General features: G+C 38.4%; 1 protein-coding gene and 2 long non-coding RNA genes across 6 annotated transcripts; 2 read left to right on the top strand and 1 right to left on the bottom strand.

The window, feature by feature from the left end:
- Positions 1-14904: 14904 nt before the first annotated feature.
- On the bottom strand, positions 14905-17634 carry LOC107775007 (uncharacterized). 3 transcript variants are annotated; one of them, XR_001645623.2, is made up of 5 exons: positions 17254-17633; positions 16569-16695; positions 16187-16460; positions 15995-16099; positions 14905-15343 (listed from the first exon to the last, which is right to left on the bottom strand). It is a non-coding gene; the product is annotated as an uncharacterized LOC107775007 (long non-coding RNA). The 3 variants fall into 3 exon arrangements; XR_001645624.2 differs by having other exon boundaries at positions 16187-16412; positions 17254-17632; XR_012708893.1 differs by having other exon boundaries at positions 16187-16695; positions 17254-17634.
- Positions 17635-30010: 12376 nt separating this feature from the next.
- On the top strand, positions 30011-55677 carry LOC107775006 (K(+) efflux antiporter 3, chloroplastic). Of its 2 annotated transcripts, XM_075252316.1 has the most exons (20): positions 30141-30540; positions 32119-32362; positions 32450-32499; positions 33789-33890; positions 35216-35296; positions 41697-41798; positions 43658-43735; positions 44868-44936; positions 45221-45271; positions 45704-45817; positions 45937-46038; positions 46121-46255; positions 46358-46539; positions 46612-46747; positions 47180-47251; positions 47336-47428; positions 47537-47698; positions 47995-48084; positions 48161-48322; positions 55079-55677. In XM_075252316.1, exons 1-20 carry the CDS (start codon positions 30499-30501, stop codon positions 55337-55339), a joined length of 2328 nt encoding a protein of 775 aa, XP_075108417.1. In that variant the 5' UTR covers positions 30141-30498; the 3' UTR covers positions 55340-55677. The 2 variants fall into 2 exon arrangements, with proteins under 2 accessions (XP_075108416.1, XP_075108417.1); XM_075252315.1 differs by having other exon boundaries at positions 30011-30540; positions 32119-32499.
- A 259-nt stretch (positions 55678-55936) lies between these two features.
- LOC142180353 (uncharacterized) lies at positions 55937-56771 on the top strand. The gene is made up of 2 exons (XR_012708892.1): positions 55937-56351; positions 56511-56771. It is a non-coding gene; the product is annotated as an uncharacterized LOC142180353 (long non-coding RNA).
- Positions 56772-72089: the final 15318 nt, after the last annotated feature.

Raw genomic sequence — 72089 nt, 5'->3', positions numbered from 1 at the left:
AAGAAAAACCCTCTACGAACCTCCGATAGTATCCTGCTAAGCCTAGAAAGCTACGAACCTCTGTCGGAGTGGTAGGTCTAGGCCAACATTTCACGGCCTCAATCTTCTGAGTGTCCACCTTTATCCCTTCATCTGATACAATATGCCCCAAGAATGCTATAGACTTCAACCAGAACTCACATTTAGAAAACTTAGCATACAACTTACGATCGCGGAGGGTTTGGAGTACCGCTCGTAGGTGGTCTGCATGCTCATCCTCTGAACGGGAATAAACCGAAATATCATCAATAAATACTATCACGAACAGATCTAAAAATGGTCGGAATAGGCTATTCATCAAGTCCATAAATACAGTGGGTGCACTAGTCAACCCGAAGGACATGACAAGGAACTTGAAGTGGCCATATCGGGTCCTGAAGGCTGTCTTCGGAATATCTTTTTCCCGAACTCTGACTTGGTGGTACCCCAACCTCAAATCTATCTTTGAAAAGCATCTAGCCCCCTGCAACTGATCAAACAAGTCATCGATCCTTGGAAGTGGATACTTATTCTTAATAGTTACCTTGTTCAGCTGCCTATAATCGATACACATCCCCAGCGAGCCGTCTTTCTTCCGCACAAATAGTACTGGTGCACCCCAAGGTGAGGTACTGGTCCTGATGTAACCTTTCTCCAACAAATCTTTTAACTGCTCCTTCAACTCCTTCAATTCTCCAGGTGCCATTCTATTCGGAGGGACGGATATTGGTTGAGTTCCAGGAAGCAAATCGATGCTAAAATCAATCTCTCGCTCTGGAGGAATACCTGGAAGCTCATCTGGAAACACATCTGCATACTCTTTGACTACGGGAATAGACTGAAGTGTAGGTATCTCAGCATCTGCATCTCTAACTCGCACAATATGATAAATGCACCCTTTTGCAATCATTTTCCTCGCCTTCAGATAGGAAATAAACCTACCTCTGGGTGTTGGTGTATTACCTACCCATTCAAGGACTGGCTCACCCGGAAAATGAAATCTAGTTGCCTTTGCTCGGCAATCAACTGTGGCATAGCAAGCTGCCAACCAGTCCATGCCCATGATAGCATCAAAATCCATCATCTCTAGCTCAACTAGGTCAGCTGAGGTCTGATGACTACAAATTGTCACCGTACAACCTCGGTAAACCCGTCTAGCAATAATCGATTCTCCGACCGGTGTAGATACCACAAAAGGATCACTTAGTATTTCAGGTACTATACCAAACTTCCTCGCGACAAATGGGGTAATATACGATAAAGTAGATCCTTGGTCTATCAAAGCATAAGCATCGTGAGAGCAAATGGTTAATATACCTGTCACAACGTCTGGTGAAGACTCCTGGTCCTGTCGACCTGCTAAAGCATAGATACGGTTCTGATTACCACTTGAACTGGAACCTCTACCTCTGCCCCGACCTCTACCAGCCGAAGACTGAGACTCGCGCCCTGAAGGATGCACGGACATAGATGATCCTGTTGCTGAACTCGCTGGTTGTGCCATTCCCCCCGAATCTCTATTTGGGCGATCCCGCATCATATGCCCTGGACGCCCACATGTATAACAAGCATCAGAACCTGCTCGGCATTAGCCCAAGTGTCCTCTACCACAGATGTCACACCGTGGAGGAAATGACCATGTCTGCGCAGATCCTCGCTGTCGCTGCAAACCCGACGCCCATGAGCTCTCACCTGGTCCTGACTGAGTATAGCGGTCATACCTGTAACCCTGTAACTGAGGTGGCGGAGGCCTAGGTGGCCGTCTGAAGTACTGGGTCCTATAACTACCCTGATATTGCTCCTGAGACCTGGGAAATCTCATCCTCTTACCTTGCCCTTGCTCAGCCCTTTCTGTACCCTGCTGCCGATGCCTACCCCTTTTTATATTCTGGGCGAATGCCTGAATCCGGGAGATATCCATACTATCCTGCAATGCAGCGGTGGCACATGCCTCGGTTAACTCTAGGTCTAACCCTGCTATAAAGCTGTGAATCCTGTCCCGCATAGTAGCAACTGTGGATGGTGCATATCTGGCCAATGAGTCAAAACGGAGACTATACTCTCGAACACTCATATTACCCTGCTTGAGGGCTAGAAACTGATCGACTCGAGCCTGTCGGATCTCCTGTGGTAAGTACTGGTCAAGGAAGGCATCTGAAAAATTCTCCCAAATAGCTGGAGGTGCATCACGTCCCCTGGACCTCTCCCATCCCTCGTACCAAAGGATGGCTATATCTCAGAGTCAAAAAGCTGCTAGCTCAACTGCCTCTTTCTCCGTGGCATGCATAACACGAAAGATCCTGTGAAGCTGATCTATGAAATCCTGCGGGTCCTCCCTCTGATCTGTCCCCGTGAACTCTGGGGGACTCAAAGCAATAAACTCTCAGACCCTTGAACTCCCAGACCCCTCAGAAGTTCCTGCACTAGCTGATGCCCTAGCCTGTTGCTGGGTAGCTACCAACTGTGTCAACAAATGCACCGCACTCCTCAAGTCCTGATCTGATGGAAGTGGAGGGGGAACTGGATGTGCGGTTTCCCTAGGAATCTCCGTAGTTGGTGGAGGAGCCGGTAATGGCTGAGTAGGGGTCTCACCTTGAGCCTCAGACTGGGCCCCATCTACTGGGGGTACCCTGCTGGTCCCCTCACCTACTGCTGTATCTCTCCTCTGGCTAGCCGTAGTCTTCCTAGTCACCGTCATCTGTGCATGCAAACACCAACACATAAGTTTAATTCAAATTTCCTATAACTCAGTTCTGTAGCACGATTTAGATTTCAAAGAAGGGTAACCAACTCCTAAATGCCCTGTAGTGCCCTGCTTATATAATGTGGTGCACAACACATCTATAAACAAGACTCTACTAGACACGGCTTGTAGACTCCCTAGGATAGAACTGCTCTGATACCAAGTTTGTCACGCCCCGACCTGGAAGCGAGACTGGCACCCGGTGCCTCAACTAACCTAGTGTACCAAATTGAGACTAAGGGACTCTGAACACACAATATCATACTTTGGCCCTGGGGCCACCTTGCAAGACAATTTGCGAAGCAAAATATAAAATTGAATGGAAACTAGCGCTAACTAAACATCAATATAAAGCTAGGCTGAAAAGGCCGTCATAGCTACTACAGCTGACAAACCACCAAATTATACATACCAGGCCTACAAACCCAACATACTGCACTAACCAACAGGATATGTCTACAAGCCTCTACTGATAGATGTACTATGATCGGAACAGGGCCCCGACCTACCCATAACATATATACAGATATACATAAGATGTACACAAAAACTCTATACCTGGCAACTCCGAAAGACGTGGAGCTTACCGATCAGGCTGAACTCTGGAAACACCTACTGAGGAGGTATACCCGTCTGTCTATCTGAACCTGCATGCATGAAATGCAGCGTCCCCAGAAAAGGGACGTCAGTACAAAATAATGTACCGAGTATATAAGGTGATAACATAACTGAAAGTTGAAACTGAACTGATAATATAATAACTGAAAGTAATTGGGAGTCAAAGATGATCTGGAGATATACTTACCTGTTGATACTGACTCAACTCCTTCAATATAGTAAGTAAAATAATTATCCGGCCTTATCAGGCTCGGTATATATAACTACTCTGCCGTAGTAGGCTCGCTCATAGGCGCTCGGCCACAGTAGGCTCGGTATATAACTTTCCATCTGATCAGAGGTTGCCCAATAGGGGCCTGCCCATCGATTATAGCTCGATGGTAATGAAAATACTGTAATACTGTATATATAGGCTTGCTGCTCTCTTGACTGGAAGAAGACAATACTATATTGAATATAGAATCTCGATAAGGAATAATATTGTAACTTATGAGACTAGAATAGTGTGAATAAATTCATGAATATGAACTTCTCTTTTTGTCTCATTACTAACACATGTAGCTACGAGATCATGCCAAAATGAAGGAAGGCTTAGCCTTAACATACCTTATCACAATCTTTGTAATAACCAAGTTGAACTCACCTCTTCGCACCTTAATCTACAAGAATGATAATAATACTATCGTTAAGTTACGAAAGGTACAACTATCGCACAACGAACGACAAACTTATTTTGTATTAAAACGGGCAGCATCTCCCCTATAATCCTTACTTCCTCCAAATTCAAGATAACACCAACAATACAAGAACAGAACAATAACAACATATATACATCATTTTCCAGCCCTATATACACCATCAAATACTACAAAACAGCCCAACACACCCCAATCTCTTCATACACAAAACGACCACCGTAGTAGTGTCAAACGACCCGGAAATGTTATGACGAATGACCAGCCAATCACCCTACATTTATATGGTGTTTATAAACCCCCTTCCTCCTCCAAAACTCCATAAAACAGTAGTAAAACACGCAGCCCAACAGCAACACAAAACAGTCCACAAAACAGTCCGCTACAAGTGAATAACTCGAACTCACGGCTTCTGATCACCGTCCCGTGAGTTCTTACAAGTATAGAACGACTTACCATGAATTTTCAGAAGAAAAACTGGATGAAAGAGAGCAGTAAACTCACCTTATTTGTTGGATAACTCAGCTCCTATCTTGGTTCTTCAAACTCTAGGTTTTACCTCCAATTAGAACTTGAAAGGGAGAGAAAATCAATTAGGGTTTGTGGGAAATTTTTGGGAGGATTCTTTGCAGAGCTTATGTCTGGTTATTATGCTCTATTTTAAGTCTAATATATGAAGAAAATAGTCCCTTAAAAGGCCTCTTTGGACGACCCGAAATGGCCCATTTTTGGGCTTTCATTTAAGCAAGTAGGTGACACACCTACTTGTCACCTAGCAGCTTGCGCAGTATCGTACAAATGCCCATATCTTTCTACTCCAATGTCGTATTGACAAACGGTTTAATGCGTTGGAAAATAAACTCATAGATCTTTAATTTGATGGGTGGAACACCCCATAACTCTAAGTATATTGGGAGAAAATCGCAGTTACATTTGACCCAAAATTTCAGTAAAACTTATGAGTGTAACTTGTGATGACTTTCATCGACTTTTGTTCCACAACTCGCTTGACATTAAAACATAACACACGGATGTCATACGACTAATATAAATCATAACATAATCTCCTTATCATGTTAATCACCCTAGTCTCACCCCAAAGGTACATGATATAACATTCCCAACTTGTCGACTTTCGACGAAACATTATTTTATTTAATTGCTTTAGCTTCTGAACTGTCCAACCCTCTTTGTACTTGTTGTTCATGATCTTCAATATTTGTAACCTCAGAGGTAACATGATTAACTTACTTTATATACTTTTAAATATTATCTCATCTTTGGTCCTACATTAGTTTGCTTACGACGCATTTTTACGTATGAAAATATAGGGTGTAACATAGGCGTATATCCAGATTTGGATTTGGAGGTCCCTAGGTTGATTTGATGCATTTTGAAAGTTGAAAAGTTGAAGGTTTGGAATTTTGAGAGATTTGATCGGGAGTTGACTTTGTTAATATCGGGTTTGAATTTTGATTCTGGGAGTTGGTATAGCCCCGTTGTGTCATTTGGGACTTGCATGCAAAATTTAAGGTTATTTCGGGTTGATTTGATAGGATTCGGCGCGAGTTGTAGAAGTTGAAAGTTCATTAGTTCATTAGGCTTAAATTGATGTGCGATTCATGGTTCTGGTGTTGTTTGATGTTATTTGAGGCTTCGAGTGAGTTCTTATTATGTTTTGGAACTTGTTGGTATGTTCGGAAGGGGTCCCGGGGACCTCGGGTGTGTTTCGAATGGGCTGCGATCCATTTCTTCATGCTTTAGAGTTGCTGGTTTCTGGAGTGCCTGTTGTTCTTCGCGATCACGAAGACGTAGCCGCGATCGCAAAATTATTCTGGGAGCTCAGGGATTTTGTTCATCGTGGATGCGATTGTGGGCACACGTTCGCGATGCTTTAGCTGTCTGTTGTCCACATTCGCATCCCTATCTTCGCGTTCGCTTAATGGAGCTGGGGGGTGGTGGACTTTTACTCATCGCGTTCGCGGTAGTCAATACGTGTTCGCGAAGCCTATTGTCATTGTTCGTTGAGTTCGCGAGGTGTGTGTCGCAAACGCAAAGCTTTATTTTTACTAGGTAGCATTTTGTTCTTCGCCATCGCGAAGATTGTTCCGCGATCGCGTAAGAGAAATCACTGGGCAGAATATAAGTACTCTATTTCGAGGGCTTTTGATATTTTATCACTTTTTGAGATAGAGAGCTCGGATTTGGACGATTTTGGAGGGAACTTTCACGTGTTGGATTGGGGTAAGTGTTATTTACCCGGATTTGATTATATTTCTTAATTCCATCTTTGTTTTTATCATTAAATTAGTGATTTGAATTGGAGAAAATGAGAATTTTTGTAAAAACATTCAAAAATATAAAATGAGGATTTAAAGGACGATTTGATGTCGGGATTTGATAATTTTGGTATGGTTAGAATCCTATCGGAATAGGTGTTCAGATTTTGTAAATTTTGCCGGGTTCCGAGGTGTGGGCCTGGGTTGACTTTTTTAGTTTTCATTAAAGATCAAAGCTTTATTATCTAGAATTGTTTCCTATGGTTTTTATTTATGATACTGAGTTATTTTCGCTAGATTTGAGCCGTCCGGAGGTTTGTTTCACACGAAGAGGTCATTTTAGATTATTGATTTGGCTTCTTTGTGGTAAGTATCTTGCCTAACTTTGTGGGGGGGAGGGGAACTACCCCTTAGAATTTAAGTCGTTTGTGCTATTTGTTTTATGTGAAAGTTGTGTACGCGAGGTGACGAGTGCATACTCGGGCTTATATATGAAAATTGACTGGTTTAGACTCTTAGGCTTCTTTCATGTATTTATTTGGAATTGTTAGCTCATGTTATATCTTTTATTTGTCAAGTTTACTCTTATATGCTTTATTTGAAGTTGTTACCCCTTTTATCATTATGTGACTTCCTTTATTGTTGAGTTACTCTTAATTGGAATTGTTGTTACATGATATCCTTTTGTTGTCGGGTTATTCTAATGCATTTAGACGTAGTTTCTAGTTCGTGCCATCTCTTTCTTTGTTAGCCTATTTCATACACTAGAATCCAAAGTTTGCCATTTCATGAAAATACCTTCATTATCGAGTTTGTCCTTAAGAGATTAATTGAAGTTAAAGTTATTGAAAGTCATTAATCTATTTTAATTGAAGTTGTGTTTAAAGGGGGTGTTGTTCATAGTTGAGTTACTTTCCCGTTCATTTGGTTGTTATTGAGATTTTATACACATTGTGTTTTTAGTCATGGGCTATTTGTTGTGGAAATATTGATACTGTTGGTTATTTTGGAAAGGTTGTGGCCTATGGGCACTTTGTGGTACAAGTTGATATGTAGTTTTGTTGTGATGTTACCACATGTAAATTGTTGTGTGGATTGGTTGTTGTTATACGGAGCATAAGGATGGCATTTTACTATTGTTGTTATGTAGGGCATAAGGGTGGCATCTCACTGTTATTGATTGTGAGGAGCGATACGGGTGGCTATTGTGTTATTATCCTAGCGGAGCGATAAGGGTGGCTATTATGCAGGGTGACGCAAGTGGCTAATGATATTGTCAGGTGGAGTGATAAGGGTGGCTATCGGAGAGATAAGGGTGGCAATGTCAGGGATGATGTGTGATGGCCTAGGGGCATTATGTTGATGATATTCGTGTGATGGTGTGATTCTACTTGTGCATGTCATACACCTTACGTGACTTGTTGTGTTACTTTCAATAAGCTACTCGATGTCTTTGATATTACTTGTTGACTTGGGCTATAATAGTACACTCGCACAAGCATACATCGTAGCATGCAACTTATACTAGTTCAGGAGTACGAAACTTAACATTTATTGATCATGCCCATGTATTCTTGTATTATCTGCTTTCATGTTGATATTGAGCATGTGACAATGCCGGGCGGATTGTGATATTGCGCATGTGACCATGTCGGGCGGATTGTGACAGTGAGTCTGTGACCACGCCAGGCGAATTTTGATTGTGAGCCTATGATCATGCCGGGCGGATTGAGATATTGGCACGTGAGTTATCTGTGCGGTTGTGATTAGAAATGTGGGCACAAGGTGCCATGAGGGTCGAGACCCGAGACTTGTGATTATGAGACGAGGTATCTCAGAGTAATTTTTTTGCGAAACTTGAGTTAGAACGGCTTGATTAATTGGTTGTTATTTTTTTCCTTATTTGGTTTCAATGGTCCTTTCACGGTGTTCTTATTACTTTACTGTTTACATCATATGTTGATTCTTGTTGCCATTTACTGATTCCTGATTTCATTATTAGCTTTATACTTCTATACTACATATATTATTTTCACTAGTAGGTGTCTTGACTTGTACCTCGTCACTACTCCATTGAGGTTAGTCTTGATACTTACTGGGTACCGATCGTAGTGTACTCATATTATACTTCTGCACATTTTTGTGCAGATCCAGGTATTGGAGATATCAGACTCAGGCAGAGTTAGCTTATTGATCGCGAGGATTCAAGGTAGAGCTGCTTGGTTGTCGCAGTCCCTTGGAGTCCCTTCCTTTCATTGTACTGTCAGCTTGTTATTTGAACAATATTTTATTTCGATCTTTGAGATCTTTGCATGTATTCAGTTAGAGTTCGTGAATCTATATTACCTAGTCTTGGGAGGGTGTTATGATTATTGCCATGTAGGCTTATTTCGATTTTGTTTCGGTATTCATATTAAACTATATTTTAAATTATCATTGCTAAATTGGCTTAATTATTGTAAGTACTTGACTTACCTAGTCTTAGAGACTATGTGCCATCACGATACCTAAGGCGGGATTTTGGGTCATGACAAACTCGGAAGTGGACTGTTAACCCTTATACTTAGTAACAAGTGGAGTGTTAATCTATGTGTAGACTTCCATTAAGTGTATACAGGACTAAATATATGAATACAGTTAAGAATCATCATAAGTATGAACCTGCTAGTAGGATTAGTGAGGTTAACACACATGATATCTCCTCTGCTCCTTTGAACCATATGACTTATTTGTTTTGAGTTCTTGTATTGGCATGTTGGTGTTCTCATTACTTTCCAGCACCTGTGACTGATTTTATTGAGCACTATCAAGCTTGATAAAGTACATGATAGTGTATTACATTCTTGTATATGAACTATAATCTCTTTTGGTGTTATCTGCAGTATGAACAAGTATTTACAAGAAATATACATCTCTTTGTATGTTGTCATTAATGTTGTATTGGAATTTACACTGAGTGCCTCATAAGTACTTAAACTTGTAGGGAAGAGTAAGTGTAAGTAGTTAGGGGTATTTGGGAGTAGAATTTAGTTATTGGTTGAGATATTCTCCCTGACAAGAGCACTGCTCGGAGTCCTTGAGACTCTTATGAACTTTGAAGTGCCAGGGATCAAAGGGTATCTCGGCCATGAATAAAATTTTACCCTAAGCTTTTAATTATTGACATTTGCTAATCTCGTTAGGTTTAGTGTTAAATGAAAACAAAGGGTTTCACTGTAAATTGCTTTACTCTGTGTGACTTCACATTAATTTGCATTCCTAATTGTTACTGATTGTTATAGTTTTGACTTGGGCCCATATTGGTGTTACTTATGTTTAAATATTATAATGGTCCATATATCTAATAACCTTCTCCCCTTTTTTACGCATGTGTCTGAATTGGGCATGCCGAGTTCTCAAAGAACTCAGGCCCAAATGCTTGCCTGAAACTTAATGTCGTCTGAAGCTGCCGATATTCACTCACTGTCTCCTGGGTCTAATTCCTCTCAGGCACAAACCATGAGTACATTTCCTTTTCTCTATTGCTCTTATAAGTGTGATACTATTCTTATATGTATCAACACTGACGATATTGATTGAATATTTTGCTTTATTCCTTTGTGTTATAGTAATAACCTAGGCAAGCCTTAAAGATGTAGGTAAAACAAAGATATTGCAACTTAGTAATAATTAATTATTAATCGCTTATTTTATTCAACTTCCATCATTATTCTTGCTAACAAATTTTCATGAAGTTTTGAAACTAAGACAGATTTGCAAAGTCAACCGTCTCTCTTTCTAAAACAAGAAGGAAACTAGAAAACTCAGAAAATGATTTCACAAGTGGGTTATTTCTGCAAATCAAACAAACACTGTTGTAATTAAAAGATCTTCAAACGATTTCTTCAAATTCGAATATGAGGTTTGAAATCAAATTTCCAAGGTATATCTAAACCCTTTTTTTTTTATAAATGGTTCTTACTTTATACGAATAGCCACCTTGTTCAAAATCAAATGTTTAAAAACATAACCTCATTTTACTAGTAAAGTAAGTATTATAAACCTCCTTTTTTCTAAACATTCTTTTAACAAACATTTTTAAAGACTTTTCTCTCAAATAAAACCTACACCTTTTCAAAGCATATACATCACTTCTCTTTTAAAATTTATAGGTTTTAAAACGTAACATAAGGTAAGCCGCACATCTTTAAACACTAACTAAGTAAGATATAGACATCTAAATTCCCTGAACCTAGTCTAAGTCCTATGGAGCTACATTAGATAGATTCTAGGGGGTGCCTAACACCTTCCCCTTAGAAGAATAAGAACCCTTACCCAAATCTCACTGGTTAGCAGACTAATAGGATAATGATCTTAACCATTAAATAGGTACCCTAGTATACCTTTAAATATTAGGTGGCGACTCTCATTTATTATCAACAGGGAAACCACTTGTTGAATCTTGTTTTGACTCGTACAAAATAGGGTACAATACCTAGGAGCGTGATTTATGGCTCGATGAGTGGTTGGATGGCTATGTGATGAGTATGTTGTGACTGCGGAATGTGTTTAGATGGTTTGGATATGGCAGGAAGAGTTTGCTTGGGATGTGGAAAAGACTATTGGGTGCTTGATTTATGTCTTGATGTGTTGTACGGTCTCGAGTTATGAGCGTGTTAAGAGATCTTTCATGTTGTTCAAGTGCAGAGTGAAATAGATTCTTATCTTGTTGACGAGTTTAGACTCGTGAAGATTTAGTGAATGCATAGTGGTTGAGACTATGGTATGGCGTAAGAAGGTGCCAATTTGAGGCTAAGCAGGTGGATTATCTCCTGCGGGATGTGTTGAGGTTGTATGATCCCTATGATGTTTCTGTGAAGAGGTTTCTCTTACAGGTGAGTTATATGTGTTGAAATTTGAGTTTGGATCGGTTAAGAAAGTTGACTTGACTGTCACGAGGATGAATGCGAGCTTCGAAAATGATTTGAGGTATTTTAGGGTTGTGTTACATAAGCTAATGAAGGATTTAGTTAAATCTCAGTGTGGGATTATGGCAATAATAGAGTATGTGTATTGTGAGTTATCAAATGTTTTGTTCTATGGCTTTGGGCCAAGTGAGGGAGTCTGCTATCAACGATTTGATTGCATTGTTATATGTTGTATTGGTTTTGGTTTGAGGCATACTTGTGGATCAGTTATGACTTGCAGAAGTTGGTTTTGAGGATGACATAAGCAAGGAAGTTTCTAGATGTATGATGTATTACACCTTATGGATATATGGAAGTCTTGGAAAGGTCTAGGTTTGTTGTTCATGATGGATGTAATGTACTAAGAAAAGGAATTCACTCGGTTGCATAGAGGTGTGGATTACTTCTTTGGGTGTTGGTGTGCTAATAGAGCACAGGTCGTTTGGCTCATTTAGTGGTGCATTGAGATTTGAATAGGGTGGATGACTCTCGAGAACGTTCCGATGAGTTTAAGATTCATATGTGGAGTTTGAGGAATTTCGGGAATTTGTAAAAAAGCTAAGACCTGAGATTGTACTGGGTGGTGTTAGGATTGGCGGTATATCTGTATCATTAGAGGTTCTACATTTCAATATCAGAGAGGTTAAGGAAACAACTTTAGATTCACAAAAGGTCTTTTCAGAGTGAGTGTCTCGGTGTGGTACTTTTGGGGTGCTTAAGAGAAAATACATCGGCTTATGGGCTTTAGGGTAATGTGGTTTCATGCTGAGATCTCTTGTGGTGAGCATTGGGTTAAGGGTCGTAGTGTACTTGCAAGGAGAAGTCTTAACTTAAAGGCAATTCGGGAGGAACTCGGAGAAATAGAACAACTTGGAGGTTTATCAGATCAGCATGGTAATGGGTATAATCGGTTCTTTTGGTTTATGATGTGGTGAGTCTCTACAGGTGTTTTGTGGCAATACTCTTGGGTTTGGCGACCTGCGTGACTTGGTTGAGTTAGAGAGATTCAGTTCTGATGGCTTGGTTATGTGCATATGGGTTTCGTAGAGTTCTCGATAATTTCTACCACAATTTGAGGTGGATATTTTCTATCGGCATTAGAAGTATCTTGCGTGTTGTGATTTTCTCCTGGATGGGTTCAAGTGGAAGGTTTCTGACTGATCGAGTATGTATTCTACTTATGACTTAGAGTTGATAATGGGGTTCTCGTATTTCATATGATAGCATGATAGATGCGGTGCGTCGTGTGGGATTGAGGTTTGCATGTACTAGGTTGCGGTTCAGTTTTGAAGGAAAGGTTATAAACTTTAGACAGTATGGACAGTCTTAGATGTTTACATGAATGCTAGTACTATTTGGTATTACCTGAGAAGGGTGTGCATTTCAGAAGGCGCCTTGTGTTTTGATTTATGGATGCTTCATTGGTAGTGCGGTACTCGCCTTGTTGATCGATTATTGATGTTCGGATTTTGCTATATGGCACAAAAGAATTATGGAAGTATTTCTCGTATAATGATTATGTTTGAAGGATGTGTCAGTTATTTGAGTGGTGGTGATGGGATCAGGTCTAGTGATTCTTTTGTATTCTTGTGGTTTGGAGACTGGGAATCTCAGAGGCAGATTGTTTCTTGGTTGCAGACTGCAAAATATGGCCAAGTTAGCCAGCTGATGGTATGTGTTGCGGATAGGTTATAAACTCATTTCGAGAGGAATCGATTTGGATCCCATTGGTAGGACTAATGAAGATGTGTATTCTAAACCGGGTCGGATTTGTTTACTCAGCACAACTATTGTTGGAGGATATGGCATCGGTTAAAGTTGATCTTATTCGTGTCTATTAGGTCCCATGTATGGCTCTTTTATGCTACAATGGCTTGTGATTGGTTGGGTATTTGCACACATGGTGCGTTCTATCTCGGTCTTGTGGCAAAATTTGCGAGATGGCTCTTGGGGTGTTGAAGGGTTGATTGCACCTTGGTTAGTCTTTCCGGGTTGTGGTATATTGTGCTATTCATTTCTCCATGGTTATGGTCATGCACTTAGTGTATTTGATGTTGATTTGCGTATGGTTGTTGATTTTGAGCATTATGACTCGAGGTATTTCATGTGGACCGGTGTTTGAATTGGGTCACACATCGCGGTGAAGTTATGCTGGGATATGATCTTTTGTGTTGATTTCGTGTGCTTTGGTTCTCCTTTGGGTGATGGGCTCCTAGCATTGCGCTTGTGGTGGTATCTGTCAAGCTTGCAAGACGGTTCTCTCATTTGACTCATTTTCTATTTTTGGGTACATTTGAGTTGTTGCTTATTGGCGCGTGGATCGCACGGTTTGTGGCTCTAGGTAGTATTGGTTTGACATGTCACTAGAGTAGCCTGTATTTGATGGGACAAGGTCATTGGACCTGGAATGAGTTCTATCGGATTTGATTACGGTATAATTTGAAGGATAATATAGGAAGTCAGCTTATAATTTGGTAATGGATCTTATCAAGCGAGAGAGCTCCATGACTTGTTGATATGATGAGTGGTTATGAGTTTCTGCATGTTTCTTTCATCATCGGCAATATACTAAGGTTTTCAATGAGGTTTTAATTTGATATGAGGTTTATTACCGGTACCAGATTTATTTTTGAGCAGCTACTGTAATCGAAAATTATTGCTACGAGTATGTGATTTATGTGTTATATCATGTGATTTCATCTTGGGTTATGGTTATGGCTTAATACAGCTTGTTCGGACTTATACAGTGTATAAATGTGAGAATCAGGCCTTGTAATGGATTCCGAAGCGGATTTGATTCTAAGGTTTATGGACTAATGTTGAAGAGAAGATCTTCAGTTAGGTTGTGACTTATACGGATTGGGGTGACGCGGGATCACCCCCAGGTATGTGCAAGGTGAGTTTACACAGTGATTTGATGGCTTTGAAATGACTCTTGGCACGTTCGAGCACTACAAGAAAAGTTTCATTTACATGGGAATTATTTTAGGGATTTTAATGAAACATTCGCAGGTAAAATATATACCTGGGGATTTTCATGCAAACATAAATCCGCAGGAATAAAGGTCGTGGGTAACTATTACCTGCGAATTTTAAAGTCCCCAGGTACGTTACTTGGGGATAAATTGGCCGCAGGTGCATTAATTGGGAATGTTAAATCCCAATGTAAAATGCTTTCGGACTTTTCCGCAAGAAATACCAAAAAATCGTAAGTAAAATTTGGTAAAAAATTGTAAAAGAAAGAAATTTTCCTAGGAATTGTCATGGGCAAATATTCGCATGTAATTCTGCAGCAAAACCCCCAAGTAAATTTGCAGAAAATATTCAATAAAAATTCTGTGGGAAAGGGGAATTTCATGGGAATTTGATGTGATAATTTCGTAGGAGAATTCCTAACAAAGTCCCCATATAAATTCCCATGTACTGTATATTTGCAGGTAAATTCCCAACAAAAGATTATTTCGCTTTAGGCACTTCCCCATGAAAATCCACAAGTAACTTGTATATTTTTTAAAAGCAAATTTATCGGTATTTAGTCCCAAATTATATTTCACACAATTCAATGTACATATGATATTAATCCTATTTTTTCAAACAAACAACTCTGCACAAATCTGAAGCAATATAAAACCAAAATATGATGCATAAATTAATAAATAATAATGGATAATTCCTAAATGAAAAAAATAAAAAGTCTAAATTGTAAATCTTAAATAGTACTACCAAGTATCTCAATCCTAATCATACTCATCTACAGAGTTGTTGTTATCATCATTGTCACTCTGAATCTTGATTGTCTTCCGAAGATGAAAATGAAAAGTCTTAACTGTAAATCTTAAATAGTACTACCAAGTATCTCAATCCTAATCATACTCATCTACAGAGCCAAGACCTGCAACTCTTCCTTTTTTCTTTCTACCAACTGATAGCACTCAAATATCCATTTCACCTAATTGAGATAGCTCGCTAGCTGAATTAGTTTCTCCATCAACAGATGCACTTTAGGAAAGCTAATAATTCTTCTTTCTTTTTTTCAAACTTATTCTGCACAAAAGCATTGAAACAAATATTAGTGATTTTGCATTAAAACAAATATTAATAATTTTGACAACTGCTAGCAGTTAAGCACATCTTTCCCTGACATTTTAATTGGGCTGGAGAATACTAAAGAAAATGGAGCAAAGACTCCACACAAGTAATCAGATGTTTACCTGAATTAAACCAAAAAGGGTACTTAAGAATAGAGTCCAATATAATTAGTTTTCCGGGATTAACTAATATAGGCTGACGAGTATAAAAATATATCTACACTATCAAGTCACTTAAAAGGCAATTATATGCTTAAGTTAATGGTTCAATCAGAAGCTTTAATTTGATAAAGCTAGTAGGCCCAATTTAGAAAGATTAATATTACTCTTGCTTATTATCACTACAATAAAATAATGGCTAGTTGTCCACTTCCTTTTTTTTTATCTCCTTTTCTATCTTTTATTTTATGTTTTTCATAATGGTCTAATCTAAAGATCTGCCTAGGCCCTGATAAGGCATATTAATTACATAAAGCAAGTTTGTGCATAAGTTTGTTGGACTATTAAATTCTCTGCTCTTCTTGAAACAACCAATTATATATCAACTTAATAGAGTAATGACAGTTAAATAATTTCAATACATATATGTTGTAGAAGGAAGACTTACATAAGCACCTTCAACTTTCTCATTTATCCAACTTTTATCTTTCTCCTTTCGATGAGTGTGAAAATAAAATTCTAAAAATGAAGGATCTTTTCCAGTAGCTTCCTTCTGTAATTAAAGGAAGATATGTATGCTATCAACATTTATATGATCTATGTACTAGAAAAAATAAATTAAAAAGAAACTATATATTACCAATCTCTTCCAAATCACGCGATGAAGTATACAACCACCTGTATGAACCGAGGCACCTGCATTTGCACCGCGATTCTTTTTATTTTATTCCGACTTTAACTTAAATTGAGGAGACTCCCAATGCTCCTTCATCTCCTTGAATACTGCATCACCTATCCAATTTGGCTTCATCACAGACAAGTCCTTTCTAACATCTTGAAAAAGTTGGATCATTCTTGAAGATGCCCTTTTCTCAAAATTGTGTTGTATAGCATCATTATAATGAGGGAGCCATCTAAATTTAGTATTTTATAACACAACACATATAAACATAAAATCTGAATCGGTCCTATAAACTTACACACCAACATTTGTACATGAATCGTATTATAAACATCCTTACCTTGAATTCTTCAAACCACATATCCCGAGTAGGTTGTGGGAATTTCTTCCAAGAAGGTTTAGCCAGCTCAAATTTACTACGAATGCAACTAGCAATGCCTTCAATAACTGGCTTATGAGGATCAAACCTACATAAACCCTCAATGGTAGATAAATAATCAAAATGTTCGAAAACATACCTTCTAAATTAGTCATAGCAAGTAGGGTACTAAAGTAGGAACAACCAATATAATAACTTAAAGTAAAGGAAACTTTTACCAAGACTCAAGCTATTCAATTAACTCCAACAAAATAAAGCGAATGAATAATTCAAGTTTCTAAAGCTCAATAAAATATTAAAAAAATATAAATCCTCAAAGCAAGTCCAGCCATTATATGTCAATGGGTCTCTACAATTCACAATTTTTAAGGAGCAAATCTAGGCAGCACCTTTGCCCTGTATTGCAGCAGATTTTTGAGGTAGTAAACCACAGAACTGGACATCTTATTATAATAATTGTAGATATATCTCTTATCTTTTTATAGCCTTTTGAATCACCCCAATCCGAATTTTAGAGAACAAGTTATGCCCAAAACAGTAACTGCTGTCCAATTCAAAAACGGGATTAAATTTCTGATTTTAAATGACTAAAATTCACCATGCAAAAGATATACTAATTCACATATAGATAGAGTAAGAAACTTACTGCAAGTTTGAGAGAGTTTCTCCACAAAATCCAAAACCTAGGGTTTCCAAAATAAGCTCATTCCATCTTGATTCTTGAAGGTAAAATCCAAATCTTCCTTCAATAGGTAAGTAAATATGTTTTAATATTTTAAAACTTAAATTTTAATGATGGAAAAAGAGTTGCATGTATATGTGTTGAGCTCTTCAATGGTGTTTGATAGATGAAGGAGGAGGACAAGACTTTGAGAGATAAGGGGGGCTGCCAAACGAATCCCCCAAAGAAAAATCCTAGAAAGTTCTTTCTATCTAGAGTTAAAAGATTATGCTTTACAAATTTACACTATAACCCTATTTTACCTAGAATGGGTAAAGAATAGTCATTACTCTCTTAAAATATATATACTAGACCCATAAGATTCTTTTTTTTAATTTCTATTTGTCTTATTGGCCCTTAGAAAATCTCTACATCTCCTTAAAGGTCTGTCACTAGTATAAATTATTTTTTCATAAGTTAACTAAGCAATACATTCTAAAGTATCTAATGAACTAAATACAAATACATATTTGAATTAAATAAAAGAAAATCAATTCTATTAACAAAATAACTTTTAAATGACATGGAAACTTAAATTTAAAGAAAGGGTGAAAATATTTTAAACAACATATACATGATTAAAAAAATAGTCAATTAATGTATATAATATTTTATAAAAATGAGGGCGTTACAAAGACAAGAACTCAAATGATAAAATCATTCTCAAATAGATACATTCAAACCCCTAATGAAATAAGCCATGAACATGTTGCCACTAACAATTTGTCCGTGGAAAAATGTTGTGTTTCTAGCAGTGATTTTTAATATCAAAGAGTAATTGATTGGATGTCTTAGTGAGATTTATCGTTGTATATAGAATTGTGTTCGAAATAAATAAATAAATAAATAATTTCTCACTAAAAGAATTATTTTAATAAGATAAAACTATAATTAATAAAACAATACTTATAGTAATCTTACTGTCATCGAGGCCAAAAGCAATATATGGCAAAACATCATCACCTCAATGATAGTAAGATTACTATAAGTATTATCGTTGAGAAAACTAAGTATAAAGGTGATATATTAGTTTATATAAGTAAAATATTGCTTATATCACCTTTATATTGGTTTATAAACCAATAAACCAATATATCACTGTTATAGTCAGTTTACTCGACGATAATCATCTTGTTCTTTATATATTGCTTATATAAACTAATATATCACCTTTATAGTCAGTTTACTCGACGATAATGACTATAACAGCGAGTCCCTCTACTCCTTGATAATCATTAATTATAATATTTTTTAAATAAAACGCTCTGGAGAGGAGCGTTAGTAGACATGGAGTAGGCGAAGTGTATCGTTCGTAATACAAAGAAAGATATCATAAAAGTCAATTATTTGCTGATAATATACTTCTACAATGTATTTCACGTGACTCAATAACACATGAAATTCCCCAAATAATACCGTAAGTATATATATCCCCATGTAAATCCTCAAGAATAAGTCCCCATCTAAAATCGCAACAACTTTATTCCCATGTAATTCTGCAGGTAGTAATATCCCCAAATAAATCCCCAAGAACAAATCCTCAACTAAAATAGCATCAACTATATCCCCAAGTAATTCCACAGGTACGTATATCCCTTGGTAAATCCCCAAGAATAGATCCCCAGCAAAATTCGCAACAATAATATCCTCAAGTAATTTCCCAAGTAAATACTATCCCTATGTAAAACCCCATGTGATTATCCCTAGCAAAACTCGCAGGTAGATTACCTGGAGATATTCATGCAGATTATCAAAGGAAAAGTTTTTATTATTTTTTCGTTCTCGTTCCTGCGAATTTACCTGCGAATATGGTATATGCGTATTGAATTCCAACTAATTTCCCAAGTGTTATTTTCGCGCTAGATGGCGCTAAATATACCTGCGAAATTTCCTGGGAATTCTATTTTCGCAAATACAATAATCTTATATTTAGGAATTTTTGATTTTCCCATGAAAATCTGCATGTATTACCTGCAGAAAAAATTTCTATGTAAAATCCCCATGTAAATGACACTTTTCTTGTAATGGAGCACGAATGTATGTTTAAGTGAGGGAGAATGCAACAACCTAACCGGTTGTTATGAAATTTTCATTCCATTCAGCTATTTTAATTCTTAAGTAGCTTCCTATTATGTATTATGACTTGTGTGAATCATTGGTTTTGGTTTTTAGGTGATTCAGGATTGATTTGGAAGAATGATTCTCAACTAGGAAGCTTTAAGTTGGAAGAGTTGACCAAGTTTGACTTTTGTGTATTTGACCTCGGATCAGAAGTTTTGGTGGTTCCGTTAGATCCGGATGCTGATTTTAGACTAGGACGTATGCCCGGATTTGCATTTGGATGTCTCTGGAAGGTTTCGGTACTATTTGGCGAAAGTTGACAATTTGAAGATTTAAAAAGTTCATAAGTTTGAACGAGAGTTAACCTTGATGATATCGGGTTCAGTTTGTTATTTCAGGAGTTGTAATAGGTTCGTTATGTCATTTGAAACTTGTGTGCAAAATTTGAGTTCATTCCGACATGATTTGATATAGTTCTGCACGAGTTTTGGAAGTTGAAAGTTCGAAAGTTTATAAAGTTTGATTTGAGTTCCGAATCGTGGTTTTGATGTTGTTATGTGTGGTTTGAGGCCTCGAATAGGTTCGTGTTGTGTTTTGGAACTTGTTGGTATATTTGGACGGGGTCCCGAGGGGCTTGGTTGCGTTTCGAATCATTTGGGAACATGTTTGTTAATGCTGGTTTTGGCTGGGTTCTCATGTGACCGCACCTCGGGAAATTTAGACACAAGTGAGGAGCCGCAGGTACTGCAGGCATAGCGCATAAGCGCGATTTGGAGCTGGGGTAGGAGTCTGCAGATGTGGAGATTCCATCGCATCTGCGAAGGCGCAGGTGCGGTAGCATGGGTGCAGAAGCGGAAAGAGCGCAGATGCAGAGCATTTTCCTCGCACTTGCGACGTTCCAGAAGTGGAGTATATTCCACAAGTGCGAGAGGTCGTCTGGTTAGTTATTTCTGCAGAAGGGGAGAATTAGTCGCAAAAGCAACATCGTAAAAGCGGCTGGGATATCACAAATGCGAAGATGCCCGGGTAGAAGCTATATATCGAGGGCTTGGTCATATTTTTGCACATTTTGAGATTTGGAGCACAGTTTTGGACGATTTTGGAGAGGATTTTCACCACATGGATTGGGTAAGCATTATTGACTCGCTTTTGATTATTTTTCATGAATCTATCTTCGATTTTGGCATTTGGATTATGAATTTTAAAGACAACTTGGTGGTTTTTGTCTAAACTTCCCTAAATAGGTACAAACCTCCATAATATTACCTTGCCAAGTTTTAGCACAAAGCACGTTACATAGATTTTTAGAGGCCAAATACCTAGATAACCCCTTAAACTTGACACAATTTTTAAATTAAATAATTGTACAGACTCTTGTACTTAACAAAAGTATGTTTCCCGGCCCGTAGCTGGTCTCACAAAGCCGGGGTCTGTACTGTGGCAGGATATTATTCTACCACTAGATCATTGATACATTTTATTTTAAGAATATCTTTTATTTGATTTATACTCTTTAATTATATTTTCGCACAAAAATAACCGACCAAAGTTGGTCGGTTTTTTTAATATTTATTTTAATTAAAAAACCGACCAAAGTTGGTCGGTTTCTTGAAACATAAATTTTGCGGGACTCAAAAATAGTTTTCCGTATTTTTGCGCCAAAGAAAACCGACCAAAGTTGGTCGGTTTCGTAAAAAAAAATTAAAAAAAAATATTTTGAAAAACCGACCAACTTTGGTCGGTTTTTTGGTCGGTTTTTTGACCGACCAAAGTTGGTCGGTCGACCTTGGTCAGTTTTTACCGAATTTCTAGTAGTGAAATAGGTACAAACCTTCACAATATTACCTTGCCAAATTTTAGCACAAAGCACGTTGCATAGATTTTTAGAGGCCAAATACCTAGATAGCCCTTTAAACTTGACACAATTTTTAAATTAAAAAGCGCAATTTGGAGCTGGGGCAGTAGTTTGCAGATGTGGAGAATCCATCGCATCTGCGAAGGCGCAGGTGCGGTAGCGTGGGCGCATAAGCGGAAGGAGCGCAGATGCGGAGCATTTTCCTCGCACTTGCGAAGTTGCAGAAGTGGAGCATATTCCGCAAGTGCGAGAGATCGGCTGGTTAGTTATTTCTGCAGAAGCGGAGAATTAGTCGCAGAAGCGACACCGCAAAAGTGGCTGGGATATCACAAATATGAAGATGCCTGGGCAGAAGCTATATATCGAGGGCTTGGTCATATTTTTGCACATTTTGAGATTTGGAGCACAGTTTTGGGCGATTTTGGAGAGGATTTTCACCACATGGATTGGGTTAAGTATTCTTAAGTCGATTTTGATTATTTTTCATGAATCTAACTTCGATTTTGGCATTTGAATTATGAATTTTAAAGATAATTTGGTGGTTTTTGTCTAAACTTCCCTAAATAGGTACAAACCTCCATAATATTACCTTGCCAAGTTTTAGCACAAAGCACGTTACATAGATTTTTAGAGGCCAAATACCTAGATAACCCCTTAAACTTGACACAATTTTTAAATTAAATAATTGTACAGACTCTTGTACTTAACAAAAGTATGTTTCCCGGCCCGTAGCTGGTCTCACAAAGCCAAGTATTCAAGCGACACACTTCTGCCAAGTTGAAGTGTTTATTTGATCACTTGCAACGTTAAAATGTCTAACTTTCAAATAATGTTAAGTTTAAGGGGCTATCTAGGCATTTAGCCTAAAACTCACTAGTTCATACAGGCAGATGATGAATACATTGAAGATAGTAAAGAATAGCAATAGCAGAATAGGCTAGTTTAACAAATACTATAATATGATACATAGATGTTCTTGAAGCTAAAAAGCCATAAAGACCAGACTAAGTATGAATATGACTAATGCACAGTGAACTAAAAAGAACATGATGTAATAACAAGCAAACAATCATTAATACGTTTGTAAAACAACAACTCGTACCTAGTAAGTGAGACGAGAACTTAAGAAGAAAATAACTCACTACGAAGGTAGTGATAAGACTCCTGCTGATAACAGGTTTTGAAATTAATACAAAATAGAGCAATATAAAACTAGAAAATAAATAATAGATGTAGAGAGAAGGAGAAGGCTTTTCTTATTTCATCAAGCTTATTCAAGTATGTTCTTCCATAGGCAAAAAGTATCCTATTTATTGGATATAAAGTACATGCCAAAGGTCACATGAATTAAGTGACCATATTAAGTAGATACATGTGAAGACCGATAGGTTGTTTAAGTACCGGTCTTAATTTTTATGTTCTGAGACATCTCATAACTTCATTTGATATTTCTTGATTTGCGTGCATGATTCGTGTCGCCTTTCGGTTAACTTTTATGTCAAATTTTGAAAAAATAAAAATTTTGACTAAAAATGAGACTAGATTTAACCACGATCAATATTTTGTGTCAACGATCCCGGATCGTATTTTGACGATTCTGGTAGATTCGTTTGATATTTTTGGACTTGTACGCATATTTGGTTGGGGTATGGAGTGACCCGAACGTGTTTCAACGCATTTTGTATGAAATTATGAAAATTGAGTTTAAGTTGAAAATCCTTAAGTTTTGATGATCGATTCTTGTTATTTGATATTATTTTGATAATTTAAGATAGCGAGCAAGTTTGTATAATGTTATTACACTTGTGTGTATGTTCGGTATGAAGTCCGAGGGGTTCGAGTGAGTTTCAGGTGTATATCAGATGAGTTTGGTTGGTTTTAGGATTGCTGGTGCAATGCTGGTTCTGGTGTCAATCTGCAGATCTCGCATTTGTGGTCCAATGATCGCATTTGCGATAAGGGCCTAGTGGGTTGGTACTTTGTATTTGCGAATATTTGATCGCATTTGGAGACTCTGGGAGTTCGCATTTGCGACTATTGAGTCGCTTTTACGATTTAGAGTTCGGGGCTGGCAGCTTCCATATGCGAAGCTTAGCTCACATTAGCGGTTGAGGGGTGTATCGCATTTTCGAGAAATATGTCGCATTTGTGACTTTTATGCATGATATTTGCGATCAGTGTGTCGCATTTGCAGGCATCATATTTGCGAACAGTACGTAAAAGAGGAGAAAAAGGGACTTAGCTCATTTTACACTATTTCTCAACCCTAAACACTCTAGAGGCCATTTTTGAAGAATATTTTCTTCCCAAATTCATTGGTAAGTAACTCTAATTTATATTCTATCAATTTTCCATTACATTTCATGGGTTTGTTAATATCAAATCTTTGATTTCATGGTAGAAATTAGAGATTTTGTAAAATTCAGATTTAGATCTCAAATTAAGGTCGAATTTCGAAACAAATCACATAATCGAGCTCGGGAGTGGATGGGTAATCGGACTTTGGTCCGAATCTCGAATTTTGACCAAGCGAGCCCGGGGTTGACTTTTGTTGATTTTTTAAAAATGATCAAAATTGAACCTTTTTCATTCGTGGGTAGTTTCTAAAGCTTATTTTGAATGATTGATCGATAATTGACTAGATTGAGTTGGTTTGGAGGTTGTTCGAAAGGCAAAGCCGTGGTTGATTGATTGATTTGATAGCGGAGTGAGGTAAGTATCGTGTTTAACTTTAACTTGAGGGAATTAGGACTTATTGGTCTATTTGCTATGTGAACTATGTGTGGGGACGGTATATATGCAAGGTGACGAGTATATATGCATCGCCATAGGTTAAATCATGCGGGTGAAAGTTGATATATTGTACCATGTTGCTTCTTTACCATGCCTTCTATGCTTTAGTTAGATTGTTATTCTTTGATGGCCCGCTTCATGTTTATTGATTAATTTGAAGTTGTTGGGATATTAGAAGTTAAATTTGCATATCATAACATCACGATTGAAGTTGAAATTGGTTTCCCATCTTGCTAGATACTTTAGATTATTTTTGTTGCTTGGTGAAGAAAAGTAAAAAGCACGAAGGGTGTTGCCGTACCATATTTGCATATTGTTAACATTGAATAAGAGAATGTGATGATTAAAGCACAAAGGATGATGTCGTGCACTTGATTGCTTATTATTCATTTGTTATATCATGTGAGGATGATAGTAAAGCACGAAGGGTGATGCCGTGCCATTTCTTTTATCATATCATTATCATATGGTGAGGATAAAAGTAAAAGCACGAAGGGTGATGTCGTGCCTTTGTATTTATCATATTACATGGTGAGGATGAGAGTAAAAGCACGAAGGGTGATGCCGTGTCATTTGATGATTTTATTGCTTTACTTGGTTTCCGGATTTGTGAATTATTTGGTTGCATTGTTGTTCATTTCAGAAAGAGGATACTTGTTGATTTTGTACTTACCGTTCTTATATTAATCCCTTTTTACATGTTCCCTCCCCGTTATTATTTTAAATGCTCTACTTGTTATTTTTGTTGCCTTAGGTATATATTTGCATAGGGTTTTAGCAGGTGTCTTGTCATAGCCTCGTCACTACCTCGTCGGGGTTAGGCTCGACACTTACATAGTATATTGGGTCGGTTGTACTCATGCTACGCTTCTACACTTCTTGTGCAGATTCTGGTATTTGTCCCAGCGGTGCTCCTGTTCGAATCATATCTATATCTAGAGACTTGAGATAGACTTGCATGACGATCGCAATCCCTGGAGTCCCATTTCTTATCTAGATTTACTATTTATTTTGTTTCAAACAGTTGTACTTTCATTCATGCATTGGTTGTAGCACTTTTAGTATGCTCATGTACTTGTGACACCAGATTTTGGGTTTTGGCTAGTCGATTTCGGATTTATTATATCTACTTTGAAATTTTATAACTTTAATTTTTATTATATTGCTTTCAATTATCTAAAAATAATTAGTTGTGTACTTATGTTGGCTTGCCTAGCAAGTGGACGTTAGGCGCCATCACGGTCCCGCAATTGGGATTTCAGGTCGTGACAAGTTGGTATCAGAGCACTATGTTGCCTAGGTCTCACGAGTCATGAGCAAGCATAGTAGAGTCTGGAGGATCGGTACGGAGACGTTTGTACTTATCTTCTAGAGGCTATAAGGCCTTAGGAAAAATTTCGCTTCTTTCTTACTCTATCATGCGACTTTCTTCTGTCGCTGAAATTTGAATCATTCTATTCTTGTTCTCTCACGGATGGTGAGGACATGCACAACATCCACGGCGTCAGGAGCTGGAGCCCCAAGTTGCTGCCACTACCAGGGGTAGAGGTCGGGGCAGAGATAGAGGCAAAGGCAAGGGCAGAGCTCAGCCTAGAGCACGTGCAACAACACCTATTGCAGAGCCTCAGATCGAGCAGGAGGAGAAGGTCCCTGTTTAGACCATGCCAGTTGGACCAGCTCGGGTCCCGGAGGGGTTTATTGATATCCCAGTACTTAAAGATACTCTAGTCTACTTAGTGGGACTTATGTAGAGTGTGCCCCAGACCGGTGCATTTCCTGTGGCAACAACTGTCTCTCAGGATGGGGGAGGAGCCTAGACGCCCGCTAGTCACACACCATAGTAGATGGATCACGGTTATCAGACTCTTACAGTTCTACCAGTTATAGTAGTTCAGTATATTGTTGCTATACAGTCCGGAGAGATGCCCGCGATGTCTTCTGAGGGGATGAAGAGGTTGGATAAGTTCACTAAGTTATTACTATTCGATTTGGTGGTACACCTTCTGAGGACCCACATGATTTCATAGACCATTGCTATGAGGTACTGCTCAACATGGATATAATGAAGTCCAATGGAGTTGACTTTGCAGTATTTCATATGGTACGGCTGCACCAAGAGGTGGTGGCATGACTATGTTTGAGGCAGACCAATAGGTTCACCTCCGCTCACTTGGGATCAGTTCTCACAACTATTCTTGGAGACGTTCATCCCTTTTACTTTGAGAGAGGACTACCGCAGCCAGTTTGAGCGCCTATAACAGGGTAGTATGACTGTTACCCAGTACAAGACCAGATTCGTGGATTTAGCTCACCATGCAGTTATCTTGATCCCTACTTAGAGGGAGAGGGTGGGAAGATTCATAGATGGCCTTACTTTCGATATTAGGCTACAAATGGCTAGAGAGACTGAGGATGATATTTTCTTTACTCGGGTTGTAGAGATTGCTAGATGGATCGAGAGGATTCGTGGTCAGGGTAGAGAGACGACATCTGAGAAGAGGCCTTGTCACTTTGGTGGTTTCGGTGGTGCCTCGTTTGGAGGCAGGGGTTCATTTGGTAGAGGCCATCCTCCCAGGCTGATTCAGTCAGAGCTTCAGGCTGATTCAGTCAGAGTTTCAGGCCGATTCAGTCAACGCTTTAGGTAGCTCACTTATGATCAGTGTGTTGCATTTGCAGGTATCATATTTACAAATAAGTGTTTGCAAATGCGACACCTGCAACTGGGTAAAAGAGGGGAAAAACGGGACTTAGCTCATTTTACATTATTTCGCAACCCCAAACACTCTAGAGGCGACTTTTGAAGAACCTTTCCTTCCTAAATTCATTGGTAAGCAACTCTAATTCTTTTTCTATCAATTCTCCATTACATTTTATGAGTTTTTAACATTAAATCTTTGAATTTTATGGTAGAAATTAGGGATGTTGGAGAAAAATTAAGGATTTTGTAAAATTGAGATTTAGACCTCAAATTGAGGTCGGATTTCGAAACAAATCACATAACCGGGTTCAGGGGTGAATGAATAATCGGATTTTGGTTTGAGTCTTGGATTTCGACCAAGCAAGCCCGGGGTTGACTTTTTCAAAAATGATCAAATTGAACTTTTTTCATTCGTGGATAGTTTCTAAAGATTATTTTGAATTGTTTGTTCGATAATTGGCTAGATTCAGTTGATTTGGAGGCTTGTTCGAAAGGCAAGGCCGAGGTTGATTGATTGCTTTGGTTGCGGAGTAAGGTAAGTGTTATTTTTAACTTTGACTTGAGAGAATTAGGATTTGTTGGTCTATTTGCTATGTAAACTATGCGTCGGAATGACGTATATGCAAGGTGACGAGTATATATGCGTCGTCATGGGTTAAAGCATGCCGTTGAAAGTTGATATATTGTACCATTTTGCTTCTTTACCATGACTTCTATGCATTAGTTAGATTGTTATTCTTTGATAGTCCACTTCGTGTTTATTTATTAATTTGAAGTTGTTGGGATATTGGAAGTTGAATTTGCATATCATAACATCACGATTGAAGTTGAAATTGGTTTTCAATCTTGTTTGATACTTTGGATTGTTATTGTTGCTTGGTGAGGAAGAGTAAAAAGCATGAAGGGTATTGTCGTGCCATACTTGCATATTGTTAACATTGAATGAGCGAATGTGAGGATTAAAGAACGAAGGGTGATGCCGTGCACTTGTTATTATTCATTTGTTATATCATGTGAGGATGAGAGTAAAGCACGAAGGGTGATGCCCTGCCATTTCTTTTATCATATCATTATCATATGGTAAGGATGAGAGTAAAAGTATGAATGGTGATGTCGTGCCTTTGTATTTATCATATTACATGGTGAGGATGAGAGTAAAATCACGAAGGGTGATGCCGTGCCATTTGATAATTTCATTATTTTACTTGGTTTCCGGATTTGTGAATTATTTGGTTGCATTGTTTTTTAGGACTGATTTCATATATAAACAATAAAGTACAACAATGGAGGGGGACATAAACCTGACCTCCTGAAATGAAAGACCACTTAGTCATCCTATTCTGACAACCAAGTGAGCCCTGAATGCTATGGTAAGTTAGACCTATAGTGATGTGCCAAGTGTCTATCCAACAATGATAGTCACCCGGGTATACAAAAACAGAGTGAAGTAAGCCTAGGTCAGCTATACCAAAAGGTACTAGTAATCCTAAATCTACTAAGCAAATGAGTTGGAAGGTGATCTTCCATATACAACAAATTCTACATCGAACAAAAGAGTAGAAGATCCCTATGAGGTGAGGCAAAATACATGTGATAGTGGGGGGAACTATCTTCAACCTTGCTTTGACATTGATGTCAAAGAAAGCCAGGTTGAAGATAGCTAACAAAAAGGTCCATAGAATTGGACTGAAATGATGCTGCTGTCTGATCTTTCTGACATAAAAGAGTAAGCATTGTCCTGCTTCGGTTGCCCAAAGATCCTGTAGGCCTGCTAGTGGTGTCTTCTGAATTCTGGGGCTAGACATTTGTGGCTGCACTGAACAAGTCAGGGGGACTGGTCCCCTAGGTAATTCCCGGTGTTGAGGAACTGATGAGTAGGAGGCTGACTGGTAGTGGAGTGTCAGCATTGTTGATGTCTTCTGGTGGTGGCTGATGTATGGCATAAGAGGGCAATGGAGTTGAAGTTGCTGGTGACTGTTATTTGTGTGCATTTGAGATGTGATGCTCGTACAACCATGTGTTCAACAGTTGTGTGATTGGACAGTGAGTAAGAGTGTGTCATGAGGGACTTGGATGAATTGATGCAATTTCAGCAGAATGAGCATCATAGATGCTAATACCACACACTAAAAGTGCATCAATTGGCTAAGTCTATTGAAGGTACCTGCAAAACTGAGCAAACATGTTAGCAAAGAGGGAGCAGAAAGGCTCCCTATTCTGAGAAGAGGACTCTGTTTCCAGGTTCTTGTGGGTTCTGGATTCAGAGGTGGAATATTGAGTGGAGTTGAGTGTGAATGAGGATGGCAGGGGATAACTAGGGGTATCTTTGGTCCTGTTTGGCTACCTACTTGCAGGTTCTTGTGGATACTGAAGTAGGTTGTTTGGTTATTGTTGTGACTAGAAGGGTGAGAAGAGGGTGTGAAAAGTTGCATTGTTGTTCATTTCAGAAAGAGGATACTTGGTGATTTTGTACTTACCGTTCTTATCTTAATCCTTTTTTACATGTTTCCTCCCTGTTATTATTTTAAATGCTCTACTTGTTATTTCATTTGCTTTAGGTATATATCTGCACATGTTTTTAGTAAGTGTCTTATCATAGCCCAGTCACTACCTCGTAGGGTTAGGTTCGACACTTACGGAGTACATTGGGTCGGTTGTACTCATGCTACACTTTTGCACTTCTTGTGAAGATTCTGGTATTGGTCGCAACGATGTCTAGTGGTGCTTCTGCTCGGATCATATCTACATCTGGAGACTTTAGGTAGACTTGCACGACGATTGTAGTCCCCTTCCTTGTCTTGATTTACTGTTTATTTTGTTTCAAACAGTTGTACTTTCATTCAGACATAGGTTGTAGCACTTTTAGTATGCTCATGTACTTGTGACACCAGATTCCGAGTTTTGGCTAGTTGGTGTGAGAGTTATTATATCTACTTTGAAACTTTACAACTTTAATTCTTATTATATTGCTTTCAATTGTCTAAAAATAATTAATTGTGTACTAATGTTGGCTTGCCTAACAAGTGAACGTTAGACGCCGTTACGACACCGCAATTGAGATTTTGGGTCCTGACAATATATATATATATATACAAGAGGTTCATGGAATGCCATGTATGAATAGATTAGATGGACGGACACATTCTTTCGTCTTATTTATAAACACAAACAATAGGGATATTTTCTCTCTCTCAAAATTTATTTGCCAAAACCGCAAATTGCTATAAATTAAAGAAGTTGTCATTATGGAGAACCAATCGTCCATCCACATTTTCGGGATTTTGGGTTCGGATAAATATGATGTGGCCCCGTGGGACATCCAAAAATAGTGGAGAAAGAAAAATATGGAAAGAGAAAAGGAAAACCAGAAATTTATCAACATTTTTAGCAGGCCACGTAAACAGCAGTCTTTTGTCAGAGAAATCCTGAAAATCCATTTTCCTCCATGAACCAGTTATTCGCTGTTGCTACAACAGAAATGTCTCTACTTAGCTCCTCAATCTAGATTTTCCGGTTCTCTCTCTTCCCCCTAACACCCTTTGTCTTTCTCTCTCTAAACAGCGTGGCCTCTCGTCACCCTCTTCATTCTTTCTTGGCTTTTCCTTCTGTTACCATCAACTTTTCATTCTCAGTGTAAAAATAGACTCATAATAAAAACAATTCGAAAATCTGGGAAGGTCTTCATTTTTGGGTTATTGGAGATTTGCTCAATGCTTAGTGTCTTTCGTAAAGCTTTCACTTTGTTGTCTTCAAAGTGAACACTATGTTTGACTTGGTCCTTCATTGTCCAGGTCCCAAGGCCAAGGTATGACTTTCCATATATGTTCATAAATTTGTATATTCTTTGAGTTTGTGCCTGCGCTTCATATCTCTTGATTGAATTTTTATGATGGCTGTCAACCTACACATAACGCATTCTCCTTATCCGGGGTTGGGAAAGGCTATGCTTTCCAAGAGCAAACCGAGATAATCTATACATGGAGTATAGTTTTTGAAAATATTACTCTACCAATTATTAGCCAAACAGGGTAGAATTCTTGAGGATGCTATATCATTCCTTTTTTTTCTTTTCTGGTGGGTTGAGGAATACTTTTGGTAGTATATGCAAACTCTTTTGCACATGTAAGCAAGATCCCCCCCCCCCCCCCCCCCCAAACATTTGATAATGACTGCTTAATCTCTGTCGAGCTAACACAACCCAGAGATACTCTTAACATGGTGTGTGATATTCTCCGCTTTGGGTCAAGCCCGCATGATTTTTCCCAAATAACGTTACTCCATTAAGAGCTCCCAACACCTTATATGTAGGCTACCAATGTGAGACTTTATTCACACACCCAACAATCTCTCGCTCGAACTAAGTTTCACGTGGCTTACTACCACGATCCACGAGTCTATTTTCGATATTCACTGTGTGCCACCCATATTGTTTGAGTATTTATGGCAACCGAAGCCCGCTACTAGCTTTTTCTTGTCTGTGGGCATCTCTAAGCTCGTAAAGGGAAGTAAACCGAGCTCCACGCCATCACTCTGCCATCGCCGTACTCATCTCGCCGAACCTGGCTCTGATACCAACTGTTGATCTGAAATAGCCCAGAGATACTCTTAATATGGAGCTACAAATGTAGGACTTTGTTCGTATACCCAACGATCTCCCGCTCTAACTAAGTTCCACGTGGCCCACTACTACCATCCATGGGTCAATTTTCGTGATTCATTGTGTGCCACCCATATTGTTAGAGTATTTATGGCAACCGAAGCCCACCGCTAGCTTTTTCTTGTATGTGTGCGTCTCTAAGCTTGTAAGGGAAGTAAATCGAGCCCCACACCATCACTCAGTCATCGCCATACTCATCTCGCCGACCTGGCTGTGATACCGAGTGTTCTAAAACAACCCAAAAATACTCTTAATATGAAGCTACCAATGTGGAATTTTGTTCGCACACCCAACAACTCTAGTTCTAGCATTATTTAATCATAGTATTTCTTGCCAGTTTATGCTCAGGCGGTTGTTGGAGTGGACTGCCTTGAAATAATTGTCTTTTAACTATCTTTTTTAAAGCAAAGTAGTCCACTATGTGAATTAGAAACTTGTTGGAGGCGGCTATGTGAATCCTCTATCCATATTCAGGGGATTCATTATAGTTTGACTATTTTTATGGTGGCCGTCAACCGACCACTACCACATAGTGCTGCTTACTTAAGTTTGTCCTGGTGCTGCTTTCATCTGAATATCTGCTTTTCTTTCATGTTCTTTTATAGTCTCTGTGCATGTGTTTAGAATTCTCTAGTGACATATACTCAAATTAATTAGAACTAATTGTACTTTCTTAGAGGCAATGTCTTGGGAAGTGAACCTTTTTTCCTGATGTTCAACTTGCAGGGATATAATGTAATATCTCAAACGAGCTCTACCTGGTCCACTTTTACAGCATCTTATTTGCGACGACATTATTCTAATGTATCATATGCCTGTAACAAATCCATTCATATTTCATCAGTTTCTTTGCATCACAAGATAAACCGTCCATTTTCTGGAACAAATGGTGTCTGCAAAAGTATGCCATTTTCATCTTCCTGCGGTGGAAGAGGGGTTTGCATCTTAAAACACCAGAAGTCTTTGAGGAGTAAGTTTCAGATATATGCATCACTTGATGTTGCCAGTGCTGTTGATGTTATCAATGACCTCGGGTTGGACACTTTGACATTCTTAGCTGTGACTGTACTGGTTGTTCCTGCCTTCAAGAGCATAAAAGCTAGCCCTGTGAGTTGATTACAATATTCAAGTCCTTTATCTTTGTTAGCTTCATAATCAGCAACATGTGTGCAATATTGGTTACGCGTGTCTGTATCATAAGATAAGTACCTTATTATTAAAAATTTCCGCTTTTTTAAGCAAGTGCTATCTCCTTATGTTATTTGATACGTTAGTGAAGCTTCTCTTCATTTAGTGAATAAATTTTGCTGATGACTTTTGTGGTCAAATAAGGCCTTAGCTTTCGCCAAGATTACCTTTGTTCAACATTGAGGTATTAGTTTCCAGCTCAATCAGTATCAATGTTGCTGTAAAGCAGGTAGTTAGTTTGGGCAATGTAGATATGATCTGGTGTAGCCTAAAAAGGAAAGGCAGCCATGTACGTGATATTGATTTCTAAATATGCCCTTTCGAAATGAGGATATCCATAAATAAACTCGTGACAGTTTTTTACATCCCTATTCATGTGTCCTACATTTGGACAACATTGATCTAAGTGAATTATATGCCTTTACTCTGTATTGTCAAGATAGCGATGTAAACAATCTCAGTTCAAATTGTATCTTGGATTCTGTTCTAAGTTAACTTTAGAATGAGTAGGACCTACTTATCCATCTTACACCCTAGTTCAACCAAAGACTTATTTCCTTGAACTTGTTTTTTCCAATGAGAGAATAAAGCAGCTTTTGCCTTGGTGAAAAGAAACTTTGAATTGTGTATATTTGACATTTGCTATACTTGCTACCCTCTGAGTCTATCTATGAAACTCAGTTGCTAGTGTTCAACATAACATATCAATCTGCTGAAAACCTTAGTACTATAACAGCCATTTTTAGTACTTGCACCGGCACTTGAGTCAAAATTTACATAACCTAGGTGAAGTCTTTGATATATTTTACCACTCTTCAAGAGGGTATTTGATGAATTTGGCAAATAATCTACAGTTCAAAGTCTAACTCAAGGCTCTTATAGCACATCCACATTAAGATTTAAAACAATCAAGTGACTCTTCGGGCTAAATGACTCTTTGGCTTTCTTGACAAAAACATGAAGTTCCTAGAAGTGATTATATTTTTAATTACTTGACATGATGCCGTGAATTGGCCTCCCGTATCTGCAAACACTTACTTTCTCATAGTTTATTCGTGAAAGCATGGGATGAATTTATTTGTAACCTAGAAATTTGTTGGAATCGCATCAAATTGCATGTCACTGAAGTTGGAGATAGTGATTGAGTAGTACGAACTAAAAGTTGATCTCTTGTAGTCATGTGGTGCTAATCAGTTTATTGCTTTCAGATACTTGGTTTTTTCTTTGCTGGAGTTGTGCTCAATCAATTTGGGCTAATCAGAAACATCACGGATGTTAAAGTTCTTTCCGAATGGGGGATTCTTTTCTTGGTAAGCTCATTGGTTGCTGTCATCCCATTTTGAGGGTTTAACTGTGCATGTAATGCCTAACAATCTAGTATCATTTTCCTCTCTCGCTTCTTTTGTTCTTGTTCTTCCTTTTTTTTTTAAAAACCTTTTTACCTGCAGAGCTGGAATTTTCTGTTACTTATCCTAAGAACACTGAGAAATCTATTGATAGACTTGCATGATATGCGGTGCATATGGTAGTACCTGATATTGTATTCATCCCATTGCTTGCATTTTGACTTATGTGAAATAATTTGTTTTTCTTATGTACTGTGTATTCTCGGATATAAAGATCAATCCCAAACAATCAATTAAATCTATGCGGACAAGCAAAGACCATTTTAATTAAGATAGTGATTTTATTTTTGGTTGGATCAGAATTTTGTTTTGTCGTGGGGGGTGGGGGATGGAGAATGGAAGTGATAACCTATGTTTTATTATGTAACTTAAAACTTTTTTGTGTGCATTAATTTCTGGTGGGGTGAACATGTAGTTAATTCCTGCATTTACACCTAAAAAATCTTTCTTGTGTGCATTAATTTCTGGTGGGGTGAACATGTCGTTAATTCCTGCATTTACACCTAAAAATGATAAGTTAAGGGCTAAACTAAGGCTTTGATGGTTAATGTTTCAAAGTAACAGAAACATGCCCTATACATTATTTAATCTTGAAAAATAAAGGCTGATATTGCTGTGGTTTGCTAAAGTGGGACTATTGCAGGGTAAGGAAGCACAAAAAAGAAGAGAAAGCTTTATGTCTAGAACTTAGCTCTAAACGACTAGCAATATTTCTATGGAAACAAAACCCAAGTAATCTGTATTTCAAAAGGTTCTAGGTTTCTTTAGACCTTTCCAAGTTCTGTTACTGCCGTTTCAATTTATGTAAACCTATTTCCTTGTTAGTCTGTGCCAAAAAGAATGACCTCTTTCCTTATTTGGAAACAATTTATCTTTATGCAATGATTTATAGCCACACAAAATTTACGTGCCTCATTTTACACCACAAATTCAAAAGTCTTCTCTCTTTTCTTAAACTCCGTGCCCAGTCAAATTGGTTCACATAAATTAAAACGGAGGGAGTATATCTTAAATGGAGGAATATGCTCTGTGTTCCATCTGCTAGAATTTAAATGTTGCCCCCTTCATTTCTTTAACATCACAGGATTACAGATTCTACTTGTTAATTCAAAATTTTTCTCTTCTCCCATTTTCATCATATGCTGTATTCTTTCTCTTGTATTTCTTGGTTTTTGTTTGTTAAGAGTGTTGCAAGGCTGGATTTAACTGAAGGAAGTATCATTTTACAGCTTTTTGAAATGGGATTGGAGCTTTCACTTGCACGCTTGAAAGCTCTTGCAAAGTTTGCCTTTGGCATGGGACTGACTCAGGTATTTTGTCATAAATTTTTTTGAATCGCCACATTTGATAGATTACTTATATAATTCTACATCCCATGGCTAAAGACCATCTATTGTCTCAGCAACAGACATTTTATTCTATTAGATTTCCGTTAAGAAGTTACAATGCTTTTGCGGACAGGTTGTGCTTGAGGACAATGCATCTCCTTCTTGAGACCTTTATTACAGTTCTTGTCTGATATTTTAGGAATTAGCATGTGGCAGATATTACATGGGATATGGTTGTACATAGAGTAAAAGTTGATTCTCAGCTTTTGGAACCATTTCCTGGCCGTTAGGAGTTTGGATTCCATTGCATCTTTCCAATGAGACTAACAGGGTGTCGGGTATTGCTATCTATAGAGCTACCACTAAAATATGGTTCTCATTCCCCCTATCTTTCTTTTCTATCTTATTATGGTGGTTTCTGGCTCATGGATAGTCACTGTTGCATAACAAAATCTATAGATAAAGCTTAACGGATAATATACGGACAGATACACGATGTGTGTGTGTTGGAATCAGCCACTTTTATCAAGGCAGTCCTCACCTCATCTTCTTTGGTTCTTATTACATCAGTTTACTCTCTCATCTAAACTTTGTAGCACGTCTTGACATGAGCGTGGTTGATACATAGAGGCTTACACTCTGGTGTTGCTAGAGTACTATTTTTTTCTTCAAGCACCACCTGAGCTGATAGTAAATCACTCATCCTCTGCTCTATTTTAGGACAGAAGGATGTGATTCACTCTAGCAGCCAATTTCATTCTAGACCTGATTAAGGTACTACTATTAGTAGAAAATTCTGCAATGAAAACCTTGAACTAAACCAACAAGGGTGTGGTAGAGTGGTAGTCGGGCCCCAATGCGGGTACCGGACACCGGGTAGGAAACATAACCCAAAAAAAAAAACTTGAACTAAGAGAATGTTCAATCATGTTTTAGACTCTCATAATTATTTCGTTGATTTACAGTAACAAAAAAGATCTATATAGGTGATACTTACTAGTTAGGAATAGGCTTTTAAATATTACTCCCTCTGTCTCAATTTGTTTTAACCTTTTCGGAGTATGAGGGTCAAAGTTACTAATTTTCGGTATGACTTCGGACATAAATTCAGAAAGTTTTGAAATAAAATTACATATTTAGAAACCACATAGTACTATAAGTCACAATAATTAACAATTGTTGATTGACTTAATTATTAGGAAAGACTTGATTCTAATTGAGAAAGATTTCATTCTAATCGATTTTAATTGATTGTAATTTATTTTCCTTCCTAAAATAGTCATTGGACTTGGTGTATAAATATATTTGCTTAGGTATGTAAGAAATACACTGAAATACAAGAAGCCTTTTCTTCTTCTCAAAAATTTACATGGTATCAGAGCCATTGCTGCCTTTTTGAGGTGAGTTATCTCCCTCGCAGCACTAGGATTCCGTTTTTATCAAAGAGGTTGAGTTTTCTATCTCTTGGTGGCTGTCCGCAACACAAACCCCTTCTGGTTCCGTCGAGACAAATTTGGTTTCCGGTGAGGCAGATTATTTTTGAGCAATTTTTTTCAGATTTCCTTCTGATTGGGCAGAAAATATGGAGACATTCAAGGAGAGGTTTCTTGAGAAATCTTGTCTCCGGATGAAATTTAGCTTCTCCGTCGCCTCCTAGCCAAACTTGACTTCGGTAATGTTGCCACATCCAATTATGTGCAATCAGGTACTGCCTTTGCTGCTCACCTTAATTCTTGGATTGTTGATTCTGGTACAAATAGACACATGACATGCTCTTCTAAAGGCATTCAAAACTATTCTCCGTGTCTTAGAGGGATAATCTTAAAATAGCCAATGGTTCTTTAACACCTATCTCTGGAACAAGTTCTATCGTTTGTACTCCTAATATTAAACTATCATCCGTGCTCCGTGTCCCTGAGTTCCTTGTCAATCTTTTATCTGTTAGTGCCATCACCAAAGCTCTAAACTGTAAAATCGAGTTCTTTCCCGATCATTGTATTTTTCATGATCTTCAAACAAGGAAAAGGATTGGCAGTGGTAGATTCCAAGATGACTTGTATATATTAGATGGAATTCAAAACTCTAGTTAAGTCTTTTTTGGGGAAAGTAAGGATGTCAACCAAGAAATAATACAACATAGACGTTAGGACAACCATCATTCGTTGTTTTGAAGAGGTTATATCCCGATTTATTTTCAAGGACTCAATTTGAATCTTTGTTCTGTGACGCGTGTGAATATGCCAAGCATACTAGAAACTCTTATCTTGTGAGTGATATTAGAAGCACAACTCCGTTTATGACTATTCATTATGATGTATGGGGTCCTACACAAACTGTTTCTTTGTCTGGTAGTCGATGGTTTGTTACTTTCATTGATGACTGCACTCGAATGACTTGGGTATATTTGTTAAAGCCAAAAATGAAGTTTACTCTTGTTTTCAGTCATTTCATAGGATGATTTGTACTCAGTTTGATGCCAAAACAAAAATCTTAAGAACTGACAATGGCAACGAATACATGGATAAAAGATTTACTGCTTATTTGGAGTCCAATGGGATAGTCCATCAGATTAGTTGGCCTTACACTAGTGCACAAAATGGGTTCGATGAAAGAAAAAATAGGCATTTGTTAGAAGTAGCACGATCTCTTATGTTCAACATGCATCTACCAAAATGTTATTGAGGGATGCTATTGTCTATCTTATCAACAGAATGCCACTTAAAATCGTCAATTTTCAAAGTCCTCGGGAAGCTTTAATGGGTAAGAATGAATATACTGACCCTCCAAAGGTGTTTGGGTGTGTTTGCTTTATCCACACTAGAAATTCTGGGAAACTTGATCCTAGAGCTATAAAATGAGTTTTCATTGGGTTTTTTCCGACACATAAAGGTTACAAATGTTATCATCCTCCCTCTACGAGATCTTTTGTTAGTATGAATATTACTTTTCGAGAATCTAAGCCCTATTTCAGTATTATCGCATCACCTCTTCAGGGGAGAGTAATAAGGAGGAAGAGGTGATTCTAGCTAGTTCCATTACTGGACATCTTGATGACATTGTCACAGGGGAAAGTGAAATTGGAGAAAGAATTCAGGGGGAGACTATTGGGCATTTGGATAGGCCTGATTTGAAAACTTACTAAAGGAAAAATAGAGCAGAAGAAGCCATCATGCAATCTACCGAAGCTGAACCTTCTTCTACTGGTGAGTTATCTTCATTTCCTAATGAGTTAGATGAACCTATTGCTCACAGAAAAAGAGTCAGATCTTGCACCACCAAACACCCTTTATCTAATTTTGTCTCCTATAATTCTTTGTCTCCCTCCTATAGAGCCTTTGCCTTGTCTATTTCTTTTGTGTCTATTCCCCAGAATTGGAGGGAAGCTTTTGTAGATCCTAAATGGAAGCAAGCTATGATTGAAGAAATGAAGGCCTTGTCAAAAAATGAGACTTGGGAACTTGTCACTTCACCACCAGACAAGAAGTTGGTTGATTGCAAATGGGTCTTCACTGTGAAGCACAAAGCTGATGGCTCGATTGAAAGATTCAAAGCAAGATTTGTGGATAAGGGATTCACTCAGACTTATGGAGTGGATTATCAAGAGACATTTGCCCTTGTTGCTAAGATGAACACTATTAGAATTCTTTTGTCTTGTGCATCTAATCTTGATTGGGACTTGCAACACTTTGATGTGAAGAATGTATTTCTTCACGGAGACTTAGAAGAAGAGGTGTATATGGAGATTCCTCCTGGATTTGATACTGCACAAAGTCAAGGAAAGGTATGCAGATTGAAGAAAGCCTTGTACGGATTGAAGCAATCCCTCAGAGCTTGGTTTGACAGATTCTGCAAAGCAATGATCTCCTTTGGTTACCAACAAAGCAATGTTGATCACACCCTCTTTATAAGACATCATACAGGTAAACTCACTCTTCTCATAGTTTATGTTGATGACATAGTAATGACAGGAGATGACAAAGAGGAGATGGCCCGATTAAAAAAGTTGTTGGCACATGAATTTGAGATCAAGGATCTGGGAAAATTGCAGTAATTCTTGGGAATTGAGGTTGCTAGATCAAAAAGAGGAATCTTTATTTCTTAGAGGATGCATATTCTAGATCTCTTGAAAGAAATTGGTATGACAAGTTGCATACCCGCAAAATCTCCCGTTGAAAGCAATCAAAAGTTACAAAGCGGAGTTGGAGAGTCAGTTGATGAGGAGAGATATCAGAGGTTGGTTGGAAGACTCATTTATCTCTCCCATACTAGACTAGACATAGCCTATTCAACTAGCCTGATGAGTCAGCTAATGCATGATCCCCGAGATCCTCATATGCAAGTTGTCTTTTACATTTTTCGGTATCTGAAGTATGCGGAAAGGTCTACTTTTCTCCAAACATGATTACTTCCAAATAGAAGTCTTTACAGACGCAGATTGGGCTGGATTTCTTGGATGATAGAATATCTACATCCGGTTACTGTACGCTCATGGGAGGAAACTTAGTTACTTGGAGAAGCAAGAAGCAAAGTGTAATTGCTAGATCAAGTGCAGAGGCAGAATATAGAGCTATGGCCCAGGGTGTTTGCGAACTGCTTTGGCTACAAAAGTTACTAGAGGAATTGAGACTATCTGAAAAAGGAAAACTTCCCTTGTACTGTGACAATAAGGCTGCCATCAGCATAGCTCATAATCCAGTCCAGCATGACCGAACAAAGCATGTGGAAATTGATCGACACTTCATCAAAGAAAAAATTACAACTGGTGTCTTGAGTATGTTTAATGTGCCATTGGAAAAAAGTTAGCTGATGGGTTTACCAAAGGTCTCAACAAACGGACTTTTCATATGCTGGTTTGCAAGTTGGGCATGTGCGACATCTTTGCACCAACTTGAGGGGGAGTGTTGATTGACTTAATTATTAGGAAAAATTTGATTCTGATTGAGAAAGATTTGATTTTGATTGAGATTTAATTTTATTCTGATTGATTGTAATTGATTGTAATTTATTTTCCTTCCTAAAATAGTCATAGGACTTAGTGTATAAATACCTTTGCTTAGGGATGTAAGAAATACACAGAAATACAAGAAGTCTTTTCTTCTTCTAAAATATCTACAACAATTCAACATATCTAAAAACTATTTGCAAAAAACTACTTTCTTTCCTTCTCAAAAGAAAAATTAATAACTATTTGCAAAAAACATGGTCAAAGAAAACCTTATTTGACTTCCCAAATAGTAATAGGTTCATTCTTTTTGAAACAGAGGGAGTACTATTTTTGTTATTACTATTACTATTAAATATATAAAACTTATTTTCACTACTATTGTTATTTGATTTTGGCATGATGATGATATAAGTTGAGCCTAAAGAAAGAACTGGCCCTAACTTTGTTTAGGACTGAGACGTAGTAGTAGTTGTTGTACAGTAACGAAAGTGCAAAGCCAATGGTGTGTATAAATTGTGAACCTTCCTTATCACCGTGTCTCAAGAGATATCAGTTTATCCGCTTATGTTCCTTCGTCTGCCATTAGCATGATGGAGGAGCGAGGGCAGCTCCATCTCCTCCTTACCAGGTGGAAACAATCTCCTTCTTGTTACAGACATGCTTTTCAATAGAACGCCTCTCAAAGCCAGAGTTCCCACCCTTCTCTTTCTTTTTGACAAATTTCTATTTAAGTTCTGTTTAAGACTTCACAAATCATGATACACCAAGTGTTTCTTTTTCTGTTTTCATTACATGGTTGTGTGTAAGTTGGGGAACCCGTTAGCACTTGTTATTGTACTTTTATTTGTTTCAGTTGGTTTTCAGTGAAGGTTTTACTTTCTTAGCTAATATCTTTGTAATGAAATGCTAAACTTAAATCTGGATGAGCTATCTCTGGAGCAAAAAATTATTTGGGAAAAAGAAAGCATGATGATAAGGGGCCGAAAGGATCGGAGATGGGAGGAGAGTTTTTTGTTATACTTTTGGGAAAAAAGCATTTGCATTAGTACATGCAACATTGTATTCTTTGTGTTATTTTTTAGTTTACATTGTTTACACTATTTTATGCCCTTCATAATTTGAAATAGTTAATAAACAATATTGATTCAAATTGATGAGGAAAAGTTTGCCTCTTAAGCAGCTAAAAATTATGTCAGGCCCTAGTTTTACTTCTGTTCTGCATCTGAAGGATATTCGTACTCATGTACTGAGGTCTTTCTAACATCTTTTTATTGAAGGTTGTTATGAAAGTCAAGTATGTGCTATTTTTTGGTGCTCTAGTATAATGGAATGCTTGAAGTTTTATCTATTTGGTGAATTCCTTTAGGATATTTGTACCTAGGTACTATGAGGTCCTTCTAACATTTGCCTTGTATTTTCTTGTTTGTTATGTTGAAGGTTGTATTATCAACCCTAGCATTTACATCATTCGAGCTTCCACCTAATGATGCTATTGGAACAAAGATTCTGGAGTTTCTTTTTCACTCAAGGCCTGATCTGGTAAGTCTTCCTTTAGGAACTAATTGTACTGAAATACCTCTGTATAGTTGACAGAAAGGCCTTTATGGAAGGCTAGAAATATATATAGATACAGGAGTGTGCATGTGGTATGTTGGTATACCACTTAGAAGAAAGAAACCCGACTGGGTAAATAGTTAACCAGACACGACTAAGTAGTTTGTCAGTCCTTCCCTTCGTCTATTCTATTTAGCTCTTCGTCATTTCACCATGTTTTTTTTGGTTATATTGTTCTGTTGATTAGTCCCTTGTCATTTCACTTTCGTTCTCTTAAAGAAACCAGAAAGAATGGTGCTCCTTGCTAAATCACAATCATGTAATTGTTGTAGGAATCCATTACAGAGAAAGTTGGAGGTGACTTCACGTTGTTTTGCCTTCTTTCATCTTAATTTTTATATGCTACTGTACTTTACAATGACATCTGTGGCAGAACAGCATAGGCCACTGTGAATATCATTCGTTTAGGTATATTCATATCGTAAAGGTCAACCAATATTTATGTTGTTTACTCATACAATTGATTTCCTGACCCTTCGCTAATCCTTCTCATTAGAAAGAAGCCTTTATTGGTTTTCTAAATCAATCAGTCAACAATCAGCTATGCTTGAATCTCAAGCTGGTTGAGACTTGGGCTTGAATATATGAATCCTTCGATATTCGGCCTTACTTAGGCTCGTTTCTATTGTTTTTCTTAATTTTCTGTCATATTTGAGCTGCCTTTGTTTCTCACACATAGTTAGAGAGAGAGAAAGAGAGAACAAATGTTCACAATTTTTAATACAGTCGGTGGTCGAAGACTAAACAATAAATAAAAACTTTCCATTTCTATGAGACAATTCAAACTTCTATGTGATAGTAGAGCAGGTAAAGGTTGTCACCACCACCCATCGAGAGAGAGAGAGAGAGAGAGAGAGAGAGAGAGAGAGAGAGAGAGAGAGAGAGAGAGAGAGAGAGAGAGAGAGAGAGAGAGAGAGAGAGAGAGAGGGAGGGAGGGAGGGAGGGAGGGAGGGAGGGAGGGAGAGGGAGAGGGAGAGAGAGTGTGTTCTGAATAGGCGTGTCGACGACTTAAATAATAAATTGAAGTATTCTATTTCTAACAGATGATACATTTCACAAAATATTTTCTTATGCTTGGCCGAAGAAAAATTATCAGGTTCGAAGGTGAAGTGGCATGTTGAAGATTTAAAATTAGTTAATAAAGAGTATTCCATCTTCAACAGCTTAAACATTGAGATGAGACGGTTCACAAATTCAATATTTGTATATGTGCCTCAAGTAAATTTACTTGTTGAAATAGTTTTGAGCATTTTCAGCTAGTGGTTAGGCTTATCTGCTCTAGGCTCTGAGGCTTGTCTGATTCAGGTTTCATTGGGTGTGAAAGGAAGGCGTCACCTAGAGACGTTAATAAGACTACAGAAAATAACTGCTGTAGCAGGTAGATCATGCAAGTCATATCTGGGGCTTGTGCAAGTCTTTAGAATCCCCCATCAGCCGGTGGTCCTAGAAGGCAAGGCTTCATAAGAAAGGACAGAAGGCTTCTTCCTTTTTCTTTTTCATATTAATTTATACAGTAAAATATAGATACTCAATTGGTACTTACTTACCAGCTACAGGCACCTTTATCCTCTTTCTGCTTCATCAGTGGCTTACTGGATGTAGTGATTCTTCTTTTTCCTTTTTTTATTTTTCGTAGAGATATAAACGATTCTTTTTCTCTTCTTCTTCTTCTTTTTCCTCTTTTTTGTCTATGGTCATAGATATTTATTAGGCACTTACCCACCATCTACACTCTCCTTTATCCACATTTTTGCTTCTTCATCAGTAACTTATTTAGGATGCAGGTGAATATTAGAAGTGTTGATGAGGCTGTAGTGATTGGTGCCGCTCTCTCTCTATCTTCTTCAGCTTTTGTTCTGCAGGTAATTTATTATGCTACAATGCCTGGTTTGTGAATGAACTCTGCAAATCCCTTTTTCTTGTTAAAGATTCATTTTTGCGGAAATATTTGGCATCCTATTAATGCTATTTTGAGTGTAAATCTGCAACAACTGAACATTGAACTTTTATAAGGAGATATTTATCATGTATCCCTTGTTAATGGCATTTTGGGTGCAACTTCTTTGATAACTTTAGTTACTGCTGACGAGGCTTCTGCTTATGATATGGCTGTGACTTTGTCTTGCAACTATCATAAAACTTCTCTGGTGTCTGACTCACTTCTATTTTATACTTCAATTCTTTTCAGCGATGACAAGACTAAGTTCTTTTGAAGTTTGCAAAGCAGATTGTGCACTTGATACATCTTATCAGATTTTGACCACTAGCATAGAACAGCATCCTGTAATTAAAATGTATCCCCTTCACACACTTCAGCGTCTATATAACTACAAATCATGTAGTTGCAGTCCTAGATCTGTTACAACTCTTAACACCATGGACCCGCTGTTTAGCTGATGCTGACTTACTCAGCTTCTCTTGTCCTCATTCCTGTTTATTTGCCTTTATGCGTAAATAGAAAGATTTTTTAAAGATTGAATTTTGGAATCGAGAGATTCTGTATGGTACTGACGGTTATGACTCTTCACTCTTAACTTTTTAAAATAATACAGAGATAGCATTCATCTTCAGGACAATCCGTATTGCCTGAGAGAATATGTTTCCCAGGAGACATCTGTTGCAATGAGAGAGAAGCTTCAGTAGCACCCTTTGTTTCCTGACATCTAGACCTTTTCAAGCTAATATTTATCGTGGCTTACTGGCTTTATATACTAGACTTACATAAAAATGGAATTTCCTACTGATGCTGAACCTGTTCTTAGAGAACTTTCATGTGTATTCTCATTGTTACCTCTAGTTTTCTTGCTTTAACTTTCTTCCTTTTTTTTTTTTACCCCTTTTAACTTTTCGAGAATAATTTCCAATAATGAAAAATAAAGATATCTTCTCTTTACTTGCTGAATTTATGTGGGGTTTACCCTATGTTAGCAGAAGCTGAAATTATTGCTTGTGAATAGATCGATGGGTTCTCTACTCATTTTGGCATAATTTTAGATTCTTGCAGAGAAGGGTGAGCTTCCAACAAGATTTGGCTCAGCTACTTTGGGAATACTTCTACTTCAGGTTCTATTTGCATCTTTACATTCAAGAAAATACATTTAACCCTCGAGGGGAAGTAAAAGAGAGACGAGAAATGAAGAACTAATAAAGGAACTAGAACTTTTGATATTCGTATAGGTCTACATGTTTGACATTTAAATGCTCTTAAGGCACATCACTTGCATTTGGAATGGCGAAAAGGTCTTGTTCCTTTTCTGTATTCTGTCCAAGGACAATGGTGTGAATATTCAAGGACATGTTGCCCGTTTAGTTTTCCTCATTTGTTCTATACTGCTTGATATCCGCAGGACATTGCCGTTGTGCCACTTTTAGTCATACTACCGGTGCTGGAGACCCAGGTACATGGAGCTTGGAAACCTATAATGTAAATAAATTTTCTTTGATGCAGTTAGTGGGAAAATATTAAGTAAATAAATTTTCTTTGATGCAGTTAGTGGGAAAATATTGAACTTAAAGTTGATGTCTAAGCATCATTATCTTAGCTAGTTACTTAGATAATTTTTTTCCCTGAAGGAAGAGAGGTAAAAATATCTCATACATGGACAATATGTTTAATTGCAAGAGCTATCAATGAGTCTTAATTTAGCAAAATTTGTTCCCAACTGAGTCTAAATTTCCTCTGCAGGGGTATGTGCATTAACTTTCCTTAAATTTTATACAGATGTATGATCAAGCTAACGGACTTGCCATTTCTTTTTTCTTGCACTACTGCTATATGTGTTTATGACTACCATGACCATGAGTATTGTTTGATCATCAAATTTCTGCAGAATTTGATAGAAGAAAGTATTTTGCCAATGCTTGCTAAAGAAAGTCTGAAGGCTTTAGGTGGACTGGGGTTGCTTTCTCTCGGAGGGAAGTACATATGGAGGCGAGTTTTTGAGGTGCTCATCCTTGTTCTTTGGCCAAGTATAAAATGTAACCAGGGGAGAATATAGGAGCAATGAATAGATACACTTATATTTTTGCTGCTGAAACAACAAATTGTGTTTATCGGTTATAGGTTGTTGCAGAAACGAGAAGCTCGGAAGCTTTTGTTGCACTCTGCCTTTTGACTGTTGCAGGAACATCACTTTTAACACAGAAGTTGGGCTTTAGTGACACGGTCAGATACATCTCAAACAAGTGATGCCAATTGAGGCAGATAGCAGTTCAGTTTATCATTTGATATTTATCCCATGGTGCAGCTTGGAGCCTTTTTAGCTGGGGCTCTGCTAGCAGAGACAAACTTTCGTACTCAGATTGAAGCTGATATAAGGCCATTCAGAGGATTACTTCTTGGACTATTTTTTGTGACTACCGGAACTTCTATTGATATGCAGGTATTTCCTCCTAAGTATGACCTTTGTTATGTACTGTAGTACGCACTCTTTGTGGGCCTGTAATCCTTTATCCATTTTCACATAATTCTTAATCTCATGCAGCTTCTTTTCCGTGAGTGGCCAAATGTGCTTTCCCTTTTGGCTGGTCTGATTGTTATCAAGACATTGATCATAACAGCAATAGGTCCCCGAGTCGGCCTATCCCTTCAGGAGAGTGTGAGAATTGGATTTCTTCTTTCTCAAGGAGGTGAATTTGGATTTGTGGTCTTTTCCCTAGCAAACAGGTGACTTTCATCTGAAGTTCTGTGAAGTAGAATTATTTTCTTCAATGTATTAACGATGCCATTTTATTGTAGGCTAGGAGTACTACCACTTGAGCTAAATAAACTACTTATTATTGTTGTTGTGCTGTCTATGGCACTGACTCCACTACTCAATGAAATTGGACGGAAAGCTTCTGAGTTTATTGTTGAGAAGTTTGACAAGGAGGATGTAAGTCTTTTACCAGTCCTTGAGTTTAAGGAGTGTTAAATATTGAAATGAGGCTGATTACGCCATGACCACTATCTCTCTCTTTGAATATTATCTCATTGGTTCGTCTCTCTTGAATCTTGAAATTTCAGATATGAAAACTGAGTTTACTGTTGCAGTGAATTAAATGCATTTTAGTTTCAGAAAACACGTTAGAATGCAAACTTAGTTGAGATTCGTGTGTTACACGTAAATATAATTTAGTAAAGATGCTTGATTGCCTCACCTGTTGAGGAAAAAAAGAGATGCTTTGTTGTCTTTCTCTTGAGGTTATTTGAAATAGAGCAGAGTAGTTATCTAGGGTCCTCATACTCTCTCTCCCTGATCTACGTGAATCAGAAGTTACTTATTCTAATAACTACTTATGTAAAGAAATATTCATGATCATTTCAGAGAACTGCTGAAATGGCAAATTTTGATGTGAGCGAACCAGTAGTTATCCTTGGATTTGGCCAAATGGGTCAGGTAATGCAATTGTCAATCACTGTTGATTAGTAAGAAGCTCTGCTTTGTTTTTCTGATGCTTTGTTCTTTTTTCTCTCCACACAGGTCCTCGCCAATTTATTGTCAACACCACTAGCTTCAAGTGACGGCGAGGAGTTTCGCTATGTTGCTTTTGATCTAGATCCTAAAGTTGTAAAGGTTATTTCATTTCATAGATTAAGTTGTCTGCTACTTGCAACATTGCATGTTCTTATTGGAAAATCAAAGGAACTGGTTAGTGATATTTTGTCCTTGTTACTGCACCAGGCTTCTAGAAACCTTGGTTTTCCTGTTCTCTACGGTGATGGTTCACGTCCTGCAGTTCTGCAGTCTGCTGGTATATCTTCTCCAAAAGCAGTCATGGTCATGTACAGAGGAAAAGATAGGACCACAGAAGCTGTTCAGAGAATTCGACTAGCCTTTCCAGCGGTACCCCCCCCCCCCCCCACCCTAGTGTATTGTGGGCTGAAATGGAAAAGTGGGAGAAAAAGTTAAATTTCACAAATTGAAGCAAGGATATTCCAGATCAAAATGGATAAGAAAATTTACATAGTAGAAAAGTACAAAGCTGTGACTAGTATTTTTGTGCATTGCTGGCGTTAGTCTGTTAGATACACTGAGCACGGGTGGACTCTTACTGACTCATCATAGTGTCATGTTCCGGGTCTATCACCTCTTGAATTCTGACCTTTTGCTATTTTTCGACTGAATGTCAATTTTTATAGGTACCAATATATGCACGAGCTCAGGACGTGATGCATTTATTAGATCTGAAAAAAGTAGGAGCAACGGATGCCATTCTTGAAAGTGCAGAGGTACAGCAATGGAAATTCTTCTTTTTCTTTGCTTCAGTGTATGTGGATTCTGATCACACCCTATATATTCCTGCAGACAAGTTTACAGCTGGGGTCGAAACTTCTAAAAGGGTTTGGTGTCATGTCTGATGATGTAACTTTTCTGAGTCAACTTGTTCGAGATTCGATGGAGCTGCAAGCCCAAGAGGTTGTTGATAAAACTGATGATCAAGTGTCTAAAGTTATGAAACCATTGCAGGTACTAATTAATCGTTAAAGAATGCAAGTTCATGCTTCATTTCTACATGTTTGAATGAATATTAATTATGATTTTACTAGTATTGGACCATTAAGATTGCATGTCTGTGGTGTGACATTATTTCTAGTACTAGTAGTCTGGCACTAGCTGGCATTCCTGTGAGGTGAACTAGGGTTTCGTAGTGGTCTAGCACTGATGATCAAGTGTTTTTGGTATTTCATCCTTATACTTTAATCAACTGTCCCAATATGTAGAATGCAATTGTATTTTCTATTTAAACATGCCTTTTTACTACTTAATGAGTGCTGATTACCTCTCCCATCAGGTAATATATATCCCCTATCCCATGATTTTTTCATTCGTGTGTTCCCTTTTCAATAGTTAATTTGGGTTTCACCATTTGCTGGTTCAAACCTTTTATATGCAGTTATTATTATTATTATTTTATTTTATCATGCAAAAGTATAAAATAAATCCTATAGACAACCAGATACTTAAAACTATTTTTGGAAGTCAAATGGGAAAAAAATAGGCTGGAGAAGTATTTGGTTAAAACTAATTTGTACAGGTAATGGTAGCACTAAAAAGAAAATAGAAGAGTAATAAGTAAAATGAGAAGTTAGGTAGCAGTACTTTTCAGTTGCTTTACCAGTTACCAAAAGAAAAAAAGAATAATGAGGAGTGTAAACTATTTATGCAAGAAAATGCCCAACTATAGAAGTGGATGAATTAGGTAATAAACACACGAGAGGGTTTTTCTTTTTTAAAGTCAAGTTTTCATTACTAAATACCAAAACAGTGTCAAAGTATGTACAAGTTGTCTCTCTCTCTCTATGTATATCAAATTGCCTATACTACATTATTCTTTGTTTACATAAAACATACAACTGAAATTAGATAACTCTTTTAATACTGTCTGTGAGAAGGCACGGGAGAAAATATGTTATTGATATTGGATGATAAATACAATACAAGAGGTCCCTATTTATAGCTATACACTACAAGGAGATATTACTCCTCTTCTAATGTGGGACAAGACTACACTATACATATCTATAAACTAACACTCCCCCTCAAGCCGGTGCATACACATCATATGTACCAAGCTTGTTACACATGTAACTAATACGAGAACCAGTAAGAGACTTAGTGAAAATATCTGCTAGTTGATCATTCGACTTTACAAACTTTGTAACAATATCTCCTGAAAGTATTTTTTCTCTGACAAAGTGACAGTCGATCTCAATATGTTTAGTCCTCTCATGGAACACCGGATTTGACGCAATATGAAGAGCAGCTTGGTTATCACACACTAGTTCCATCTTGTTGATTTCTCCGAACTTTAACTCCTTGAGCAACTGCTTGACCCAAACTAACTCACACGTCGCCATAGCCATGGCCCGATATTCGGCTTCGGCGCTAGATCGAGCAACTACATTCTGTTTCTTGCTCTTCCACGAGACCAAATTACCTCCTACTAGAACACAATATCCAGAAGTAGAACGTCTGTCAAAAGGTGATCCTGCCCTATCAGCATCTGTGTACCCAACAATCTGCTTGTGGCCTCGATCCTCGAATAGTAATCCTTTGCCTGGAGCTGACTTTATATACCGAAGAATGCGAACAACTGCATCCCAGTGACTATCACAGGGAGAATCCATAAACTGACTTACAACACTCACCGGAAAAGAAATGTCAGGTCTAGTCACTGTGAGGTAATTCAATTTGCCAACCAACCTCCTATATCTCGTAGGGTCTCTAAGAGGCTCCCCCTGTCCAGGCAGAAGCTTAGCATTCGGATCCATAGGAGAGTCAATAGGTCTGCAACCCATCATTCCAGTCTCCTCAAGAATGTCTAAGGCATACTTCCGCTGTGAAATAACAATACCTGAGCTAGACTGAGCGACCTCAATACCTAGAAAATACTTCAATCTGCCCAGATCCTTAGTCTGGAAGTGCTGAAAGAGATGTTGCTTCAGATTAGTAATACCATCCTGATCATTACCAGTAATAACAATATCATCAACATAAACCACTAGATAAATACACAGATTAGGAGCAGAATGTCGATAAAACACAGAGTGATCAGCCTCACTACGAGTCATGCCGAACTCCTGAATAATTGTGCTGAACTTACCAAACCAAGTTCGAGGGGACTGTTTCAAACCATATAGTGACTTGCGCAATCTGCACACACAACCATTAAACTCCCCCTGAGCAACAAAACCAGTTGGTTACTCCATATAAACTTCTTCCTCAAGATCACCGTGGAGAAAAGCATTCTTAATGTCTAACTGATAAAGAGGCCAATGACGTACAGCAGCCATGGACAAAAAGAGACGAACAAATGCTACTTTAGCCACGGGAGAGAAAGTATCACTATAATCAAGCCCAAAAATCTGAGCATATCCTTTTGCAACAAGACGAGTCTTAAGCCGATCAACCTGGCCATCCGGGCCGACTTTGACTGCATAAACCCAACGACAACCAACAGTAGACTTGCCTGCAGGAAGAGGAACAAGCTCCCAAGTGTCACTCGCATGTAAAGCAGACATCTCGTCAATCATAGCATGTCGCCATCCTGGATGAGATAGTGCCTCACCTGTAGACTTAGGGATAGAAACAATGGACAAAGAAGATATAAAAGCATAATGTGGTGACGACAGACGATGATAACTTAAACCGACATAGTGGGGATTAGGATTAAGTGTGGATCGTACACCTTTGCGGAGTGCAATTGGTTGACTAAGAGGAGACAAGTCTGCAGTAGGTGCAGAATCTGATGCGGGGCGTGAATCACCTGGGCCTGATGCTGGATGTGGACGACGATGATAAGTCAAGAGTGGTGGAGCTGCAGAAGGTTGAACTGGATTATGTGGAGGAACTGGAGCTATAGGTGGTGGAGCTACAACCGGAGCTGTAGGTGGTGGAACTGGAGCTATAGGTGGTAGAGCTACAACTGGAGCTATAGGTGGTGGAGCTACAACTGGAGCTGTAGGTGGTGGAGCTGGAGTGACTGAATCTCCAAAAGATGAAACTGGTAGTACCTCAGAAATATCTAAGTGATGACCCGAACCTGTGAAGTATGATTGGGTTTCAAAGAAGGTAACATCAGCGGACATAAGGTACCGCTGGAGGTCAGGAGAGTAGCATCGATACCCCTTTTGTGTTCTCGAGAAACCTAGAAATACGCACTTAAGAGCACGAGGAGCTAACTTATCTGTTCCTGGAGTAAGTTTATGGACAAAACAAGTGCTTCTAAAGATACGGGGTGGAAGAGAGAACAAAGGTAAATGGGGAAACATGACAGAGTATGGAACTTGGTTCTGGATAGCTGAAGATGGCATACGATTAATAAGATAGCAAGATGTAAGAACGGCATCCCCCAAAAACGCAACGGAGCATGAGATTGTATGAGTAGGGTACGAGCAGTTTCAATAAGATGTCTATTCTTTCTTTCAGCTACCCCATTTTGTTGAGATGTGTACGGACAAGATGTTTGATGAATAATCTCATGAGATTTCATAAACTGCTGAAATGGGGAAGACAAATACTCTCGGGCATTATCACTACGAAATGTGCGAATAGAAACCCCAAATTGATTTTGAATTTCAGCGTGGAAGGTCTGGAAAATAGAAAACAACTCAGATCGATTTTTTATCAAAAATATCCAAGTGCACCTGGAATAATCATCAATGAAACTGACAAAGTAGCGGAATCCTAAGGTGGAACTGACCCGACTAGGACCCCAAACATCTGAATGGACTAAAGTAAAAGGTGACTCTGCTCGATTATCAAGACGCCGAGGGAAATGGGAGCGGGTATGCTTACCGAGCTGACATGACTCACACTCTAGAGCTGACAAGTGAGATAAACCAGATACCATTTTCTGAAGTTTTGACAAACTGGGATGTCCCAACCGTTTATGTAATAAATCTGGTGAATCAGTAACAGGACAAGTTGTAGAAGGAAGACAAGATGTGAGTCCATGTGATTTAGCAAGGATAAGGTAATAAAGTCCGTTTGATTCACGCCCGGTACCAATGATCCGCTCCGTACTGCGTTCCTGTATAAAAACATGGTCATCAAGAAATAAAACAGCGCATTTAAGTGATTTGGCTAAGCGACTAACAACTATGAGATTAAAAGGACTATTGGGAACATAAAGGACTGAATCTAAAGGTAAGGAAGGAAGTGGGCTTGCTTGACCTATTGCAGTTGCCATGGTTTGAGACCCATTGGCCATTGTGACTTTTGGAAGAGATTGAGAATACGAAATAGTAGTGAAAAGAGATTTGTTACTAGAAATATGATCTGATGCACCTGAATCAATGACCCAAGACTCAGAGGATGAAGATTGGGAGAAACGAGTCACGCTATTACCTGTTTGAACAACAGAAGCTATCTCAGAAGATGTCTGCTTACATGCTTTATACTGAAGGAACTCAATATACTCTGCTAAAGAAACCATCCGACTATTCAAAGCATCGGTTCCCATGTCGCTATAATTTGTAGTAGTATGGTTAACTTGAAATAGTGGAAATATGTAACTCCTGTGAGAAAACTGAAGAAATAGCTTGAAAAACACTGTTTACACCAGGAAAACAGAACACTGTTCTGTGCCAGAAACACTGTTCACGCCGGAAACACTGTAGCTTGCCGGAAACACTGTAGCCCACCGAAAAATTCCAAAGTTGTCGGAATTTGTTGTAACCAGGATGGATAGACTCGGAATTCCTTTGCGAGCAAGCTGTCCTAAAGAAATATTTTCAAAAAATGGCCAGAAAGGTCACTGTTCACGCCTGAAAAATATAAAAGTGGCCGGAATTTGATTTGAATTAGATGGGTAGGCTCGGAATTTTGAGGAGAGCACACTGTCCTGAAGAAGCTTCGCAAAAAAATGGCCGGAAAGTGGCCGGAACCCTCGCCGGAAAAGTTGTTGCTGGCGTGTGGAGGAGCGTGACGGCTTTTCTGTCGGATAAAATTTCAGGGGTTGGTAGTCGGAGGGTGATCTACCTCGTGGTGGTGTTGGTTTTAGCACAACACCGACAGAAAATGACTTTCACTTAGACAAGCCTTAGGTCACCGGAAAAATTACACAATAACTAAGTTCTTTCTTCCCGGTTAACGCTGGAATGACGCATAGCGATCTTTTCTCACTAATGCTTTGATACCATGTGAGAAGGCACGGGAGAAAATATGTTATTGATATTGGATGATAAATACAATACAAGAGGTCCCTATTTATAGCTATACACTACAAGGAGATATTACTCCTCTTCCAATGTGGGACAAGACTACACTATACATATCATTAAACTAACACTGTCTAATCATTCTCATTATTGTGGAACAACTGTTTATTTCTATCATTCCATACGCATACAAAGAGAGTTTTAGTGTTAATCTTTCTCAAGCTTCCCTCCTGTCACTGCTGATCCAGTTCCACTGTCCTTGATAACACCCACAACCAGGACGCATTTTAGCTCGTCTCTGAACTGTGAAGTTAATCTGCAATGCAACAATAATACTATCAAAAGAACAACTATGCCCAATAAATTAAGACAGAGGGAAGTGAGAAATGTAGATAGTTGGCAAACTAAGAGTAAGAGTCCTCCATGGAAGATAAAGCATGCTCCTAATGAAAAAAGAAAAGAGTGTATTTTAGAATGATCACTCTCCTTTTGTACAGATTTTTACCGCTTCTAAAATTCAAACTTAAATTGTTAAATAAAGTGAAAAGAACAAAAAATGAGTATTCTGAGAATTAATTCTCTCTATTTTCTTGCGCAAAAAATAATTTAGTTTAAAACTTTTTACATCCATTGTTTTTTCTATAAAAATGACAATATTTATTGCCATACTCCATTGCTGCCATGTAATACACATGTTTTTTAGCTAGTAATATTTGAAAAGGGAGGAAATGTTAAAGACACAAATTGAGGAGAGCAAACGTGTTCCCTGAAGTAGATATTGTCCTACCTTGGGCACTTCCCTTTTTTTCTTTTTGTTCTTTGCAAATTGCAAATGAGAATGACAGCTGATTAATTGATTCCAAAGATCTAACCCAGTAGGTTTAAGGCACAAATTTTGATTTGTGCTCGATTGAGAAGGCTCTCTAAACTGTAGTTAGTTTGTAAAGATGATAGTCTTTTAACCACTTAGTATGTCCACCCTATTTTACTTTAATTTTACCACCATTTCAGGAGTCAAATATTCCACGTAACTTTTTATATTCTAAATGTCTCCTTTAGTATACAACAACAACAACAACCCAGTATAATCCCACTAGTGGGGTCTGGGAAGGGTAGTGTGTACGCATACCTTACCCCTACCCTGGTGTAGAGAGGCTGTTTCCGATAGACCCTCGGCTCCCTCCCTCCAACTCACAACCTCTTGGTTGGAAGTGGAGGGTGCTCACTATTAGAGCAACCCACTCTTGTCTGTCTCCTTTAGTATATATCTTTAAATTGGTCCTAGAACTATAACATATTAGTAAAAAAACGAATTAATCAATGTCCAAAACTAACCTTCTAATTGGTCTATTTACCTAAACAACCGTACTTGGTCGTGTACAATGAGACAGACACACAAGAGTATGTTAAAGTAAAAGGCTTCTGATCAGTTTAAGGAGTTTGTTTCTGTTGATTATGCTTATCACTCGGAGCTGCAACAAATTCTATGTTCTTTCATTGATTATTATGAGAAAGCTGGGATTAATATGGCTGTTAACGAAGTTGGAGAACATTTTATTAGGTAAGAGTTGCAGATTTTGTCCAGAACGGGAAACCCGCGCTATCACCCAGAATAAATGATACAACGCAGGATTTGATGGATAGAAGTTACAGTTCGGCTGCAGCTGATGAGTCATCTGACGATGGCGAGGGCAATCCATCTCGTGCTTTTGAAAACGAAAACCAGCTGTTTGAGGAGGCTGACATGGAGAATGCATTTCCAGCTAACTTGGAAGGTGGTGGTATGGAAAGTGATACAGGTGAGATCTCCCATCTAACTTAGAGTGGGCAGCTGCTTCTGCAACTGCCACTCTAATATAGGCAAACCTTGTATTTAGAGGCATTCAATATAGGTCCATTCCAATTTTTGACAGCTGTATTGTTTTCGAGCATACTAGGAAATTGGCGGTACATAATTGAACATTTGTTAGCAATCATATATTGTATATAGTCGAGTTTAAGGGACTGGGTACCCAATTTGGCTAGATTTTGTTGACTCACCTGAAAAAAATGTAAGGTATATTTAGTTATTGTTTTTAGTCTGCATCCAAAACGAGAAAAATTGTCAGGTGATTCAATTTTTTTATATTTTATAATGGTAACAGTTTTCTATATAGAAAAGTGCACCATACAAGTTGTAAAGTGACAGAATTACACAGTAAAATGCAAGTAAAGATCCTATGTGTCTACCAATAGTCTAGGACCTCAAAAATAGATTCAGCGTCTTCTAAATATTCTTGTTTACACCAAAAATAGAACAGCATGAAACAATTCATCTTCAGCTTTTGAATAGTGCTGTATTTGTCTTCAAAGCACTTCTGATTCCTCTATTGCAAGACAGTTACATGCTGAGACAATCTTCCATCTCTCTTTCTGACAGGATAAGTTGCCATCTTTGCTCCAACTAGTTAGCACATCAAATACCTAATTCCCCTCAAGTTGATGAAATTTTTTCAAAGCAGGTCAATCCATTTACAGTGTAAAAAGACATAGTTGATTGTCTCTGCTTGATTTCCACATAGGTAACATTTAGAACATAATTTGTCAAATTATCCTGCATCGAAGGGCAATTCTAGCAAGATGCCAAGAGCAGGCAACTTTGACTTTCCAAATCATCTTCCATGGCCAACATCCCACCTGATTGTTGGTATTCTCTATAAGCTGACTTAACAGAAAATCTGCCGCCTTGCCACATCATGGAATCCTCAACTACTGAAGAACCTCTGAATTGTGCAAGTGTGCTACAGAATTCTGTAATTCTGCCAATCTCCCAGTCATTTAATAATCTTCTGTAGGTAAGATCCTATCCTTGTTCTGCGATTCAAAGATTAAAAGATGGGGATTACTTTTTATCAAATTTCTGGTTCAAATTGTGATGTAATTTGGACGTCTCTACTTTACTCCCACCTCCTTAGAACGCTTTCATGCTCTACCTTTACTCTTGTAAAATGCAGCATAGCGACAAGGCAGAGGCCAGAGGATATGGAACATATGCTGTAAATGTAACTTTACAAGAAGCAGCAACTGATCAAAGGGTTTTAAGGAAAATAAAAGATACATACGATGTATGGACTCGAACACCAGTAGTGCTGGCATTGACTGAAACAAGAACTGTATGACCAGTCGCCGGCCAGAAGTTAGCATTCACAAGAAACAATACACCCCAAAAAACCTGATACATCCGATGAAAGAAGGCACAAATAATTACCGTTCGATGTGTTGATCTTCATTTTTCCAACTTCACTTCTTCTTGGGGAGAAAAGAGCGATTAAAAACAATTCATAACTATTCCACAGTAGACCATAATGTCTTCTTCAGTTAACCGATTGGAGAGTTCTAAAGGACCTAAATGTTGAATAGATCATTGTAAATGAGAGAGGAGAAAGAAGAGAGCTTTATTCAACATTCACTATTCACAACGCCTATAGAGAAGCTATTTGTAACTCAAGCAAAATGAATTAATAGTAATTGGGATAATAACTTTAACTTCTCAACTGATTCTATTCAAAGATTCCAACTGCTTTCCCCTTCGAAGTTTGCATGTTACAACTACCTCTCTCTAGAAAATCATCATTGTTTTCAATGAAAAAAAAAAGTGCCACCAGGATCAAATGACAATCGTGAACGATCAGCAACCATAAGTGTTTTAATAGGTAGTAAGATGTTCTTTGACACTGTCACTAAAAGTAATTGCACCTATAGAACTTGAAAAATTAACATTTTGAAGCATCTTCCTAACAATGACTAATTCATTATCAAAATCATCTTCAATTGTATTATCCTTCTCCTCTACAAAGTCAAAGTCCTATTTTTGTTCACTTCAAATTGTTGAAAATCCTCATTGCTTCTATAACTACCAGATAAATTTGACAATGGAATTTTCTCAATCACATATCATTTATATATGATGAAACCTTTCTTCCGGACATCTGAAAGACCTTCTCTTATTCATCTTGCTGAGCTCATCCTTCATGTCATTACAGTTATCAACTTCTGTAGTATAGCGCCCCGCACAATGTCCTACATACACGAGCTTGACTTATACTTGATTGCACGCAAATCAACATGTATTACTACATGTTTATTATTGAGAATAATGTGTTTGATATTTTGGGAAGATGTTCAATACTTAAATCTTATGTTTGGGAGGTGAGAACGACGTTTGATAATGGAGGGAGTTAGTTTGGAATGGATTGAAAGAGTAATTGGATTTTATCCCCCCAAAAATGTGGCGCAATGGCGTGGCTGAAAGCGTGGAACATTAGAGGCTGGCACAATCTATGTTGCTATGGCATTGAAGGCATCATGAACCATCAGAGTTTAGCTCCGTCTCCAGCATGGGCTGAAGGTCTATAAAAGAGTCTCACTTCGGGAATTTTGGTTCCAAAAAAGAAATGGGATCTAGGTCATGGCTTTAAACGCCACTTTTTCACCCCAACCCCCTTCCAATCGTCAACGGAAGTTGGACATGGTTAGTTTATGTTAGATTTATATTTGCTAACATGAATCTGTATAACCCTCCAAATCCCATGATTTGTCCAGAGATCTCAAGAATCCCAAGAATCCTTCAAAGTTGGTGTATGAGGGTAAAATTAACGAATGACCGACAGATATTCGTCGAGTTGACACGTGGCAGTAAAAGTAGGTAGGGTATGAGTCAGCAAATAGTTCTCACCGGTTACGAGCATGTGAACAGTATTGTGTGAGTTTCGAAGACATTGGAACCGGAGACGAAAAGTTTAAAAGTAAGATACCAATTGAAGAATGCAGCATTCAAGGAGCGACCGTTACAAAGAATCTTAGCATTTATACTCAGCTGGTATGTGGCTACCAAGAGGGGTCTTTATTCACATTAAAAAGGAGCTTGATTTGGAGATATTGTCTCTCCTAATTTAGCTATAAATAGAGACATCTGTATTCAGAAAAGGACACGAAATACATGTATGAAAAAAGGTTAAACTTATTCTCTTATTCCGTTAACATTATTTTACAAAGTACTTTGTTCTTGTTATTGTTCTTGCTACCGGAAAAGCACAATTCGAGGCTCAGGCTCGTCTCTTATTCAATTATTTCTTACTTTATTCAATTTTGTTCTTTATCATTTTATTTTCTCGGATTAATTTAATTCATGTCTCTATATACAAATTTAATTGTACCATTTTACGGGTAAATAATTTGGCGTCTATCGTGGGGCATAGACAATTGTGGTATTACTTTAATCCATTCATCTTTCACTAATGTATTTTGATGCTTTTCTTTAGTAAAACAAAAACAGATATGACACCTAATAATGTCAACAACTCGCTCAATGTTGGAACAAACAACGTCAATGAGCATGAGGACAATTTTCGTGGTGGAAATCAGCAGGAAGATTCTACTAGTGAAACCAGCAACGATTGGAATGAAGCAACTCCGGTCCGGGAAGAATAAATACTCGGCTTGCTAGGAGTCCTACCCCTGATGATAATGAACTCGTTGCCGATACTGTGAAAGTTTTGAGAGCACAATAAAGAAAAATCATGAATCATCTTTCTAGACAGGACTGAATAATGACTGAGCTACAACAATCACTATCGATGGCCTCAAATAATTCCAATGGAGGAGTTTGAGTCCCTCCCAGCGTTCCTGCAAATTAGACAACACAAAGAACTAGTAACATCGCTTCAATAGAGTAGTTCGAATTCAATGATAATCAAGCAGGTGGAGCAGGCAGTGGATCCAAAAATGATAACAACACAAATGATCCTTTTAAAACTGAGCTCATGAAGTTCATGAGGGAAATGAATGATCAGATGGATCAAAATGCTAAAGAATTTCACTCTCGGATGGATCAGATCTCGGGGGTACCTCCGCTATTGAAGGACCCGGATTCAAAGAAGTATACTTAGATATCGTTCAAACCAAGTGCGGCCCCAGAGTTGATTCCAAAAAGGTTCAAGATGTTGGATATTCCGAAGTATGATGGACCATAGGATCCATAAGAGCACATCACAACTTACACTACAACTGTAAAGGAAAATGATTTGGCTCCATATGAGATCGAATCTGTTTTGCTAAAAAAAAATTGGCAAAACCCTAAGAAAGGGAGCTTTAACGTGGTATTCTCTTTTGCCTAAATATTTAATTGATTCTTTTGAAATGCTTGCAGATTTTTTCATCAAAGCTCATGCCGAGGCAAGGAAATTCCAATCCAGGAAGGCAGATATATTCAAAATCGCTCAAGGAGAATCTGAATTGCTTCGAGAGTTTGTGATCCAGTTCCAAAAGGAGATAATACTGTTGCTGGTAGTACCGAATGAATGGGCAGTAGAGGCATTTACCAAGGGCCTCAATCCTTTATGCCCCGATGCCTCGAGCAAATTAAAGGAGATCCTGTTGGAATTTCAGGCAACCACATGAGCAGATGTCTATAATCGTTATGAATCAAAAATCAGAATTGAAGATGATCAACTGAGTTACTCGGTGTCCTATAAGGGTCGTAATCTCTATCGTAATCATGAAAAGTTCCAAAATAATTCTGATGCAGACCGGAGATCATCCAGGAGCCGTTTCCAATCTTATTTATCAAATGAAAGATCTGATGGGCGTGCAACTAAAGGTTTTCAGTTATTGGAAAGATCTGGGATTTAGGATATCCCCGGTTATCAGATTAAAATTTCAACATTATTCTGGTAGAGTTGATTTCGGCGATGAGAAATATCAAGGAGGCAAGGTTCCCGAAACCGATTCGATTAGATCCTAATCAAAGGGATCCTAATTTTTGGTGTGAATTCCACGGAACACATTTCCATAAAACTGGGGAATTCCGACATCTTCGTGAAGAGGTTGCAATGCTATTTAAAAATGGTCACTTAAGATAATTATTATGTGACCAGGCTAAGAACAACTACTGGATGAGTTGAGAAGCAACGGAACCAGCAAAACCATCCATAGGGTCTCCCGGCCTAACGATTAACATGATCTTTGGTGGGGTTGAAGTTAATGGAGTGACGTTTTCGGTAGGTAAAAAGACAAATGTATCAGTCATTCATGGTAAGAGAATCCGGGAAGCATCAGAATATGATGAAATTACCTTCACAGAGGAAGATGCAGTGGCCTTATTTTACCGCACAATGATACTCTGGTAATATGTCTTGATGTTTTAGATTTTAAAATTAAACGTGTGTTGGTTGATCCAGGTAGTTCAACCAAAATCATGCAATTGAGGATTTTGGAACAAGCAAAGCTAACCGAAAATATAGTTCCGGCAACAAAGCTTCTGTACGGATTCAACGTAACAGGCGTAACGACCTGATGAGAGATCATGTTACCTACCAATGTCAAAGGGGTGACGAAAGTCACCTTGTTCAAAGTTTTGGATGGCGATATGAGCTACAACGTGATCTTGGGTAGACTATGGATCCATGAAATGAAGGCTGTACCATCAACGTACCATCAATTGCTGAAGTTTTCTACACCGGATGGAATTAGATGCAAAGGCATTTGTACAAAAATATGATAAGTGCCAGCGTCATGCTCAATTGGTGCACCAGCCGGCGAAGCTTTTGCATTCAGTGATGTCACCGTGACCATTCATGAAAGGAGGGATGGATATAGTTGGTCCTTTTCTTCAAGGGCCCGGGCAGGTAAAATTTCTTTTACTTTTGACTGATTATTTCACTATGTGGATCGAAGTAGGAGCTTTCAAGACGATTGGAGGGCGAGAAGTGATTGATTTCATTTGGGATCATATAATTTGCTAGTTTGGAGTACCAAAAGAAATTGCTTGTGACAATGGGCCACAATTTATAGGTTTCTAGATTACAAAATTTCTAGAAGGATTGAAGATCAAAAGGATCACTCCTCCCCATACCATCCAAGTGTGCGCTAACGGTCAAGCAGAGTCAACCAATAAGGTAATAGTTCAAAACCTCAGAAAGAAATTATAGTATAATAAAGGCAGCTTGCCAGAAGAGCTGCCAGGAGTATTGGGGGAATATCGAACGATGGAAAATTTGAGCACAGGAGAAATACCTTTTCCCCTTGTGTATTGTGCGGAAGCTTTGATTCCAATGGATATTGGAGAACCAATCATAAGGTATTCCTGATCAAACGATCAAGACAATGATATAACAATGTTGATTAAGTTGGACTTGCTTGAGGAGCGTCAGAACATAGCTTATGTAAGGATGGTGGCACAAAAGCAAAGGATGGAACGATACTATAATCAGAGAGAAAATCTTTGTTTTTTCAAAATCGGAGACTTGCTTTTACGGAAGGTAACTCATAATACCCGGGAAGTCAATGCTGGAAAGTTAGGACCCACATGGGAATGACCTTACCAGATTTAAGCTATAACTGGTAAAGGGTCATATCAACTGGAAAATCAAGATGGAATAAAATTACCAAGTAACTGGAACGTGACTCACCTCAAAAGATATTATTGTTGAAGATCTTAGATGATACTGAATGTATGTGATGCACTCTTTTTTTCTTTGTCCAGTTTTTGTCCCAATTGAATTTTTCTGGCAAGGTTTATAATGAGATAGCAACGTAAAGCATACTCCAAAGAAGGATAGTTAACAACAACAAGAACTCCAGTGTTCGAATTCTCATACTTTGCATCCGAACATTGGGGGAGGGGGGAACTATTGTATATCACAACTGATGTTAGGCATATTTCGATATGTGTTGATATTACTTTACCCATGTTTTAACTGCTTTTTGATGCTATTTGATCTTTAAAATGCCCAACATGGTTTAATTATTAGTTTTATGACTAAATGAGTTGTGTGTGATGATTTAGGGTGTTTGGAGTACAAAAATATGAAGAAAAGGTGCTCTAGCTAGAGGAAGAGGGGTTGGATGCGTCGCATCCAATCTAGAAAAAAAGCAAATTTCGTGCACCCTTAGCAGTGAAGACGGCCCATAGCATCCGCCTTAGCATCCGCACCTGGGCAAAGCTGAGATGGAGGAACAAAGGGTGGATGCGACGCATCCACCCTAGCATGCGAATCTGAGAAGTGGAGGACGAGGTGGATGCGACGCATCCACCCCAGCATCAATCCCTGTAGCCAAGTCGGATTAGGAATAGGAGAACTTTGGCCTACGACTTTTGTACGCAATATATAAGCCAAAAACGCCTCTTCTAGGGCATCTAACATATTGGGAAGAGAAAAAAAGCCACGACAAAGCTGTGGAGGCCGGAATTCATCAAGTTCCATCTTTCTCCCACCAAACTTAGTAATTTTTATGTTTCTTTGTATGATTTGTTGTTTGGCTACCATGTCTATATGGAGCTAAACTTCACGTTCTAGGGTTGTGGTTCTTTCATGACTATTGTTATTCGGATATTAATTTTGACTTCTTGATTTATCATATTAGTTTATTTATTTAATCTTGCGCTTAATTATTTGATTGCTTGATCACCAATTGAATATTATCTACGAATCTAGAATTGAACTCGAAAGTGGGAATTCTATATTGCATACAGGATTGAGTAGGGCAAGTTCTTGAACTCGGGCATCGGGGAACAGATTCGTGGTCAGGATAGACATATACCTAATTGCCTTGCTTGGTTGATTTACAGGAATTATAAATGCGTTCTTGTTGATTCTAACTCCATAGACATATAGGCGTTAGATTAGCTTGAATAGGCGAGTAAGAACTCGACAGATTTTTATGAGCAATATTAACCCTGTCAACCAATAAGCTAGATAAATTAGTTGGTCAATTCAATTTAAGAATACAATAGGATTGTTAGATAGCCCATAACCCTAGATCGTTTTCATTACATTGATATCATAAAAATCTGCTCTTTCTCTGTTCAAAGTTCATTATTTATATTTTTTATTTAATTAGTTTAGAATCAAATAGTTTTAGGTTTAATTCTTGTTTAGATAATTAGGATAGTCTAATTTAGTTAATAGTTAATCATAAGTCCTCGTGGGTTCGGCATCCGACTTTTAGCCACTTTATTACTTGACGACTGCGTATACTTGCGTGAGTGTGTTTGGTCGTAACAAGTTTTTGGCGTCGTTGCCGGGGACTTAGAAATTAGCTATTTTTCTAGATTAGACATTTTTTTTATCTATTCATTTTTTTTAGTTTAGTTAGTATTTGTTATTTATTTTAACATGGCATCTTGGAATGAAAATTATTCGAATGATGGTTATTCTTATTTTGATGATCCTTGTCCATATTGTGGAGGACCCCACTGGTGGAAAAATTGTCAGAATATTCCCGGGACCGATTTGTGCGCACAATCTCAATCCTTTGAGTGGAATATTTGTATGTGTGGTGGTCAAGATGGCCATTGGGATGGTTGTCCTAATCCTGTTCATCCTTCTCTGAGCCCTTATTATAATCTTTCTAATGATGTTTCTGAGTTTGATAGGGGCAATGAAGTGTAGGATATGGAACCTGATGCATATATTAGGGATATTCTGAGGCAAGTAGTAGAGCAACAGGATGAACTCAAAAAAGATATGAAAAGAATGAGGGCAACAATCACAAGAATGAAGGCCAATATGGAAGAATATAATGAAGAGAGCGAGTACCAGCAAGAAGATAATTTTGAAAAAGTGAAGATTTTGAGCCATATGTCGCTGGTGGAACAATCCAAAAGATTAGAAATATATGAGGCTCAACGTGAGGAAATTACAAATGAGATGAGATACTTTATAGAAGGAAGAGCCAAATTGGGACAAGAGATCGATAAATTTGGCACTACTATTCACGACTTAGAGGCTCAATTGAATACAAAGGTTGATGCGTCTAACGCCCAACAAAATAGTAATGAGTTGTGTAAAGCTGAAAATGAGCTTATACGCCAAATTGAGGAGCTAAAAGTGGAGAGCCAATCACTCGAGCATATTTTTGTTGATGATGCCCATGTTGAGAAAAGTACACTAGAGCCATGTGAGGAAGTAGATAATGTTATATTTGAAGATTCTTGTGTATGTAAATATGAGGATGTAAAGAGTAATACAATTCTAGAGTTAGGGCATATTGGTCCTCATTCCAATCATTTTTCCACATTGTGTTTAGATAGTAAGATAGTAATCAAGCCATATGAGCCTATGGGGGAGTCAAAGAGTGAGGATGAGAGTGCTTGTATTCTTGAATTTGTCATGCCAAAAAGCAAAAAATACATTCCTCATCTAAAGGCCGAGAAGTGTAGAGTGAAAAATTTATTACTTGGCCTTGTTATCATTGTAGCCCCACCACTGGAGCATAGCCGCAAACTGGATGCCATGTTAGGGGCTCAATTCATAAGTTCGAGGTGGAAGCAAAAAAGCGATTCACGTCATGTCGCGATGTTAAATCAGGCGCTTGTTGGGAGGCAACCCAGCTTTACTGCTTTCTTTTATTTTTGTTGACTTTCTATTTTATTTTATTTTTATTATTTTGTAGTATTTATTTTTGTTTTGTAGGATTATGAGCATAGGAAGCAAAGCCATTAGAAGAGTGCAAAAGCGAGCTAGATGGTGAGGACTAAGTGTGGGGTGCCCACACAAAGGACGATGCCTGGGGGAAGTCTGAGTACCTCGTGAGCCGCTATTGCTTCGGCCTTTGGCCTACTAGGGAGTCTCGTTTACCCTCTTATTATTTATAGTGTGCATTAAGGACATTGCAAAATTTTAAGTGTGGGGTGAGGAGATCGTTTGGATGAGTTTCTGTGCTATTTTAGCTTAGTTGTAGTACTCATTCTTAAGTGTAGTAGCTTTTGTGAAAAAAAAAAAGTAGAAAAATTGGACTTTTCCCGACGATTGATCTCCTAGACAGTTTTCTTGAGGGATTAAAGTCTAAACAAAAATCCAAAATATGTCTTTTAGCTTTCTTTAGGTAGTAGTAATCCCCTGTGATTTTTTTTATGCCTCGGTTCTTTTCCTTGGGATGTAGTTTGAACCGGGTAGCTTTTTTCTTTCCAAGTAGATTAGGAATTTAGGGAATAAAAGGAGCAAGAATGATGAACCTAGGCGCCCTTGACTTGTTTGATAGTAACATATTTATGCTTTTGTATGTGTAGTATCTTCTGTATGATTTGAATTTATTGATGATGCCTTGTTAAATTGGATAGCATGTTTTGTGGCGCCTATGTCTCGTTTACATGACTTATGTTCACCTTGTGTTTAATACTTAATATCTCGTGGCTCTGTGAATACTTGCATTGCTTGAGAGTCGGAATGTGATCGTCCTTAGTGAGTCATGTGCCATGTGTGGTGAGGTTTTTGTGTTGTCCATGTATTGTACTTGTGTCTAGAACTTGCCCGGTATGTGAGTTGAAGCGAAATTTTAGGTGATGCTCGGTTTGAAAAATAATTTTAGGCTTTCTTTGATCTTTTTGAGCTTATTGCTTATCACAAATAAAATCTATCCCTAGTTAACCCTTTTGAGCCTGTAGACCTGTTATTTGGTACCCACATTACAAGCCTATACCCTTTTTATTCTTAATTGACATTGTTTTGATCCTTTTACCTCTTAAAGCACTTTAATTGTTAGATGAGCGCTAAAAGAAGTAAGAAGGGACTAAGTGTGGGGTGACTTTTGAGTGGAACCAATGAAAGAAAGAAGGGTGCACTTATTTTGTAAAATAATACACCACTAGAGGAAATTGAAAAAACAAAAAAGAAGAAGAGAAAAACCTGGAAAAAAAGAAAGAAAAATATAGATGAATAAATTGTTGTCTTGTTCTTGCTAGTGGGTATGAATTAAAGTAGTGCTTAAAGAAAGAGGAAATATTGTTGGGGGTGATATTATTTGTGAAATTGAAATGGTGTTGAAGAATTTGCGCTTAAGTTATTTGATGATGTGTTAAAGTGCTTAGGAGGTTGAGTCACTATTCCTAAAATATATCCGACCCTTCTCTTAGCCCACATTACAACCATGAAAAAGTCCTAATTGATTTTAGATCGAGCGAGCTTACATTAGTAGAGATCTACATTAAGGGCAAGCCTATGGTACCAATTGCATGCATGTGACTTCTTTGTGAGAGTGAGCGATTTTCTTTGATATATGTGACTCATTAAAATATATTTGATCATGAGATTCGAATGTGTAGATTGAACTCGCTCTCTTGTTCTTGTTGTGAGGGCACATGGTTTCACGAGGGATAGGTACCGTTATTAGACTTCTCTATGATGTTGGGTGTTTAAGCCATGAGTGCATAGTGACATTGAGTCGGTTTTTGAGGTTAGGATTGTTGTGAGCATGTTGTCTTTGTTTGAATATTTTTAAAGAATGACATAAGTAAAGGGAAGTGTATGTGATGCATATTCTAGAGCCTAATTGTAGCAAATAACCATGGTCATAGGTGTAGTATGCTTTGAATGATAAGAGCTTAATTTTGTTTCGTATACTATAGTGATGGTTTGTTCGAGGACGAACAAAGGTTTAAGTGTGGGGTGCAACAGTAAAAGTGTCAAAGAAACCAGGGACTTCTAGAACCGGAAGCTGTATCTTGAACTTAAAAGTTTAAAAGTTCAGTTGTTTAGAAGGACCTCGAGTCAGGACTAGGGACTGAATGATCAGTCTCGAAGAAATAAGTAGTACAAGTTAGCCACATGTATTGGCAACTTTATTTACTTAAGTGAATGTAAAATTTTTGCTCATGTAAATATACTTTTGGAAATGAAAGCAACAAATTAAAGTCCTTTTGTATTTATTTTATTTCTTGTCCAAATGATACGATATGGTCTTTTTCATTTGAATGTTGCTTAAACTTCAAATGCTAGTGCCAGAATGAACAAGAGACGTCCTCTTCAAGAGCACCGTAAATATATGGGCCCTCTCTTATGAAACCCTCATAATTAATGGGTAAAAACCAGAAGTATGAATGCCCGGTTTTAAAGGTAATTGGATGTAGAAATTCCTGAACTTTATTAGTGGAAAATTAGAAAGATGTCTTTTGCACAGAAGTTAAGTAAAAGATATCTTTTATTTCAAAAATGCCGAAATCAATGGAGGTTCCGGCATAATTACAAAAAAGATAGAGTCTGAAGGATGTAAAGTCTCTGGTACATCTTTTGAAGGTGAAGGCTACACAACATCCGGTTCAGCACCTTCATCCTTATCCTTTTTTCTTCATCTTCAACTTCCTCCTCAGTTTTTGAGGACTCAGAGCAAGTGCTCGAGGAGCTTGAAGCAGTGGGCCGGGCAGGAATATTCTCGAAGGTGGTTGTCTCCAAATTAAGAGCTTCATCAATGCAGTCGTCTATATTAGAAATGCCTTCTCTAGCATCCTCCAAAATTTTCCTCCTCGTGTGATAGACTGCATGAATTTTCCCAAGCGGGAAAGAATCCTCTTGATCTTGGAGTTTAGCTTGGAGCTTTTGGATTTTAGACTACAACCGATCATTACCAACCCTCAAGATATCATAAGTCCGGAAAGGTCTATATTGGTCTTCGCATGTTCGCGATTCTGCTCAATCACCCTTTTGAGCCTTTCCTCCATTCTTACCTTCTTCTCGTCTGTTGCAGCAACTTCCTTAATTTTGGGAAGCAAGTGTGCTTCCAGGTTTTTGATTTTTTTCATGAAAGCAGACTCGTGTTCGGCTGCCGAAGTCATAACATCTTGTAGCTCAGCCCACTTAGTCTTCAACTTAGCAAGATCAACATGCAACCGAGTGGCCTCTTAGCTATGGGCCATTTTTTCCTACTCAGTTTGCTCCAATCAGGCCTCAAGTTTTCCCATCTGAGCAAGCCTTGTTTCTAAAGCCGGGATGCGTTCAACAAGTTTATCCCGTTCAATTGCAATTTGATCCCGTTCAACAACAAATGTCTCTTTTTCTAGGATCATCTTCTATAAGCCTTAGGAGGCGAGGAGGTTGGCCTATAAAGTCAAAAGGTTAGAGTTGCCAAAGATATTGGTTAGCAAGTGAAAACGGAAAAGAGAAGAATGAAGTGTTACCCGAGCAGAAAAATGCATGATGTTGTTGATTAAACATTCAACAAAGAGATTGTTCTAATTTTCTCCAGTCCTTATCCGAGGCCAATTGATTCAAGTAGTTGGCAACTCCCACAGGCTTGGAAAGCAAGTACAACTCATTCAAAACCGAAAAGGTAAAATTGCATTTACCATTGGGCTTTTAGATAGATGTCGTGAAGGCATTTTCTATATTTCCTTGATCGGGTGACCAAGGAGAACGCATATCTTCTTCTTGTTTGATTGGGGATGGTGGCGAGGTAGGAGCTGTAATGTAGCAGCTGGTGCTGAACTAGAAAGTGGAGAGACATCAGAAGTGGAACCCTTCTGACCAGAGGCAACAACTGGAGCCCGGAAGCGAGACTCAACATTCTCAACCAAGTCTAACTTTGTAAAGAATCCTTCTATATCCTCCGGTTGATCTGAAGGAGTTTTTATTTTTCTTCTTCTCTGAAGAGAAACCTCTTCATCATCGTCCTCAGTTTCTTCTTCGTAAGGACCACTGTGGCCGGTTTCATTTAAGATGAGAATGTCACGACCTAAAACCTAACCCGTCGTGATGGCGCCTATCTTGATACTAGGCAAGACGACATTTCCAAAAAAACACTTTCCACATTTAACAGAAATAAATTAAGACATTTTAAATGATTGGAGTTTTTCATAAAAACGGGGTAAAACCCAATGGCATAAGTGCGGAAAAAAATAGCCCGACATCGGGGTGTCACTGAGTACATGAGTATCTATACCAGGAGCAGTCTAATACAACATCTAAGGAGAAAGAACTGAAATGCGAATAAGATATTGAAGGAGAGCCAAGGCCTGCGAACGCCATGCAGCTACATTGATAGTCTTTGGAATCAGTTGCTCAAATATGAACACTCGCTACGACCGGGAATACCTGGATCTGCACACGAAGTGCAGGGTGTAGCGTGAGTACAACCAACTCAGTAAGTAACAAAGATAAATAAGGAACTGAGAAGGTAGTGACGAGCTATACAAATACAGTTCATTTTCAGTAATTCCAGCAAAGAATAAACATGCTTTCAAATCCGACAGTTTAAGTAAAATCAGTTTTATACAGTTAAAGTGCAGGTAATCCGAATATAGAATCTTTCAGAAATTTCACAACAATGACACATAGCAACTAAGTGCATCAACAAATGAAAAACAAGTACAGCCTCTCAGGGCAACCGTCACTCAACTCGTTACAATGGCTCAATCACTCGCCTTTCAGCCCTCAGTACTCACACTCAATAGGTACTTGCGCTCACTGGGGGTGTGCAGATTCCGGAGGGGCTCCTTTCAGCCCAAGCGCTATATCGCTGCGGCATGCAGCCCGACCCAATCATATAAGTAGCCATAAGACTCGTTGCGGCATGCAACTCGATCCACAATCCATAAATAGCCATAAGGCTTGTTGCGGCGTGCAACCCTATCCACAGTCCATAAATAGCCATAAGGCTCGTTGCAGCGTACAACCCGATCCATATACCCTCACATAGCTCATAGCTCGGCACTCAGGCCCTATCTCTATCACTAACCTCTCCAGCCCTCTCGACCTTTCAGAAATCATACAAATCAGCCAAATTTCTAGAAGACAGAGGAACATGTAAGTAACAATAAGCTATTCAACTTTACAGTCTCACGGGACGGACCAAGTCCCAATCCCCCACCGTGCAAGCCCACATGCCCGTCACCTAGCATGTGCGTCACCTCCAAAATTCGGGGTTTACTACCCTTAGGACCAGATTTAAAACTATTACTTACCTCAAACAGCACAAAATCCTACTCCGCAATGCCTTTTCCCCTCGAATCAATATCCACATGCCCTGAATCTAGCCACAAGTAGTACGATATAATTAATATAGGCTAAAAGAATCAATTCCACAAGAAAAATACAAAATTATAAGCCGAAATCCGAAATAGGCTCAACCCGCCCCGGGCCCACATCTCGAAATCCGACAGAAGTTACAAAATCCGAAAGACCATTCACTCACGAGTTCACTCGTACCAAAATTATCCAAATCCGATGTCAAAATCTCAATCAAACCCAAAAATCTTAGTTGAAGAACTTCTTCCCATTTTTCTCAAAATTTCCACCCAAATCCGAAATTAAAAGATGAAATTAGTGATAGATTAGTGAGATATAACCAAAATCAAGTGAAGAATCGTTACCCAATTAATGTCTCTGAAAATCCCTCAAAATCTCACCCAAATCCGAGCTCTCAAACTCAAGTTTTGATAAAATGGCCAAATCCTCATTTTTGAAATCTTATAATCTGCCCAGGCAAATCCTTCTTCGCGAACGCGACCACACCCTCGCGTTCGCGTATAACAAAAATCCCACTGACCAAAATTCCTCCTTCGCGAATGCGAGTGACCTCTCGCGAACGCGTGGCTTCCACTGCCTGCTGCTTCGCGAATGCGATCAGTACTACGCGAACGCATAGAACAAAGCCTTGGGGTCCCAGCTGCTCTACTTCCTCTACGCGAACGCGATGCCCCTTCATGCGTTCGCGATGCACTGTTGAACACACCTTCACGAACACGGCCCACACTTCGTGAACGCGAAGAGCAATTCTCCTCCTGTCTCCAGCTTCTCTTCGCGAATGCGGGACTCCACTCGCGAACGCGAAGAAGGAAACCATAACCAGAGACATGAGAAAATATGCAATTTCTCACATGTCCAAAAAGAACCGTTAACCACTCGAAATCAACCTTAGGTCCCCGGGACCTCAACTAAACATACCTACAAGTCCTAAAACACCCTACGAACTTAGTCAAGCCCTCAAAACACATCGAACAACGCCAAAAACAAGAATCACCCTCCAATCCAAACTTAATGAACTTGAAACTTCAAATTTCTACAACCGATGCCGAACCATACCAAACCACGTACGATTGTCCTCAAATTTTGTACACAAGGCACATTCAACATTTTGGACCTACTCAAACTTCTGGAATCGGAATTCCACCCTAATATCAAGTCACATAAGTAGAAACAGATACGGGGAAAGCAGTAAATAAGGGATCGGGGCTAATACACTCAAAATGACCGGACGGGTCGTTACACCCTCCCCCTCTTAAAACAATCATTTGTCCTCGAACGAGCATAGACACATACCTGAAGTGGTGAAAAGATGAGGATAATGACTGTGCATATCATGCTCGGTCTCCCAAGTTGCCTCCTCGACCGACTGACCCCTCCACTGAACCTTCACAGAAGCAATATTCTTCGACCTCAGCTTTCGAACCTGCCTATCTAAGATCGCTACCGGCTCCTCAACATAAGATAAATCCTTGTCCAACTGGACTGAGCTAAAATCCAACACGTGAGACGGATCACTGTGATACTTCTGAAGCATAGAAACATGGAATACTGGATGAACTCCTGCTAGACTGGGAGGCAAGGAAAGCTCATAAGCAACCTCCCCAATACGTCGTAATAACTCAAATGGACCGATAAACCTCGGGCTCAACTTACCCTTCCTTCCGAACCTCATAACACCCTTCATGGGTGACACCCGGAGTAAGACCGGCTCTCCAACAATAAATGCAACATCGCGAACCTTACGATCTGCATAACTCTTCTGTCTGGACTGGGCTGTGCGTAGTCTATCCTGAATCA

This window comes from Nicotiana tabacum, chromosome 4 (genome assembly GCF_000715075.1).
Source record: "Nicotiana tabacum cultivar K326 chromosome 4, ASM71507v2, whole genome shotgun sequence".
Classification (NCBI taxonomy): Eukaryota; Viridiplantae; Streptophyta; class Magnoliopsida; order Solanales; family Solanaceae; genus Nicotiana; species Nicotiana tabacum.
This window is presented reverse-complemented; position numbering and strand designations above follow the sequence as displayed.

Bases quoted from the DNA above. Each gene is read 5' to 3' on its own strand.
- LOC107775006 (XM_075252315.1), top strand. From the start codon at position 30,499: ATGTTTGACTTGGTCCTTCATTGTCCAGGTCCCAAGGCCAAG. The intron at 46,540-46,611 runs GTGACTTTCATC...ATTTTATTGTAG, and splicing joins GTCTTTTCCCTAGCAAACAG to GCTAGGAGTACTACCACTTG. The intron at 48,323-55,078 runs GTACTAATTAAT...ACATTTTATTAG, and splicing joins AAGTTATGAAACCATTGCAG to GTAAGAGTTGCAGATTTTGT.